Below are 57,922 nucleotides of genomic sequence, written 5' to 3'. Positions count from 1 at the left end.
CTGACCAACAAGCTCTACAGGTTCATTGTTTCAAAAAAGTTCACTGCCACCAGGATTTTACTTTTTCCTTTGAGGCTGTGGCTGGGGTGAGCTACTTCATTTGAAAGACACTGTAATTTCTAATTAATTCATGTAATTTCCTTTGGCTAATGTAAACTTGCAGGGAGGGGGCATGTCTGCAATGTTGGATACGGAGTTAAATTATAGTAGTAGTTATAGTCCCTTCTTTGGTCAGTATGCTTTGCTTTTTCATATTCTGTGGCATTTTTACCTTCTAAATCTAGCAGGGAGGAGTCAGTTACTTCACTCCTGCACTAAGTACAAAAATTTACTTGTGAAATCCCAGCTCTCATAAACTGGGTTTACTGCTTGTGATGCCCTCAATGCAACAAAGACCCCTTGGCACTACGGTCATGATTTTCAGACACAAAATTACAGCTACAAATTAATCTCTTTATTTCTCTTTTTTAATAAGAAAGGGGTTTAGCTGAGCTTCCTTAATAGGATTATGCATGGGGATCAATTTGTTCAGGGTAGGACCACCAGAAGACGTTAATTTGAGAGTCAACAGAGGTGTTTTAATACTAAGCAAGCACATAAACACTTCAGTTAAATTATTGAGATTGGTTAAAAAAAAAAATCCTTACATTTAAACTTCATAAAGTAAAAAATCACACTCTTCCAGGAACGTGTTTCAACTAAGAGAAGATGGGCTAAAACATGAGCTTTGTTCCTTCTCTTACAAAAAGGCAACACATAGTTCAGGTTCCACTTTTTTTTTGGTACTGAATGCAGTTGTGCTGCTGTCACAGTTTACCCAGGAACTTGGCCATCCTCTTGCTTTCGATAGTTCTGAATTAAGACTAGAATTTTGTATATGCAGGTGTCATGTTTGCAGCTTCACAACGCATATGGGGAATTTATTTCATTTGTGAGTTGTCTATATTTAAACATATTTTGTAAAGGGTAATTTGAGTTAATCTGTTTAATTTTAATCTAGTATATCCCGAATGTTAACCTAGTACATCCTGTAAACCCTGATAATTCCACAACAAGGTAGTAAGCAGCAGAGGAATCCTGGGCACCAGCAATAAACCTGCGTGTTTGTGTTAGTCGCGCTACCTGCTGGGTTGTGTTTGCTTGTCCTGCCTCTAAGTACGGAGCGTTGCTACCCCTTGTGAGATTCTGACAGAATCGCTGTAGTTTAGATCGCTGCTGATGCAAATATGTGAAACTTAAGATGGGTTTATAATATTTAATTTAAATTCAGAGTCCTTTATGTCATGATAAAGAAAAATTGTATGTGAGAATTGACTGAAAATTTGCATTCCCTCCTGTTTCTTGGAAATGCAAGATGCTTGCACAAGACTTCCAGTTCTGGTTTTCTCCTTTTCTCCTCCTCTTTCCCTCCTGTTGGATAAAAATGAAGTAGGATGCCAGTCAAAAAATACTGCCAGAAAACAGTTTCCCTCTCTTGCACCATTACTGGAGCCAACTTGAAGCTTCTAAGGTGCTCTCCCAGCCTGCGTTTAAGTTGTTAATACAACAAGTTCTCAAGGCTGAAATATTTTTTCTTTTACAGTTTGTTGGTTTGTTTGAGTTTTTAATTAAAAAAAAAAAACACACAAAGAAAAAAACAACACACACACAAAAAACATCAAACCACAAAACCCCCAACCAACATACCAACAAAAAACCCCAAACCAGTACGTTATGCTCTTAATTTCTCCTCAGCTTTTTCCTTTTGCTTTCTTCTCATGTCATTGCTTTGAATAAACTTGAGATGGCATGCAAAGGAAGCGTTCTCTCTGTCATTGCATCTCTCATTTGTTAACACTTTTCTGCCATGAGAAAGAGTCAGCCTGAGAATTGAACCGGGTATTAATTTGTGCGTTACTCTGTCTGAATTTCCCACCGCGCTACAGAGACAATAATGCTACACTGTTTTGTAAGGATGTGTTGACAGGTACAGTCTATTAAATATGTAGTACTGAATTAGAATAGTCCTTTCAACCTTCTTTTAGTTTTCTGCCGTAATGAAGGTTGTTGCCTTCATTGGTGTGTTCATTATGTCCTTCTATCAGGTAGAGTAACTTACTTCATTTTTTTTTTAATCTAAAACTGTATTTCCTGGGTGACTAATCTGCTCTCTCAGGGTCTTGCACACCCAGCCTTCATCAGGCTCCTCAGCTTTCTTCTTCTGGTGAAGCCACCTGAGGTCAGGCTCTCCAGCAGCTTCACTGGGACACCCAGCTTGGGCATTTCATGGGCATCTTAAGCAACCTATGGGACTTTGTATTATCTTAGCTTTTTCTGCCTTTTTTTTTTTTTCAGATGCATCCTTCTGTATGACGAATTTAAACGCCCAATATGTGCAAAATACCCTCTGTAGCCCCAAATACACCTGAGTACTCGCAAGTTTTTCGGAACTTGTCAGTCTACTGAAAACGCAGTTTGGGCCGTTTTCATTGTACCAGAGTGCAAGCAAATGAACTGTCAGTAGCACCCACTCACTTCCACTGCCGCAGCAGTAACGATGTTTTCCTGTGGTTGAAAAGCACAGGATCCATTTTGGGGAGGAACGGGAGCAGCAGTTTGGGAACTCTGTCACTGTCCAGCCAGGGAAGGGCCAAGTGGCCACACAGGGCGGTCACAGCTTCGCCTCTGGGCGCCTGTATCCGAGTCACACTGCGAGGGACGGGAAGAGACACAGCAACGAGTTTGCGAACGGGTGAGAACACCCTCGTTTTGACAAAGCGAAGGCCAGGACGGAGGTTGCTGCAGCTGAACGTTTAAGAAAACATTTTCGGCATGAGATTCGTCTTTCTCTGTGGAACGGCGTAACCTGAACAGCATCTGAAATGTTTCAACTATTTTTATTTTATTTTTAGGTTTTGTTGCTTCACCCGGGATCCCACTGCCCGGGAACCGACAGAGCAGAGCGACATTTTGCCCGTCACCCTCTCACGTCCCCCGCGGGCCGGCTCTGCCTGCCCGGCCGCCGCTGCCCAGTCCCAGGCTGCCGGCCGCGCCCGCTCACAGCGGCCCGTCCCTGCGCACCGCCGGCTGCGGGGGCGCAGCGCCCGGAGCGGCGCAGCGCCCGGAGCGGCGCAGGCGCAGTGCGGGGCCCCGCCCGGCGCGGGCGGAAGCTCGCCCGTCTCCTTCCGGGCCGGCGCAAGCGGAGGCGGGAAGGCTGGAGGCCGGAAGGCTGGAGCCCGGAGCCCGGGTCGGAGGCCGCTATGGAGCGGTGAGAGGCGGGGGAGCGGCCGGCGGCGCGCCCCGGGGGAGCGCGGGCCCCCGCGGGTGTGGTGTGCGCTGAGCTGACCCGGCCCGGCGCATCCCCCGGCGCTGCGCTCGCACTGCGGGCTGGAAACCGCAGCGACGCCGGAGGAGTTTCTGAGGGGTATCGCGGGCTTTTGTGTCACCGGGAGCTTTAACTCTGCTTGATCTTTTCTGGAATATACCTATAGATTAAACTGACGTTGTTAATTACGCAGGACTCATTGAGCCGGGCCTCTGTAGGGTGCTCTGCAGACAGACCTGCTGGGGCAGGCACAGCTGCGGCCTTCACAGGCCACCTGTGGCTCTTCCTTTGCCTTTTAGTGATTGGTAACCGTATTTTCCTTTTATGCGAGACAGGTGAAGTTTCTCAGTCTGTGGTTATATTGTGTATCTGAAGAAAGAAAAATAGTAAAACCATGTCATTCTTTCAATTGAATTTTTCAGTTCACAATTGAATTTCATACTGTTGCATCTCTTACTAGCTTTTTTTTTTTTTAATAAGAAAAAGTCTGTTGTGGTGTAGAAGGAACAAAGTGTGGGTTCTCAGAAATACTAATTTTCCCAAGGTGATGAGCAATACTAGATGTTCTGTAGAGGAAACTGGACATCAGCACTGGCGTTAGAGGTGACTTAGACTTCATTTAAGTTTCCCGGTTGTGGAGTTACTTGAAGCAACAAAAAAAAACTTGTATGTTCTCCTTGGATTCACTTGCTTATGTTGTTTCTATGTTGCTGTTCTCTAGAAATGTTTTTGAAGATGTGTCATCCCCCCATGATGCAGAGATGGCCAGACCTGGATGGAAGCAAAGCTCTCAGAAAAGAGTCTCTAGTATCCTTCTTCTGTGAGGATTTTTTTATCTTCTCTTTAATCCTTGCTTGGTGTGCTCATGAGGTGTGTGTAATTTTACCACTGCTTTGATTTTGAGCATGTTGAGAACGGTTTTCAAATATACAGTAAGTTATTGTTTTATACCTGTTTAAAGTGAGAAATGTGTGAATACAATGTGAAATTTTTATCCGGTTTGTGAAGTATTCTGCAGTCAAAATTCTGCTATTGAACTATCTCGTATTTTCCCCTTCTTTAGCCTGTATTCTGTATGCTATTTTCATGCACTAAGAAGGAGAAAACCTCAAAAACAAAGTTGTGATTGCAGTATCTAAAAACTAGTAGAGAGGGCTATTAGTGAATGACCGAAAATATGACTAGGAAATCTGGATGAGTTTCATTTAGAAAAATATTCTGTTTTCAGCAACATCGTACATTACTTGGCCTTTACAGCAGAACTTTGGAGTGAGCCAAAAAGATGCAATTCTTTGCATTTTCACAGAATAGTATTTCCTCTAAATGGAGTTTTCTCCCCCGCTCCTTTTCCCCCCATTGTCGTCTCAAACCATGTCAAAGCTGTTGTAGTGATGGTTCAGAACAGGTTATTCAATGGACTTCAGGGAAAGTAAGAGATTGTTGAAATGCTTTTATGATCAGTTCTTGACTACAATTAGATTGATTATTTTGGTTGTGGGCTAAATATATTTGCAGGTATGTTGCATCGCCTACCTCCTAAACTTGTGCCATCACATTTGTGTAGTGTGGGTTTTTTGACAGTTTTTGTGGGGTTATGAACTCAGGTTGACATCAGCTCAGAGAACTGTTTCAGCCATAGCTAACTCCATCTCTGAGTTTTTGAAAAATAGAAGTTTTATTCACTCCATTTTATGGTTTTATGCTCTTTTGCATGTATTATGTTATCCAGAGTATTGTGATTACTCAGTGTATCTTAACTTTCCATCCACAGTAATAGGAAGAGGAGTGCACAGACATAGACTTGTATTTCCACAGAATTTTTTCTCACCGCTTATTTACAACAAGAGAAGAATAGTGTGTAATTTGACAGCTGATATAATGATATTTTTCTGGTTATGATAGCAAAGGAATCCAGTACATTTGCTTGTCCTGCTGCTTTTTGCAAGCAGGAAAAAACTAGGGAGATATTTGCCCTGATTATGTTGCCCCTAAGAATTGTGATCTTGGACATAGGATACTGACATAAAGTAGGATACTGAAACTTTTACACCACTGCTTCTTAGTAAACCATACCTACAGCACTGACCCTGGTTGCTTCCAGGAAGAAGCAAAGTAGAGAAACAGAGGCTTTTTTGTTAAAGCCATCAGCATCCTGGAACTGAGAGAGGATTCAGTCTCAGGTTTTCTTTTTATGGTTTATGTAGTATAAAGAAGCTCCTCATGGGCAGAAGTATTCTCTTTAATCTGAGCAGTTATGAGCAATGAGGAGTCCCAGACCTGTTGTGCTCATATTTCTGAACTTTACTTTGCAGCATCCCTTTTAGCCCTCTAGCTTTTAAGCTTTTGGTGAAACACTTTGTGACGTAATTCAGATTTATGAATGGGACTTTCTGCTTTAGTCTGAAAGACAGGATGTGTAATCTTCGTAATATTTGAGTTACAGCAAATTATTTTCCCTTTCCAAGTATTCACAATCATTTTGCATAGACCCAAAAGCGTGCTTAGGATACTGTTTCTTAACTTGTTTATTAATCAGTTCTTACATCACTGGATGACACTATTGGAAACATGACGCCCAGAGGACAGTTGATTTCCCGAACTCCTAATTCATTACTTCGCCAGCCAGGTGAGACTATTTTCTGTAGTATTTAGTTAAAGGAATATTATGCTTGGACTGCATAATTTGTAACAATTCGTAAGGAGAAAGACATGGATGCACTGTAGTGGGTCCAATGAAGGGCAAGAAAGTTGATGAGGGGATTGGAGGATGTGACATAACAGGAAAGGCTGAGAAGAGCTGGGATTGTGTTTAGCCTGTGAAAGAGAAGGCTTGAGGGGGTTTTGCCAATGTATATAAATACCTGATGGGAGAGAATGAAAATACAGCCAGGCTCTTCTTGGTGATGCCAAGTGAAAAGACAAAGGCAGAACAGGATATACATGGAATTCTGTTTAAACATAATAAAAGACTTTTTTTTACTGTAAAGGTGGTTGAATACTAGAACTGATTGCCCAGATGGTCTGTGAGGTCTTTGTCTTTGGAGAAAACCAAAGCTGACTGGATGAGGTCCTGAGCAACCTTTTCTAGTTGACACTACTTTGGGCAGGGTGGGTTGGAGCAGATGATCATCCAAAGGTTCCTTCCAGCCTCGATTACTTGGTGATTCTGTGATTCTGAAGTTAAATACATTTATAAATATGAAAAAAAAAATAATAGCAGTCAACATATGTTCATATGTTATACATTTTATATATTTATGCTGTTGCTGAATGTCAATGGATTTTCTCCTTTCAGTTTTTTGGAGGGTGTTTGAGCTTCATTTTCTTTGTTTGGCATAAGAGTATGTCCAATATAATTTCAGTTTCTCCGATGTAACATGTTGAAACTGATTCTAGCTTTACTAGTCAGCAGTCTAGGTTGTTGTTTCCTTTTTTTCTGCAGCCTTCTTTTGGTTTTGCAGGAGGTTTTAATCCTTCAAGATTGTCTGTTGTATAGTGTCTGTCATGTAAAGTCTCTTCAGGTATTTTTTCCATCCTTTTTCTTCATGGCAGGTTAAATCTGATGCTGACCTTTCTACCAGGTGTATTTATTATTTGCCTCAGTAAATTATTTCCCTCTCTGCTAGCAGGAGAAATTAGACAGTACATCTCGCAGAAAGGCTGTGGAACCACACATGGTGGCTAGGGGCAGGTTGCCCTGAAACATCCCAATATCAGCCCCTGTGTTCTCCATCACCTGACCTGTACTAGGTGTGTTGGGGATTATTCCCAAACTGGCACTGGTGCAAAGATACCAAGTTCCAGAGAGGGTTCCTGGCAAGTTCTGTGTAGCCTCTGCTTCATCTCATTTAGGGTGATATCTAGTGGCTTCTCTTTTGGCAGCCAGCAGCAAAGATAAATGCTGATAGCATCAGCCTTCTCAAGCATGAGCTACTCGTGTGTCAGCACTGACAGCTCTCACAATGAACTGGCAAGTTGTTCTTAGTGTTGACTTGACACTAAACATATTGTGAAGATGTCTGTAATCCTCTTAGAGCCACCCTCACTAGTTGTGGCAGAAGTGAAGAAACATGCCCATTCCTCACGTGTCCATGTCATCACCAGGGTTTATCTCCCTTTTCTTTGTCAGTCTCTTCTTGTAGTCTTTATTTTATTGTCGTTCAGACAGTTGTATAAGGGATTCCTGTTTTTTGTCGTCATCTAGTCAGTGTGCTTTCCAGCAAGTTCCAAGAGGATAGTTGTACCTTCTGCTGCTCCGCATCCTCCTTTCAGGACTGCTTGTAGATGGGTGATGTGTTAGTTCTTTTTAAGAGAGAAGCGTTGTGTGTCATACTGTGATGGTCAGAGAGCACTTCAAAATCAAGTAGCTTTTTTCCCACTTTTATCTTTAAATTGGAACATGTGCATACCATCTTGACCATTATCTCTCATCAGTGAAGATCTTTATTTCCGTTAGCATGTTGATCCAGCAGCTTGCCATGATTTTGTCACTGTGAAGTTTCTATCCGTTTTCAGAAAGTACAACAATACAAAATTCCGGTAAGAGGTAGCATACAGTTTGCTTGTACAGCAGCTGCTTCCAAAAATACAGAGTCAGTTGAAAGTAGAGGTCACAGATGCAAAATACTCTGATCAAGAAGGTTTAATGTTGAGCAGTTCTGTTAATTTGCCTGGCTGGTCATCATAGAGATGTTACATCAGGAGATGTTACTAGACAGCATATATTCTGTAAACCTGCCATCTGTTTTTTAACAGACTTCAGAAGGATGATTTCTCATTTCTTAATAATGATTCTCTCTGCAAGCTTCCCTAAACACAGCTGACAATTATCCACATGTGTGTCTATGATTTTTGATACACTTTATTCAAGCAGCATTAGGAGTGGGCAGGCACTCCTTTCAAAAGGTTTACTGTTTGACGTATGTGCACGTCCAAAGACTGCCACGCTTCTTACAACTCTGCATTTCTCCTTGGCTTCCTGGCTTGCTTCTGTTTTACCTCTGCTTTGTACAGATTTTCTGAGTCACAAGTGTCATCTGCTACATAGGCCAGAGCTGCTCCTCTTTCAGACTGTTTGAATATTATGCAACAAACAACGCATTGGCGTTTTCACTTCTGTTTCTGTTCCTCTTGTGCAGTTCTGTTCCTACAGTGGAACATTTAAAGTGTTCAGATGAACTGCATCCATTATCTCCCTTCTTGAGGACAAGGTTTTTTGCTCCTAACTGTGGATTTGGGGATATTAAAAACTGTATTTGAGGATTATAGAACGTAGTGATTTTCTGCCATCCCATAAATTCCTAATCCTGGGGTGTTTTGTGTCATATGTATAGGGGGGTTATAGCAGTTACTTTCTGCTGCCATGGAGAGGAGAAGGATGACCTATTAACATTTAAATGCTTTGATCTACAACTTCAGAGTCACACTGTTAATGTTAGCAGCCATAATTCTGTCTCTACAGATTGGAAATTGATTTATCTCTTTGATCTTCCGTATGCCTGACTTTCACGTCTCAAGAGTTTAGGGAAAATTTGTGGTGATTCAAGATACGTGCTAATACAAGGACAGAAACCTTTAGTTCTTCAGCTTTCTCCATCTGTGTGAAAGTTATGCATGGAAAACCAAATCTACCTATTGATATGAAGCCTTCCACTTTTTCTGTGCCTGTTTGCAATAATCTTACCCCCTTCTCATTTGAAGGTGTCAGAGATCTGATGAGATACACTACTGGTGATTTTCAGGACCGGGGGGAATTCCAAGAAAGTTCTATTTACCTCAGTCACTGAAAAAAAAAAGTGCCATAGGCATTTGATCTTCTTCTGAACTGGATAGTGTTTGGCATCCTGGACATGCTCTGTATTTTGTGGTTATATATGCTGTTGTAGGTAGGAATCTTTGCCTCTGATTCTAACAGTCGTCAAGTCCAATAGGAAAAATAAGTTATCTCAATGCTGACTGAACCTGTCTTGTTATCAAGAACTGCTGTTGAGGGTTATACAACCCCTTCACTCTCCAAATTTGGAAACAAAACCTTGGGACTATGTGTTATTCCCTCGTTACCACTGTTGACAAAGCTTCTGGTTTGGCTGTCACAGTCTTGATGCAACCAGTGTTTTTAGATGGCTTCACAGGCTGTTTGTTTTTGATAAGGGGACCAAAGCAGCCACTGTCTTGATGCAAATTCTGTGGTGTTTGGGCTGTCTGAAGGTCTGTTGTGGTGGGGCTCCCTGTTGTCAAGGATATGGCATTTATTGTCTGGCAAAGCAATGTCACTGTTTTTAACATGGGTCAGATATTCCTGGGAACACTAGCCACCGATGTGCAGGAGTATCCGGAGCAAATGTAGTGCTTGGTAAAGCAGACTTGTGGTTGCCTTTTGCCTCAAGGGTTTGGAGACCAATTTCCAAAAAAGAGCAACTGCAGATGTATTGCTGTTTGTGGTCATGGTGTGTGTTTACCAGTGAACTCTAGTGAAGATGTGTCACATATTTGGTGCGCATATACACTCAGCTTCAGCCTGGTTTCATACTTCTATCAGGAGTGCTGCTGGTCTTGAGGAATTGAAATGACGATAGACTTTGTCTTTATGTTTATATATGCTCTGCTTGAAAAACTAGGGCTTGAGTATGCTCCAGACTTGGTCAATAGGGTGTTTATATAACTCGAGTGTAATCAGATGTGAAGATTATGAAGTTCCATTATTGGTAATTAACCTCCTTATTTCTGAGTGTTGTTTGGCCTAAGACTTGGGTTTTTTTTATAATTGGCATTAGTGGGTTTGGTACAAGCCTTCTGATGAAAGGAAAATGAAGATGGACAGGAGCAAGTTACTTCTCCATCAGGTTGTTTTGTCTGTTTCTTCTGTGACTGAGCAGGATTTCATGAATATCTGTTGTAAGAGTTCCTTTGGAGCTCCCTGATAAAGCGTAGTGGCTTTATTTTTTCTTTTCAGAAAAGGCTCTCTCTCTTTCAGGTACTGCACTAACTCGAGGCTCCATGAAGTCATCAGATATGTCTGCCATCCTGGGAACAGGAGGGAAATTGCCACTGATTTTACCATCTCCTGGACTTTACAGCAATCTGTCAATGGTAAGGTGATTAGAGCACCTTTTTCTCCTTTTGTTCCTATGAAACTGGTAAGAAACTACAAGTTTACAGTGTTTCAGTGCTGTTTGCACTAAGGACAAACTGTGGGTGGTACAAGCTTGCTAGTGCTACTTTTGGTGCTTGCTACTAGTATTACTTATTACTGTGGTGTTCTTTGAGATGTGGCAGTGAGGAATAATAGAGGCATTTAAGAACTTGTTAAATACAACATATGTGTTAAGCTAGTCCTTATAACATCAGCTTGTGACTACAAAAATCTTGACTTTCCTTGTTTACAAATTCTTCAAAGACAATTGTTTGATGTCAGCAAGTTAAATCTTCAGATTTTTTCTTATTTTAGCACTCTCCAGTGTTAGGCTTCACTTGGTTGTTAAAGTTTGGACTTCAAAGAACAACATCTTCTGATGACTTTTCAGATGACATTGATTATCTTCTACTATGATGTCTTTGGAAAAACACTGATTAACAAAGTTATCAGTAGGGATGTCTGAAGTATTTTATCGCCATTTATTTTTAAATTAACTCAAAACAAGTTAAGATGTCTTTCTGTGTGTGCATTTTAATTCATTCTCCCTTCTGGTTGTTTCTTTAAATTAATCAGGTTCTGGGGCCTAGCTGATCAACATGTATACAGCTCTTGGCAGTGGCATTTTTCCATTCCTTCAGAGCCTCTTGTCATTCTGTAATGGGTGTTTTGTGAGTGGAGTACATTTTAGGTTAGCATTTAGTGCTCTGACTTGAATCCAGTTTAGATTAGGAGGGGGAAAATTGAGACTAGACAAAGGCTTTCACAGGAGGGTGATGGAAAAAGGACTTAAAATTGTGTCTCGTGGAAATATACTTGCTGGTAGATAAGAACACTTATCAGCCCTTCTCGTATTTTCCTCAGAGACCTGACATGATTTTACTGGAACAGAGTTTCTCATTATTTTTACTCTACCATCAGAATGCTGTAGCATTCTGTTACAGTTGGATTAGAGGGTAATAATGGCAGAGGAACACTGTGGGTAGAAACAGGGGTGTGAAAGGAAGACTAACAGGTATATGTTCACAGTTTTCGGATGTGCTTAAGAAACCTCTGCAGCAATGTCATCTGGTTCCCTGTTCCTACTTGTTTGGATGGGACCATTTTAAGAGTCTGGAAAAAGAATCAACCAGTACTACATCTCTAGGTCTCTGTGTAGTATTAATTACCGCTGAGAAAGGAATTGCTGTCATGGAAACAGCCATAGGAGACTGTCCTGTCAGTGCAGTATATGTACAGTCTGTCTTCTGTTTTGGCCATTTTGCTGCTCTGATGTCTAATATCAAATACCTCCCCTGAAATAGCCCCAGAAGGATATAGGTATGTCTTTATTTCCCCCTGTAATATTCTGATAGCTGCTATTATTTTAAAAATATATTGCTTCATTCGATCAAATGGTTTTGGGCAATGCACAAAGAAGGTTGAAAGGCAGGTAAATGTTTCTAATCCAAATTTTAACTATTTTGTTTAACTGACAGCTGCTTTACAACCTAGCCAATGTTATTGTGTCTCTTTTTACTTTGAATGGCAGAATACCTAGTAAACATTTAGCATAAAGCATAATAGAAATGAAAGTTTACAGTGATTATTTGTTTTAATATGAAAAACGATACAGTGTTCTGAAGTAGGTCATCTTTTAGATTAGCTTCTACTTCAGTCGTTTCCTGAAAAAAACATTCAGAATTTCTTTTTTCCAGGTTATATCTTTTCAGAGCCATTTCTTAAAAGCATAGTTGCACCTTACCTAATGGCAGTTATTTCACCATAAATTTTTAGAATTGCTCTGTTTATACCACTCACAGAGAATGAAAATCTTGGAGCTACGCTTATAATAGTCTGAGATTGCTATTTATTTTCCTTATGCTGTTGTTATGATTTTAGTTGGATGAAAGTAGCTGGACAATGGCACTTTCGCCTCAGCAGACAGGAATGTTTGCCAATCTAGACATGTCCAATATGACAGAAGATGTCACCATGAGCGCTGTACTGTTGCGTGAGGATGATCCTGGGGAAGCTGGTGAGACAATATGAAGTTTTCATAATAATTGACTATATTTTTTTATTTGCAGGATATCAATATATGGTTGCTTTGGGTTTTTTTTTCTGTGTTAAAAAGTTCAGAAAGTTAATCTCTTCCAGTTTTTGGTGTTTTGAGAGTTTGTGTCTTCTGTGGAACCTGATGGCACAAATAGAATGCTTTGGTGATGTAAGACACAAACTGGATTAATTTTGTGGAGATACACAAATGAGTTTGTTGTTAAAACTTTCTCAGATGACATGTTTACAGCACCAGTTTTAGAATTATTTTACTTACCTCATAGCTTTTGTGTATCTTACTGTCTTAGCTGATAAGTTCTTCTGACTTATGGGATATAAATAGTTCGTATCATCATTGTCCTCATTTAGATTTATGAAAGACAAGATGCCTTCTTATCAGAAGGGCTTTTTTTGTAGCATATTGGTGCTTTTTTTACCACGTTGTGTCTGACTAATGTGTCTGTTTCTTCTTTAATCTGTTCTAGCTACTATGAGCATGTACTCAGATTTTCTGCATTCCTTCCTGAAACATACATCAACTACCATTTTCGATCTTGTGGATGAGTATGAAAGTATTTGTAGCAGTCAGGTAAGTAGTTTGCTTGTTTTTTTAATTTATTTTAGAATAGAATCATAGAATCATTTTAGTTGGAAAAGACCCTCAGAATTGAGTCCAACCATAACCTAACCTAGCTCTAGCACTAAACCATGTCCCTAAGGATGTTGTCTAAATGTCTTTTAAACACCCCCACGGATGGTGACTCCACCACTTCCCCGGGCAGCCTGTTCCAATGCCTGACAACCCTTTCCATGAATAATTTTTTCCTAATATCCAATCTAAACCTCCCCTGGCACAACTTGAGGCCATTTCCTCTTGTCCTATCGCTTGCTACTTGAGAGAAGAGACCAACCCTCTCCATGCTACGACCTCCTTTCAGGTAGCTGTAGACAGTGATAAGGTCTCCCCTCAGCCTCCTTTTCTCCAGGCTAAACAGCACCAGTTCCCTCAGCTGCTCCTCATCAGACTTTGTTGCCCTGGGCCCCTCACCAGCTTCATCACCCTCCTTTGCACTCTCTCTAGTATTTAAATGTCCTTCTTACGATGAGGGGCCCAAAACTGAACACAAGATTCAAGGTGCAGCCTCACCAGCACCGAGTACAGTGGGACAGTCACTTCTGTAGTCCTGCTGGCCACACTATTCTTTATACAAGCCAGGATGTTGTTGGCCTAAAATGTTTTACAGTCTCTTCCCTAAGTACTGTAGCTATTTTTCTTTAAGCTGAGAAGTCACAGTGCTTAACATAGCTAATTTAAATCTTCCAGCTGGTTGCAGTCTTATGAGTCACTGAACACTGGCATTGAATAGCATCTCTCTCCTCATACACTACTTTGGCACAGGAATACCCATTGTGTAGCTTGCTGAATGCTAAAAATGTCAACTGGATGCCATTCCACTGCAAGTGTCAAGAGACAATAAACATGAGCAGATGTATAGATTTTTTTTAATGATAATAAAGTGGATTTAAAAGTACTTACTTCTCTTGGGTATAAGTAAATAAAATCATTATATTATGATGTTTTAGGAGTTTTCTGCTACGTTACTAACAAGCTGGCAGTAGAGGACTCAATGTTATATCTAAGGTGTCTCTTTTAGACAGTTTATATTTGATTAGCTGTTGACTGATAGTTTGGGATCAGCATGGATTGGCAATTTGAAAGAAAGAAATTGTGATTTTTCTGTCAATATGTGTTGATCACAACAGAGGGAGGTGGGCAGATTATTTTTTTAAGAGACTTCATACCTGTGTCTATGTTAACAAAATACATTTTTGGTAGAGGGTTGCTAGCCCTGTTTTGTGCAGATCTGTTGTTGAGGCTCAGTTGGACAATGTCGAAATCTTTAATGAGGTGTGTCCCACAATTATGTGCCCAAGTGGGCAGCAGATTAGTGGTCTGTCTTGATTTGGTGAGAGACTTTCTTTTCCATTTCAGCTCGGAAGTTCCACCATCTCACAGAATGATCAAGTTCACATTTAGTTTCCTTCTCAGAATCACAGAATGTTAGGAATTGGAAGGGACCTCAAAAGATCATCTAGTCCAGTCCCCCTGCCATAGCAGGACCACCTAGATGAGGTTACAGAGGAAGACGTCCAGGCAGGTTTTGAATGTCTCCGGAGAAGGAGATATTAATGTACATGGAAGAAAGTTGGTTATTTTAGTGTTTTGGGTTTTGTTTGTTTTCCAGTGGTTGCCTTCACTTCCTCACAGTCTTTTGGTGCCTTTTAATTGATCAACATAAGCTATTTTTATCCTGGATTTGTACAGTACCTTGCAAAACAAAGCTGTTCTCTTGGTTTATGGCCTCTAGGCTGTGTTAGTATTATTTTTATTAATAAGGGAATTCATGGTGTGGAGTATCATCTACCTATTTCGAAGAGATGGTAATCAAAGTTGTTGTTGAAAGCATTCAGGATAATGAAAAGATTGCTGTAATGGCGTAGGAAAAAACTACAATGATGGGGAATATTAACCGTGTATCCATTTATTTACCTCAGGTGAATATACTAGGGAAAATAGTTTATCGAGCAACTCCTGGACAGCAAAAGTTTTCGAAAACTGCCAGTGTCTTGTGGCTTCTCAAGCAGGAGATGGTAACTTGGAGGCTGTTGTCCTCGCTTTATAGGTAATTCATTTGAAAAGCACGTTATGTTTTTGCACTGAGCTTGCTTTCTCGGATATATTTTTTATGAATATCTGAATATGTAGTAAAACAATTAAGTACCTATTAACAATCTGCTTATGAAACTAGGTGCTGATACATATGCCTTATCTATTTATGGAAGTGAAAGTTGTAAACATGCATATTCTTTTTACCTTTGCAAGTTCCAGTATTTTTTAAAAGAACATTTTTCTAAAGGTATTTTTAAATGTTTTCACTTATTATGCATTGTGCTGAATTTTCTCAGCTTTATTTTAATCATTAACTTTTTGCACTTTTATTTCTAGAGACAGAATACAGTCTGCACTGGAAGACGAAACTGCATTTGATATCACAGTAAGCTTAGACTTTTGGGTTTTGGGGTTTTTAAGCAATATGATAAGCTAAATGCTTGTATTTTATTTTTACAGTACCAATATTGCAGCCACTCAAAATTCAAAGATGAAAAAAATGAGATTGATTTTATTTTTATCACGACAAATATATCATTTCATGTATCGTGAAAACCGAATTTCAATATTCGGTTGTGAAGAGAAAATGTTAGTGTAAAAATGTTATATACTACACTTTGTTTTATTTCCTGAAGTATTCCACATACACTTGGAAGATTCACTAGACATAACTAACTTATTTACTTTAAAAAGTTGCATCAGTAGTGGTAATGTTCCCATAGGTCAGAGACAGTTTTGCTTTGCCTGACAGAAGAACATGTGGTCTTAAGCTGTCTAGCCTTCACAGTCTTGATTCCAATTTTTTTAGCATTCTTGTTTCAGCTGTAGTCGCCTCTGTCAATACAGTAATTCTGGCCTTTGCTGCCAGAATATGCTTATGAAGACAAAAAAATAAGTGACTCTGCCTTTCCAAAATTTATTATCACAGTTGCTCTTTTCTCAGTCATAAAATAGCTTCCTCTAGGATCCCTACTGCAAAGTTGTCACTATTAAATTAAACACTGTTGTGCCAAAAACCAAGCTCCTTTTACCTGTGTTTTTTAGGAAAATGCATCTTCTGTTCTCTTTTTGTTGCAAGTCTAATGAAAGCTAAATTAATGCAGGAGAGCAGATAAAAAGATCAGGGTTCTGGGGTTGTGTTTCTTGGGTTTTGAGTTGTTTTTTATTTGTTCATGTTAAGTGTGCATATGGTCTTGGAAAATGTAATATTTTTCTGTGTACAGTAATAAATCAGACTTAGGATAATATGAGTGAAGCTAGTGGAATCAGTGGTTCTACTATGTAGAATCTTTGTGTTCATATGTTTGGGAATTACATTCTGAACCTAATTTTTACAGTTTTTAATGTGAGTGGATGTAAAAGATCATCCGAATAAAACACATGTATAGTGTTGTCTGCTCTTAAAAAAGTAATAGAGAAGAAGTAGCATACAGAACTTGTAGAAAGTTTGAGTTAGTATGTGTTCAGTTTAGTATTCGTGGTTTTCTGGCAATTTTTCGATGAGGTAATGATCAGCTTTTTCTTAAATAGGTTTTAACTGCTAGTGAAAAGACGACTGTGGACAACTTGTTTCAGAAAGATTCACTTGTTCGCCAAAGCCAGGTATGATGGAACGTTTTTAAGATGAGAATAGAAATAGCTCAGCAGACACCTAAATGTTTATAACACTAATGCTTTATGCACTTCATAAGCTCTTTCTAATACTTTTTTTTTTTTTCTATCTGTATTCCCTGAAGTGTGATATTCTCTGTATGTGTAAAAATGGTGCTTTTTAGCCTCTAAAGATCAGAAATGTTTCTCAGGCTGGCTTGGAGAGAATGGAAGGCTGAGAGCTATTCACATTTGGAGCATCTGTTACATATCACTGATGACTAATAAACCATTATGTAGCACTGTAGGAACTGCAGCATCTAGTGAGAAATATAGATCAGGTGCCTAAAGAACCTTCATATTGGACACTTAAAATGAGAGTGGAATAGTCTTCAGGATGTGTATACACCTTTGGTTACCATGTAGACAATTAGTAGATCTAGAGATGAGAGGAACGCAGTTAAAATATTATTTGTTATATGTTTGTTTTAAAAATATGGCTTAATTTTATTCCAGCTGGTGGTAGATTGGCTAGAGAGCATTGCCAAGGATGAAATTGGGGACTTCTCCGATAATATTGAGTTTTATGCAAAATCTGTGTATTGGTGAGTTCAGACTTTCTTTGATTGTATACATGTTCCCATGAAGTATAAGATGCACAGATACAGAATCCCTCTTATAAATAAGTCAGTTTTTAGAAGTTGTTCAGTTCATTTACTTATTTTCTTTAAATTCTTAGGTGTAAAAATTGAGACTTCCTACCCATCTGCTGAAGTATATCTTCTCAAAAGTCAGCTACTGCTTTTGGGAGGAAAAGATGGAAGGAAAACTATCAAAGCAATTTAATTTAATCTTAACTTGGATGCAGATTTGATTTTTTTCATCATAATGCACCATAGGAGATGGTCAGCTGCTGATCAGCCTGTTGTTTATACTGGATGAAACAATTTTTATTATGTGTTTCTCTGGTCACTTCTTTGGCTCTAATTTTTGCCTGTTTTAAGTTCTTGTCATCACTTCGTGTCATTGACCCTTCTCCAGAAGCCATTATTGTTGTCTGTATTACCAGTGATGGATTTTATGGCAGAAAAGACCAAAGACTATCTTTGATGCTAGATGCCTAGCATACACCTGCCAGTGAATACAGACTTTTGGAATCATGTGTTCATCCTAAGTTGAATTTCTGTCCTAGACTAACTTTAGAATGAATGCTAATGGGAAATTTTGCTCAAGGAGAAATCAATTCATAGTTAATAGATTAATGATTGAAATAATGGATGCTTCTGAAATAGATATATGTGAATTGATTCTAGTATTGTACCTCTTGTGAAATGTTGTATTTTCACAACAGTAATGCAGTCCATTGACAAACCAACAAAACCAAGTGTGTCCCTTCTGTAATCATATTCCATGTAACAAAAAATATTTTTCAATATTTGTGTCTTATTAAAAAATGCTTGCTAAAAAAAACATTTTTCATTTTTCTGAAGACCATTTCACTACTTTCAGGGAGAACACATTACATATCCTGAAGCAGCGGCAGTTAAGTACATACATCGGAAGTTCTCGAGCTCTGGTAACAGAATTAGTAAGTATTATTTAAAAATAAGTTTTGGGTTCAAAATGGATTGGAGAGAGCATATATGCTATTTTCACAGGCTTCCACCAGTTTTTAGATAGTCGTACTATCCAAAAGTAGTTGTACTATCTAAAAATTTAGTACAGAAATTGTGAGGCAGGGCACCTCTGGAGTTCCTTTTGGGATACATGGACTTCTCTTTCAGCGGTCACTTCCATAACCCCAGCCCTCATCACAAGTACCTGTGGTCTATTTGGTGAAGTAAATGGCTTTATTAGTACTTTTTACATCTAAAACAAACTCATGTTTCTAACCAGAAAAGCTTATAAAACTGGAAGCCCTTGCAGATAAGGGTGTGCTGGTTTTGTACAGTAACTAGCAAAATGAAACCAAGTCCTGATGAGATTCCTTGAGAGCTACTATAGTAAAAGCTAATAGGAGGGAAGTCAAGGAAAGCACTGTCCAGCAGAAGGAGGTAATGAACTGTCTCAGTGGCAGTGAAGCATAGCAGATTAATTCAATTGGGGACTGAAATGAGGTATTGATTGGCTTGAGAAAAAATCGTTTGGATTAAATAGAAGCAAGTACAGCTGTTATGAAATGCCTTCTTGGTTAGAAGGTGGAGGAAGAAAAAGTCTGGTAGGTAGAGAGGCAGAAGGGGAAAGTATGTTTGAGGGTGAGAAGAGCTGGAAGATGAGAAGTTTAGGACAAAACACAAGATGCTGGAGTAAATAGGAAATTTCAACAGCTCCTTCTGATAGGAACGGTGACAGAAGAGGTATAAAAGAAATGAGAGAGGAAAACACAGAAGTGTCATGCTAGATATTACATGGGTTGTATGAATTGTTGTGCCAACATAAAAAGTGACTCCAAATTATAAAATAGGGCAGGAAATCATCAGAAGAGGCATACAGGTATTGTGTGGATGGATGGTGACTTTTTGCCTTCCAGGATCCGGATGCCCCTATAAGACAGAAACTGCCACTTGATGATTTGGATCGAGAAGATGATGCGCGGTTACTGAAGTATCTCTTCACTCTCATCAGAGCAGGAATGACAGATGAGGTAAGCTGCAGAAAGTTACAGTATCTTCTTAGCTAACTAGTGTAACTTATTTTAAATTTTACTGTTAAAGCTAATGGAAAGCTGTGTACTAAAATGTCTGTTTGAATTTGACTTACAGTGATTTAATTTTCAGTATATTATCAATACTTACAGTGATGGACTGCTAAATTAGTATTTTAATAAAATCTTGCCTTTAGTTAGGTAATTTTGGGTGTAGAATAGATATTAAGGAAAAAAATGTATCTTTGGGCTTTTTTTGTTTTTTGACAATATTTTTTTCATTTAGTGGCTTGATACTAAATACAACCAGACAAACACACAGGATGTTTCAAAGAATTTCTAACTGCATCTCTAATAATCAGTGGGTTATCATACAGGTGTCCTTCTCCATATACTAGTGTGGAACACACTCACAATTTTAACCAGACAGAGGGGTTTGATATATGCTTTTCTTAGAAACAGCATTAAATTAAACACACTTTATTTGCTCTGCTCCTCTAGTGTTCCCTTGGGTATGTGATCTGAGTGGAGATGAGAGAGAGTCGGGTTTGTTTTTATCACTTTGTTGTATGAACAGTTGCAACTGTACATTTGGAGCTGTGTCCCAGGACTGAGAACTGGGGACTGGCGCACAAATTCCATAAGCTAATACTGCCATAGAAGAAACCTAGTAATTTATGGTGGTTACTGTTATTAGTTAAAATAACTTATTTGTCTTGCTGTCTACCTTTAGTTTTCTTACCTTTATTGTTTGGCAGGGGTCTTCAGCAGTGAAAACTCTGATAGACTTTATCTAGAAAGCATATTGTTTTCCTCCATTTGCCCTTTCACTGTCAGCCTGCTTGTTCCCCCACCTTAGAGAATATATGGTGTGTACCTGGTATTAATCCTTAGTTGAGTAAAATCCAGGCAATTTCAGTCTTAAAGCTGTTCTGAATAACAATTCCCAGTTGTGAAGTGATTTTCATGGTTTAATGATGTAAATACTTGTATTGTGATGTTGTTTAAAGGCCTCAGCTGGAAACTGATTCACTTACACTAGGCTCTGTGTATATACAATAGCCTTCGAGTAATGGGGCAAAAAAAAGGGGCTTGAGATTCTTGTGCCCAAGACCTTAGACATAGGAATATGGTTACTTGCTAGTATTCTGTTCCAATATGGTGCGCATCTGTTCATTTTCTGAAACTATGGGCACATGAGCACGTTACTGCTGGGCAATATGAGTATAAATTTGCACCACCAGTTGTTCTGCAGTTGCTACCGTCGTGTCCCTACTGTCTAATCCTAAAGTGGGTTATTCACTACTGAAAGAGTTAACATATTTCGAGTTTACTCTGAATTAAGAATGACCCCCTGTTCATTTACCATACAATAGGTAATATACAGGAGGTAAGCTAGAAGAACTTGTCTATTCTTCAAGTTTACTGTTTGTCCCCATTCCCAAAATGGCTGAATGTCACAGCAGCCTTCCAGTGTGAAAACAACAGAATTTGGCTAAACAAACTAAGACTGCATATTGCAGTTTCCATCACTGTTCATACTGTTTTTTTCCTGGAACAGTACCAGTCAGACTAATTAGATAATCTTTAGCTGACTTTTTTACAGGGTGTAGGATTAGAAGCATTGTAGGCAAGCTTTTTTTGCACAGTTTCTGTTCTACCTTCCTTGCTATTCAAAATAACTTTGAATTAAACCTGTTTGTGCTAGTGCATAGATTGTAGAATATAATTACGGGAAAGGTGAGATTGCTATTTTTAGAAGTGCATGAGGGGTTTGGAAGGCTGAGTCAGCTGGAAGAGTACATAACTGCATGAAGAGATGGATTATACATCTAAGCAACAAAGTGAGACCTTAAACCAAACTTCTCAGAAGGATGCGTAACAGCTGTTTAAACAAGCAAAGATGAAACCGTAGCATATTTCTTGCATTGCCGTAAATACTGACTGAAAACCTAAAATGTTTAGTGGGAAAAAACTGACATTTTATTAGCTTTGAAATCATTCAGTTATTTTGAATTTAAGATCCTTTGTGCTTATTTTTTGCATAGTAGAATCTCTACACGAATTAACTATTTTATTAATGTTAAGATTCTTAAAGGAGAAGCTGGTTGTTTCCCTACCTTGAAGTGTGTTGCTGAGAATATCCATTATTTTTCAGGCACAGCGGTTGTGCAAACGATGTGGTCAGGCCTGGAGAGCTGCAACTTTGGAAGGATGGAAGTTGTATCATGATCCTAACATAAATGGAGGTATCTACTTCGAAGGGCATTTGAGACAGATGTAAAAATAGGGCAGAGAACGTTTTCTTTAGCTGTCTGTGGCAAAGAGAAATAGCTCTTTTCACCTTAAGAGCCTTTTCTGTATCTAAAATATGTTACCGTGTCTGAACATGTGAAAACTAATTATGAAATTATTTTAGTTGAAAGGTTTACTGGATCCATTTAACATGCTAAAGTCACTTTCTTTTTGAAAATCGAGCATAATCATTAGGAAATCTATGTCTCAGAGTTCTGGACAGATTTTCTCCACCTCTGTATAATATTTCACTCTGTATTTTCTCAACATCTGACTTGTGCCGCCTAGCAAATGTGTTGTTTCTTATAGACTCAGTTGTACTCTATGTTCAGCTTCGGAAAGTTATAGTAGGACTACAGTTCAGCAAATATAAATGTAGGAAAAAGATGCTTTATAATATTTGAAAATTGTTAAATTACCTTTTTCCTTGTTTCTGGGGTTTCTTGCTTCTCTTTACGCTCAGGACATTGCAGGATTTAGCAAAGAATTTAAGAGCATTTCTAAGTGGTGTGTGTAGCTGGGTCTGGAAGGTGCAACGCTTTCCTACTTTTTCAAGCCCTGTTACTTTTATCTGAATGCCTCACCGATGTTCTGGTCTTGTTTTGAGTGTACCTACCTACCTTGCTGTCACATGGGTTTTAATTCCATGATGCATGCCCTTGTGCAAGTGAATGCAGAATACCAGCACTGAAGCAGTGACATTTTTTAGAAGTTTGTCTTTCTTAAGACATAAAAATTCCATTTTCCAAATGTAAACATTGTAGATATGCTACGGTCAAAACCACTATTTTCTTTGAAGCTGGGTAGCAGCTAAGCTTTCCAAATACTGTAAACAAGATAAGCGTGTACCAAGCTTCCAGAAAAGCCACCTTCTGGTCCAGATGAATACATCAAAGTGCTTTGGGAAGAGTTCCAAAGGGATTTAAATTGGGTTAATAACAGAAAATTTGCTTTACCTTGTTACTGGTTTCTCTTCTTTTAATAGCACCTTTTTCTTTTTATTTTTTTATCTTTTGCATATAGGAAAAGAGCTGGAGCCTGTTCAAGGGAATCCATACAGATGCATTTGGAAAATAAGTTGTTGGCGTATGGCTGAAGAGGTAAAATAATGCTGATGTACTTGATAATAACACAGAGATTGGAACTTTTCTGAAATCTGTAACATGATTTTAAGTAAACCTATCCACTTTATGTTTGCTGCTTATAGGATTTGCAATTAATGTTTCTGAGAGATCTTATGAAATAACGTATTTGCGTCTGGTAGTGAGAAATCTACATAATCAGAACCAATTTTTCCAGCTTAGGAAATGCCTGACTTCTTTTATTTGGTTGAAACTGCTTACATTAACTTTACTTTCATCTTGACTTATTTGAATGGAAAAGGAAAAACATTGCTTTCTTTCCAGGTCAGTATAAATTTTTCAAAGAAGTTACACGGGGATACCAGTGACGGGGAAGTCACTTGCTGTTCTTATTTTGTGTCCTGACGTGTCCTGTGATTTTCCAGCCTTTCTTGTAAACTGTTAGATGGAACATTTTGTGATGGATTAATCTCAAAATGCAAGATGACTAGAAAACATATATGCTTTCTAATTAAAAGTTATATTTTTTTCTGTTTATTTTAGGAGCAGTTTAATAGATATGAGAGAGCAATCTATGCAGCACTCAGTGGAAACCTCAAACAGGTATGTCAAACCTCCTAGTTAAATGGTGTTTGGTAGTTGTGCATTTTCTTTCTCATATGTGACAGTGATATCAGAAATACTGCAATTAGTAGTTATTGTACTTTTAAAGATCTAGTATACAGGACAGTAGCAAATATTGCTGCTTCTGTAGACATGTTCTTTGTAGGTTTGACATGCCTTAATTAAATATCCTTGCTAGACTTTTCCTAGTCTATGATAACTTACAGTACAAACAGTTCTAATGTTGTTTTAGTTCTAGTTTAGTATTATTTAAGAGCTTATATGATGTCACCATTCTTGTAGATGAGTTGGAGTATCCAAAGATTATTCTGTACCTCAATTTCATTGTCAATACGTTTTATACTATGTACAAGGCTCACTTTTAAGTATTTCTCTCTTTTTATTAGTTTTAATCCTCCAGATGTTTTTTGTGATTTCCCACTCCTAACCAGTGATTTTTTTAAATTATTTGTAAGAGCAATGAGGAACATTGCAGGCTATTGGAGAAGGTTCCTTGCTGTTTTAGTAATTGGTGGTAAGCTCCTATTTGAGGAGCTTGATTTGAGCCCCACACCCCCAATCTTGGTATGATCTAGTAAAGATAATTCAGAAAATAAAAAGAGGGGGAATGGGGGTTGTTTTCAGTTTTTATTCATTGAAATTTAAAATTAATTCTTTTACATGAAAAAAGGCATTGCAGAATTATACAGACTTATAGAACAGAAGATATTTACCTTCTTGTGACAGAGCAAGAAGACATTTAATAAAATTAAATTTCAGTAATTTTTAAATTACTGTAAGAGAGAAGTGTTTAATGAAATGCAATGTTTTCTCTGGAACTTGTCCCAGGGTTTCACTTGCCTGAAAGAGCCTAGCATGATTCAGAGAACTGGATATAAAGTTCTTTAAATCACCATAGTGGCGGCACTCCCTTCCTTCTACCTTCCATTGCTCGCTGCTGCACTGAGACTTGTTCAGCCCTGACATAAACCAATAAGGCAAAGTGATCCTGCTGAAAAATGATGGGGCAGAACCCTGGATGGTCTTCATCTGGATTCCTTGGTACACAAGACAGGGAATGGTGTCAGAGTGGTGCTGCCTCTGGGAGGAGAACAGGACCATTTATTTTGACTACCTTTGATACAAGATAATCAGGGAACTAGAGCATTATTCAGTGAAACTATTTTTTGTGTCTTGCTTTGAGGGAAAGGCTGCTGTTTAAGATGGTTATTAGTCTGCTTTGGTGCCCAGAAATATGATCCTAAATTACAGTTGCTTTGTTTGGATTTTGATAGTTCTCCATCTCAGATAATTTTTGTTCTGTTTTTTTTGTTTGTTTTGTTTTTTAATGTGTAGCTTCTTCCAGTTTGTGATACCTGGGAAGATACTGTTTGGGCATATTTCAGGGTCATGGTGGACACTCTTGTTGAGCAGGAAATACGGACCTCAGTAATAACTGCAGAGGAGATGGAAGAGCTCCCTAAGGATTATTTAGAAACAAAGTAAGTTTTAGGTAAAACTATGCTTCTGCACTCAACAAAGGGTCTTGTATGATCTGTTTGGAATATTCAAGGTAACGTTTTTTGCCTTTTCTCTCCTACTTTGAAGCTGGACCTCAGAAAAAGTTTTTGAAGAACTTCAGGCAACAGACAAAAAGGTACATATTAATTACAGTGTTTCTCCTCACTGTTTACCATTTTAAACTATTCACTAGGATGTACTTTTACTCCACTATTAAACAAAATGCTCAAATATTGCAGTAACTGATTTATTTCAGGTTTTCTACCTTTGTGATGTGTAATTTCTCAATTCAGATAGATTTTTGTATATGCTGCCACCTTTTAATGATGAAAAAGTTACAGGTTCTGTCTTGCCCCGTATCTGCCAAACTAGCTGGGTGTGATAGAGGAACAGCTGACTGTCAAGTGCTGTCAGATGTGCAAAGCAGACGGACTAAATCAACTATTTAATACTTTGATAAAATGTGCAAAGATTGATTACATGTCGTTTTCTTTATGGGAAGTTTGTGTGCATATTCCAAAATGGGCCTTTCAAAATTTAAAAGCGTATGTGCTTAGACTGTATTTCTTTGTTACTTTTAACAACCAGGATACTCACTTCATTTAAGATGGAATACATAACTTATATGTTAATTTTGTAAAGATTAAATTGAAGCTACACTTATTTTTATTTGATGGAATAGATGTATTTCTTATATTGCTAAGACAAAGACATGTTGAAAGACAGCTTACAGATTGGTGCACTCAGCCACATATACCCAGCTGCCTTTGCCTTTCTAGTGCAATCCTCACCACAAAGCAACTTTACAGGTGCATTTGAATTGTATTTCATGCATTAGTTCCTCTAGCAAAAGAGAAAAAAATCTCTTCCTCCTCAAGTAAGTTTCTTTAGACCCTTTGTTTAAGGATTTATACATATTGTTGGTTCTTCTGTGACTGCAGAATCTCTTCTCTGTAACATTGCTATTTATTCTCCTCTTTAGAGAAAAAAGTCCTTGGTCTTGGATGTCTTCCATGAAAGTATTATCTCCACAGATCTATATTCTGGTTGTTTCTTTCAGTTTGTCAATATTCTTGTAATTTGACACTGAGATACCAAGTGCCTTTTCTCCTGCTTTTTGTGCAGAATATCCTTTGAAATAGGATAGATTTTTTTCCCAAAGGAACTTTTGCTTTATTTATAAGTTTGATTTCTTTATGCTATAAGATTTTACTCAAAGTTTGAACTTTCTTTTTCTGTCCCCAGAGGGTTATAGAGGAGAATCAAGAACATTATCATGTGATTCAGAAATTCATTATACTGGGAGATGTGGATGGTGAGCTTCTCTCTAAGTGATTTTTAAATGTCAACTGACTACATTATTTCTAGTGACCTTTCCAGAAACTTATATGTGAATGGATTTTAGAAGCACACAGTAGGTAAACTCCACCTAAAAGCTAAGCTGCTTCATTAGTCAAGAACTGTAAGGACTTTCTGCAGTTTGACGTACAAGGTAGTTTTCAAAGAAGATTTGAAATCATGTAAACATGTCAGAATATGTGTGAGACTACAGTGTTTTCTGAGAAATTACAAAATACCTATAGCAGATATTTAAGCCAAACAGCTAAATCTTTCCAAACCATTGCTGTTCTGTTTTGTTGGGCTTTTGAGGCTAAATTATATTTGTTAAATAAATGCATAATTTTGAAATATTTATTAGGCGTTTTTTTTCCTTGTGATATGGCTAATATTGACGTTTCCTTTGTGGCTACAGGCTTGATGGAAGAATTCAGCAGATGGCTTTCCAAAGACAGAAGCGTGCTCCCAGGACACCTCCTTCGTTTCATGACGCATCTTATTCTGTTTTTCCGCACTTTGGGTCTGCAGACTAAGGTGAGCTCGCTTCTGTTTGATTTGGTGTCATAGCCAAAGCTAGTCTGTCAAGTAGAAAGGGTTACGTGTAAATATATCAGCTACATGCAATGATGGTAAATTTTACCAGGCTGATGAGGAGCTGCTCGCTTAAATAGTGTATTTGTTGGTCTTAGAGTGTAAGTACAACAGTGAAAATTAGAAAAGAACATCCTCCTCACCTTCAGTTCAGCTTGAAAATTATTTTTTGAGGATCTACTCAGAAGCCCCTTATTGAGAAGGACCTGACTCACACTTCAGTGTCACGCTTATTCATAGCAGCAAAGATGCTTCGAATATAACCTGATCTTATACACAGTCCTTGAAATTGTACCTGTTGCTCTAAACTCATAAACGTTTTTGCTTTAGGTAACTGGTACTAGCTGAAACTTTATTTTCCCTGAATATATACGAAGTGTAGCGTACTAGCTACCTAGCCTGTTCATGCTAAATAGACAGATAGGTTGCATAGGCTGCAATTAGTCTTTTCTGAGGCAATCACAAGGATTAGAAGCTCTCCTTTTCTACTGTTTTACAAATTAGAAGCACTTATATATTGAATGAGTTCCGGAATGTAACCTGTTTTGGCTCTGAGTTACTATGTTTTTCCATGCCTCTAATCACTGCTTCATTCCCCTGTTGAAATTTATTTTGAAGTCCGTTAACATTTAGCTAATTAAGGGGAACTTGTGTGTGTGTATACACATACATTTTTTTTTTAGCAAGACTGAAAATTTGATAGAGTAGGTCTTTAAACTAAAGTATGGTAGAGCATAAAATAGAAGCATAGAACTGTTTTGCTTGGTCATGAGCATATGTTTAACAGAGGGGACAAAAAAGGTGCAATTTCCTACATAAATTCCATTGCGAGATTGTGAGTTGATTACTGTTTCTACAGTTTTGGAGTAGGTGAATTAATGATTGCTTGATCCAACTCTCAGCAGACCTCAGAGGAAAGAGGCAGTAGTGCAAGCTTTTATGATACTGATTATTTGATTGCAGAATCATTTTGGTTGGAAAAGACCTTTAAGATCATTGAGTCCAACTACTAACCTAGCACTGCCCAATCCACCACTAAACCATGTCCCAAAGTGCCACATCTATATATCTTTTAAACACCTCCAGGGATGGTAACTCCACCACTTCCCTGGGCAGCCTGTTCCAGTGCTGGACAAGCCTGCCCGTGAATAAATTTTTCCTAATATCCAACCTGAACTTCCCCTGGTGCAACCTGAGGCCATTTCCTCTTGTTCCTCTCTTCTTACTTGGGAGACGACACCAACACCCTCCATGCTACAACCTCCTTTCAGGTATTCATAGACAGCAATAAGGTCTCCCCTCAGCCTCATTTCCTCCAGGCTAAACAGCCCCAGTTCCCTCAGATGTTCCTCATACAAAAACCATTTTAAAAATAGCTTTCCAGTTAGACCAAAAACTTTATGATGCAGTTGCTGAAAAAGAAAATCCTTGGAACACTAAGTCTTTGAATCACAAGTTGTACTTTTTTTTAATCGTTCTCCAAGAAAAACAGTTCTTCCAGATGAGCCTGTTTGAATGTGTAGATTACTGAAGGTGGGGGGGGATAAGCAAATAACCTTGTGTCTGTGTAAAAATGGTAGCCTGTAAAGTTTGTGGGGTGGTGGTGGTTTGGTTGTTTTTTTCTGCATTATCTGATTTAAAATTGTGTTTGTTTGCAATAAGGAGGAAGTTTCTGTTGAAATCCTGAAGACATACATTCAGGTAAGCTTCAAAATAGTTTGCTTTCTCTGGTGTAATTTAGACATAAAGGAAGAAGAAAAGGAGACTTAAGGTTACAGAAGGAAAGAGCTATGATGCAGTTAATGCTCTCTTATCAAGAGATGCATGGAAGCTTGCCTAATAAGCAGAGTTTCTGGCTGCAGTGCTTAAATAAGAGATGGTTTTATTGATCCTTGTTTAGAAACTGAGGAGTGGAATCTTACTATATCAGATCAAAACAAATATTTGTTACACATTTATGTTTTTAAATGAAACATCTTTTTTACATAAGTAAATGTAAGTAACATACTTATATATTAAAAACAGATGAATATAGTATGTTTTTCTAAATATTTGCTTCTTATTCTGCAGCGCATGATATCTGAGAAGCACACAGATTTGATAGCATTCTATGTTAGCCACTTGCCCCCAGAGCTGGCTGTTGCCCAGTACGCTTTATTTCTCGAAGATGTTACTGAAAGTGATCAGCGCCACCACTGCCTTGAATTAGCAAAAGATGCAGGTGAGATATGCTGATATTTGAATTATCATTTTATACTCTGGGTTATTTTGTCTTTTAGTAGTTTTTAATGCAAGACCTAGCTATGAAGATGATGTTATTTCCTTCCTGTGTCTCTTCATTTTTCAGTTAAATAAAATTATTTGCTTCAAGTAGGTATATGTCAAATACATGCTTTGGAGCTTGACGTGATCATATTATTTCAGAAAACTAATTAAAATCTGTACCTGTTTATGGATTTAGGAAGGTTATGAGTATCTTAATGTTTTTGTCCTATTAGTAGTACTCTTTCCTAGCTGTGGTGGGTTGCTTGCAATAACTGTAAGATTCCTTCCAAGCCTATACATCAAAGTAAAGGGATTACAGTGAAGCAGCACACTTACCATTGTCTGACAATGCTTCTGTGCCACTCGAAAGTCACAAAGAAGTAGATTTACTGCAGACTTCAGTGTCTAACTTTTCTGCAATCCTTTTTTAGTCATTTTATTTTAAAAACTTGGCGCAGGTTTCAAAAATAAAACATTCTGCTTCACCATCTCTAGAAGAACTATTCTGAGCTTTTCCTGGTACGTTCCTGTCAAATCACAGTCTTGCCATCAGAATTGTAGGAATCAGTGGTCTTAGCAAATATACCTGCATGCTGGTCCCCAGCACAGACCAAAAATTTGGTACTTCTGTTATTCTTTTTCCCATATTTGATATTTTCTGTTACCTCAAATATCATTCCTCTAAAATACCTGCAATAAATCACATATCTCAAAAGCTTATAATTTATTCTGACAATGTGAGTGTGAGCAGACTGATAAAAACTACTAGTAGTAAGGAACAAGATCAACAGCTGGAGCGTTTTGTGGTGTTTGAATTCATGGTCACTCTTACACAGTTCTCTCTTACCCTAGGTTTGGATGTTGCAACCATAACAAAAACTGTTGTTGAAAACATCCGCAAGAAGGATGCTGGTGAATTCAGTCACCATGACCAAATGTTAGATACAGGCACAACTGAGGTGAGTATACTTTGTAGCGCAGATACTCCAGTTTGCAATCAAATACAGAGTCTTTTACCCCATATGATCCATATTTCTCATTCAATTATGGTGGAAATTGCCTTGAAAAAGCCTGTGAGGGAAATGCACTTTCCATGTGCCCAAGTGAGGAGTAATTGCACAAATTCCTAACTTCTGTTTCTACATCTCCTTGATTTTTCTGGGCTGTGGTGTATGTTGCTCAGCAGCAGGTCTGTATGCAAACAATAAGTGGAGATAAAGCCCTTGAAAAGACTATAACAAAATACATTGTAGCTGAGAGTAGGATATTATTGTAGCTTCTCAGAATTATGAGGATTAACACTTTGGATTTCAGATGTAAGGTGTGATTTGCTCAAGTGTCATATTCCGGCTATAACAGGCGTTGCCTTCACAACAGTTTCCTTGCTGTCACTATTGAGTGTTGGTTGGATCCAACTCAGTACTTCAGTGACGGTGAGATACTGCTGATAGCTTGCATTCAAAGTAGTGTTTAGAAAGCAACTCATAGTTTGGAAACTTGTGAGAATTCTTTTGCTGTTCGGTCCAAAGTTTAGACTCTCTAAGCCAAATAGGTAGTTTGTCTAACACAAGAGTTGCAAGACGGTGATTGCAGGCTGATGGCACCTCTGAAGGTTGTAGCAAGGGCTCCATAAACGATGTTTGTACAGTGTATTCTTATTAAAGTTTGAGGAAGATGGATGGTAATCCATGAAGCTTTTTTGAGAGCTGTTGCTCATCCATTGGTCTATCTTGGGAATATTTAGAAATGGATTTTTGAATTATTATAGATTGCAGAGTGTTTTCTAAGCTTTTGATGCTGAAGTTGTGAATAAAGCAATCCTTGTTAGTATGTCATAATGCTATCCAAAGATCTCTAGAAACTTGTGTATTTCATTGACCAGATTTGATGTGTCTAACATCAGCTGCATGCTTGAAATGTTAGTGAATCTATATGTTGTTTTTTACAGGCGGATCAGCTGAAAATAGATGTGATTGACTGGCTCGTATTTGATCTTGCACAGAGGGCAGAAGCACTTAAGCAAAGCAATGCAATCATGAGGAAATTCTTGGGTACTAAACTTCACAAATATTGTAGAGATTTAAAATGTTGGTTTTATTTTCATTGGCTTTTGGCACTACTTTTCATATAGCTTTGAATCTAGTCTATTAAAAAGCAGGAGTTTGTCAGTTTATAAAAATGAAGTATGGAAATTTCAAAGCTGTTGATACTCAGCTTGCATTCTCACAGCATCCAAGAAACATGAAGCTGCAAAAGATGTGTTTGTGAAGATTCCCCAAGACTCTATAGCAGAAATATATAACCAATGGGAAGAACAGGGAATGGATACTCCGCTTCCAGCTGAAGATGACAATGCCATACGGGAACATTTATGCATTCGGGCATATTTGGTGAGTTTCAGACATGCTACATTCCAAGGTATTACTGATAAATAATGCTGGCTTTGCCTTGGTGGTGAAACTTTAAGCTTTATTAATTCGATTTAACTTTTGATTCCTGGATGCACTATAGCTGTGCAATTAATGACATTCTTGTAATTATATGAGTCAAAAATGTCCAAACACTGTTTCCAATGTAATCCAGGAAGCCCACGAAACCTTTAACGAATGGTTTAAACACATGAACTCAGCTCCACAGAAGCCTTCTTTGTTACCACAAGCAAGTTTCACTGAAAAGGTGGCCCATGAACATAAGCAAAAGAAGTACGAGGTAGGTCAAAGTTCAAGTTGTTATTTGCTATAAACATTTACATTCTTGCTTAGCAGGCAATCTTAGCTTAATGAAACAGAGTAGATGACTGCTAATTCATATTGCTTGAGAACTCTATTATAAATTATTCTGTTTTTATGTTGAAAAGGGAGTATGAGGATAGTAATGCCACTGTACAATAAGCTCTTTTTTTCTCAGCGTTACATATAGTATTTTATGCTGTAATAGAATTATTAATTAGAATGTGTTGATTGTCAGTGTTATTAATAAATCTGAGTACTTGATTTTGCTATTAACTTTTCCCTGGAGATGGAGGATGAAGGCTATCCTGTGTGCTTGCATGTGTCACCTTTTCTCCTCTAAAAGGTGCTGCAGTTCTCTTTGTTCTGCCAAAAGTTATTTTTGCCTGTCTGTCCAGTGTGAACACACTGTATTCAGTTTATACATGTATTTGTTATATAAGCATGGCAGAATAAGTTCTTTAAAATTATCTTTCTTTAGTGGCTTCTAGTGCTTCTGAACAACCTGTCAGACTTTCTGGACAGGGAATTAAGCAAGAATGGAAATAGCTGTTAGCAGCAGGCTTTTAGGTTTTGGCGTTTGGCTAAAGACCCTAATTTGAATTAGAGCTGCACTGGCTGCTGCATGCTAGGTACAGAATCTGTGTTAAAATAGCCTTGGAAATTATCCTGTTCTGCAGTAGTTTATTTTTCATTTCTTTGCCAGATGGACTATGGTATTTGGAAAGGCCTCTTGGATGCTCTTACAGCTGATGTGAAAGAGAAAATGTACAATGTCTTGCTGTTTGTTGATGGAGGATGGATGGTTGATGTTAGAGAGGTAAAATTAATTTTTCTATCATGGCATAGACCACAAAGTGTAGATTTTACCCAGTTGTACCCTTGTCATCTTTAGTTTGATGTGCTTCTGTTTACTCCGGTATAATTCACTCTGGCCTTGCTGTGACCAGTCACAAATTGCTTCTCCTTCACTTACCACATAAATCAGATCTGGCAGTCCAGTCTAGGCTGGTTAGTCCAGTTTTTTGCCTCTGACACTACTAGTTATGTGGTTATGCTGAGTTGCCTTTTAAAGGTAAATTTTCATAATACTAATACATTATTTTGCTGTGGTAAGGATGCTGAGGATGACCCAGAACGAACACACCAGATGATTTTGCTGCGAAAGCTGTGCCTGCCCATGATGTGTTTTTTACTGCACACGGTGTTACATAGTACTGGACAATATCAGGAGTGCCTGCGACTGGCTGACATGGTCGCTTCTGAGCGACACAAGCTTTATACGGTGAGTTACTGAGAGCTGCAGACAGCTTAGCTGCCATGTAAAAGATCTGTGGGTTGACTGTGGAAAAAGCTTCTATAGAGAAAGGAAGATGCCATATGTTCCTTAACAGCACAAGTTTCTTCATCTCTTCCCATTCACTGCAGTAGTAAAGGGTTTCCTCGTATGCTGACTTAAGGAATCAAAGATTCAACTTTGAACACTGAAGATGATGACAATGTTTTGACAAGCAGTTCTTCAGGGTAGTGCAGTTACTAACTTTTGGATGGGGGCTATTGAATTGAAAGAAGTCAAACTGCAGAATTGTAATAGATTTCAGAACACTGAACAAGCAGGTTTTGGTTTGGGGCACTTGATCTACCTAACCAACTCTTCCTGCAAAAGCCTGAAAAACAACCCTGAAAAACCGTATCACTTAGCAAAAAAAACAACTAAACCACAACACTCTCTCTCTCCCACCCCCCTGCCCCAGCCCCCCAAAAAAACAAGGATTAGAAATCGGAAAAGAAACATCAAGGCTAAGAAAAACACTGTGATGCATTCACCTGGATTGGCTTAAGATCTCTGCCAGCAAAACCAGGAAAATTAAATGTGCCTGTTTCCCAGTAATCTCTGTAGTAGTTACGAGACAGAGCTATCTTGAGACTACCTTCAGGTTTTGGATACCGCTAATACTGGTTTCCAGTCCTTTACTAAAGGCCGTTCTGAAACGTCCAATGTTCACACTGTCTTAAATAGAAAAAAAAAATAGTAAATTAACCGCCATTTACTTTATATCATGCTATTTATTGCAAATAAATATAACTTCATTATGCTTTTTAAAAAATTATTATTCTTAGGTATTTTCAAAAGAAGAACTTCAAAAGCTTCTACAGAAACTGCGGGAATCTTCTCTGATGCTTCTGGACCAGGATCTTGACCCTTTGGGATATGAAATTCAGTCGTAGGATTTGATGTAGATACTTGCAGAAACTTCTGAACATGGACATTCTGGTTACAAAAAAGAACCAAACCATGACTCGGATAAGCTGTTCTGATTGCTGGGGAAAAAACCTAGCCCTCAGATTTCAATTTGAACTTGAAAAATTCTGACCAACTTCAGAGACAATATTTGTTATACAGCCTTTTTCATAATTTTTTTTTTTTCTAATAAAAGTGCTCCACAAACTGAAAATGTTTGTTCATTTTAATCTAAAATGTTATTATACCTATATGGTGGTTGCGTGAATGCCTGTAATCTCTTTGCTATGGGCCAAATTGCTGCCTGCAGACTGGCAGCATTACTCAGGAAAAGAATGTGCAGGTGTATGGCGGAGAGGAGAATGAGACTGCAGGAGGATGTAAGCGGAAAGCAGAGCAGAAGGCAGCAGACAGAGGGCTGGAGGAAAGGAACGTCAAAGAAAGAGAGACAGTGCAGGGCTACCGCCAGCCTGCCAGAAGAAAAGGGCTTGTACTGCTCTCACCTACATTGTGTAGTTGCTAAATCTCAGTCACAGAATGGTTGGAGTTGGAAGGGACCCCTGGAGATCATCTTGTCGAACCCACCCGCTAAAGCAGGTTCACTCAGAGCAGATCGCACAGGAACGTGTTCAAGTGTGTCTTGAATGTCTCTAGAGAAGAAAAGTCCACGGCCTCTCTGGGCAGCCTGTTCCAGTGCTCTGGCACCCTCAAAGTAAAGAAGTTTCTCCTCATATTCAGATGGAACCTCCTGTGCTTCAGTCTGTGCCCGTTGCCCCTCACCCTGTCACTGAGCACCACTGGAAGAGGATGCTAATGTAATCCTGAACTTGAGGAAAGGTATCATAACTTGAAATTCCCAAGTGAGTGCAGAGGCCGAAGCTGTAGTGCTGAGTACCCAAGGGCTTTGGTGCCTTCACCCTGTCAGTGTCTTCTGACACTTGACAGAGAGCTTTCTGTAATATGTGCTTTATGTATATACGTATATGTATTTTTCTGTGTGTGTGTAGAAATACACATTACTGTTCTGAAAGGTACTTGCAGCCTGGGGAGAGGGTGCCTTCCTGCCCGTCGCTGGGCTGTTGGACAGCAGGGCAGCAGCTGGGGGTTTGCCTGCGGGGGTGGGGTACCTGGAGGTGTTTAAAAGGCGTTTAGACGAGGTTCTTAGGCACATGGTTTAGTGCTAGCGTTAGGTTATGGTTCGACTGGATGATCCTGGGGATCTCTTCCAACCGAAACGATTCGATGCCTCTATGGTACTCGGGAGGGGCGGAGACCTGTACCTTTGCGGGGGTGTTCGCCGGGGCCGCTTTCTGCCGCGCGTCCGGGCCCCTGCCGGGGGGCTGCAGCTCCCGCCTCCCCGGCAGCGCCGCCCGGCGCCGCAGCTCCGCCCGCGGGGCCGGGGCGGGCGGGGCCACCGGAAGGCGCCAGCCCACGTGTCGCGGCGGGGGCGGTGGCAGCGGCAGGCGGGGGCGGCCCGGCCGGTTCGCTGGCGGCCGGCGTGGCTGCCTGAGCCGCTGCCTGAGCCGCTGCTGCCCGGCGCCGCGGGACGCCATGGGCTGGCTGCCGGCGCAGGGGCGGCTGGCGGCGGGGCTGCTGGTGAACTTGGCCGCCTCCATCTGCATCGTCTTCCTGAACAAGTGGCTGTACGTGCGGCTGGGCTTTCCCAACCTCAGCCTCACCCTGGTGCACTTCGCCATCACCTGGCTGGGCCTCTACCTGTGCCAGGCGCTCGGCGCCTTCTCCCCCAAGAGCCTGCAGCCCGCGCAGGTGCTGCCCTTGGCCCTCAGCTTCTGCGGCTTCGTCGTCTTCACCAACCTCTCCCTACAGAGCAACACCATCGGTACCTACCAGCTGGCCAAAGCCATGACCACGCCGGTCATCGTGGTCATCCAGAGCCTGGCTTACGGGAAGACCTTCCCGCTCCGTATCAAGCTCACCCTGGTGAGGAGGCGGCGGGGGCGGGAAGGGGGGGCGCGGGGGTTCCCGCCCGCCCTGAGGCGACGCCCGAGGGCAGCGGCCCGGCCTAAACCCCCCTCTCTGTTCCACAGGTCCCCATCACGCTCGGCGTTTTCCTCAACTCCTACTACGACGTGAAGTTCAGCGTCCTCGGGATGGCGTTTGCCACCCTGGGTGTCCTGGTGACCTCCCTCTACCAAGTGGTGGGTTTGGGGGCGGTGGGGAAGGTGAAGGCGGGTGGGAGTGTTATGGTCGTTGGTCTTCAAGCTGCTGCTCCTCGGCTAGATGGGCTTGGAACAGCACCCTTGTCTTCCAGGGAGACTTCTGTACTCCATTATTTATTTTAAAAGCACTTAAAAAATGCGATAATGCACTATAACCCCTGGTAAGCTGTTTAAGGAGTTGGTTGTCCTTGCTGCTAAAAGTTGGGGTGTCATTTTTAACGTGATCATGAGCATATTTTCAAGGGGTGAGGATTGCTTTCTTGGTTAAACTCCGTTTTTGTAGAGATCACAGATTTTCTCCTTGCTGAAGCAAGTGCCTTGTGTTTGAGCCCTTTTCCAGTCTTTCAGTTAATCCCATGGTTTATCCTTGAGCTATTTACATTTTACCATCATTCTTCAATTTTGACTATACACAGTCTTAAGGTGTTTTTGTTGAGGATGCATTAATATATGTATGTGCAATATAACCTTTCTGGATGATTGTGGTTGAAAAAATAGATACGTCCAAGGACTGCCTTAGCCTTCTCTGCTGTAACGTTGTACTAACAGCTCGTGACCAGTTAATTATCGGCCTTGACTGTAAAAGCCTCCCTGATTAAGAGTCCCCTGTCATGTTGATGTGATAGTCGTAATCAATTTAAATATGAACTTCCTTGTAACAAGTGTATTGTGTGTCCAAAAGAAGTTATTTTGATCTGTAGTGTGCAAGATGATAAATAATGGTCTCTTGACCTGTTTTGGGGCAGGAGGAGGACAGAGATGTTGCATTATAACTTTAAGTGATGATGTGTGTACTGGAGAAATGATAGTGAAAGTGAGTGAAATTATTCTGTAATTAAAAAAAAAAAAAATAGCAAGTGTGTGCGCTGGAATCCATGTAACCAATTAACGTGATTTATGAAGTTTTACACTAAATGTCATACTTCAATATGATATAAAGATGTATCTTTTTGCCTGTAACATCTATCTTCATAACCATAGGTAACTAATGTTGTCTCTTAAAGCACACTACATTGAAAATCAAAGTTAGAGTCAATTATAGTCAATATTGAAATGAAATCCAGTAAATTAGGAATAAACTGGCAAAAGAAAGCCAAACATTTCCTGATTTTATTAGCTTGTGCATGGAGGAAAATGAGAAAGAGAAAAAGCATATCTCTGCCTAGGCAAATGTGCTCAGCCCCACCATAGACAGGATCTGGAATTTGTCCTTAGAATAAAAGGGAGCTGGCATTTTCTTCCCAGCTCTGCTACTTTTTGTTCTCCAGGCTCTGGGAAAAGGCAGCTTTAGGCACTCAAGAGTTTTTCACTGGCCCTGCATATGATTTTATCCTCACAGGGCTCATGTGCTCACAAGAGACAAACACATGGGCCTCCAGTTACACAAAAGCAGAAGGTGATGCTCAGCAGTCTGTTCATGCACTATTGTCCACAAGGCTGTGTTAGCAGCCAGGTTGCTTTTGCTCAGGTTTTCAATTTTATATTTTTTTTACCTCGTGTCTAACAGCTTTCTCTTTTGCTTTTAGTGGGTAGGAGCCAAGCAGCATGAGTTGCAGGTAAACTCTATGCAGTTGCTGTACTATCAGGCACCAATGTCCTCGGCTATGTTGTTGTTCATCATACCCTTTTTTGAGCCGGTCTTTGGAGAAGGGGGAATATTTGGGCCCTGGACGCTTTCTGCTGTGGTAAGGCTTTTGTTGACTTTATTTAAATAAATAATCATTGATGTTGAGAGTAGGATCTGTTTCTCTGTGAACAGATTTTTGTACAGTCCTTGACTATGATGAGATGAGAGGGGCACGTGCAAGAGAAAAAAAGGCCCTTGTGTCTGTCCAACTTCCTCCCAGAGGAGTCTGTCAATCGATTTACCTCCTTATTCTTCTTTCTGTTTAGAGGACATCTGAACAACAGGAAAATCTGACAAAATCCAGAAGCTTCCCCTAGTGTATTAAATTAAAAATGTTTAAGTGCCCTAGTTCCAGCTCTTACTGTCCACTCAGAAAAGAGAAAAGCATGCTCACTTTTGACACCCTCCTTTTCTGTGGAAGGATGCCAATGTTGGTTGTTCTCTAGAATTGCTAGGTTTTTTTCGCCAAGAAGACTATAATTTCTCTCTTTAACCTTCTGTCCAAAAAAGAGCCAATGGCATATTCTTACCACTGCTGATCGTACTGCTCAGTGATGGGTCATTTCTCGTAGCTTGGCAGTTGATGAATGTGGTAGCAAGTATTCCCAACAATGAAATCAGATATTTTTCCTAAATAGTTTTTGTGTGACCATAAGTAAGACTTTGTCTCAAAGATAAAGAGTATCACCTCTTTGGTATGAGTGGCCAGATTTTCCAAATCACTCTTAAATGTTCACCGAGAGTAAAGGAGAAAAGGCTTGTGGTTATATCGATGTATATTTATGGACATCATACCCAGAGCTACTTATACACATCACTAGTGTCTGTACTGATTTGAAGCTGTTTCTATTTTTGTTCTCCATATGTTTTTCTTGCCTGATATTTTGCATTTTAAAGTAAAGGAAGCTAACTAAATAACCTGAAATGTATCTACAGATGGTCAAAAGCATGTCAAGTTATTGACTGTATCTGTTAATCCGCAGATAATGGTACTGCTGTCTGGAATAATAGCCTTTATGGTAAACCTGTCCATTTACTGGATCATTGGAAATACGTCACCTGTCACGTATCCTTTGTAACATCAGTTGTTTCTCCTGTTTCCAGGTGAATTATATTAACATTAATTTGGGCTGTTTCACTGTGGGAAAATTGTTTGGTAACCTTCCTGCTTTATCTTAAATGATGAAGCAGGAAAAGCATGTTCATTTTTTAGTGTAGTTCGTTTCTTTGTTTGGGGTTTGTCTAGATAATGGCGTTTAACTCACTGATGTGCCCTTCAAACCTACAAAGAGTATTCACCCAGGCTTTGGCTACCTTCGGGAAGCGTTGTCATGTCAGTTAGTTTGTCGTGTGTGGTGGGTGATGGGCTCTGCATGGAGCTTAATTCTCATAGCTACAGAGATGCAGGAAAGTCACGTGAGTTGAAGTGGAAGTGACGCACCACTGCATGCTTTGGGTGTAATTAACGAAGTTCCCAAATATGTGTTTTTACAACAAACAATACTGATATTTGCCATTATCCTTAACAGGTGTCTAGGTATAACATGTTTGGACATTTCAAGTTCTGCATCACACTCCTGGGAGGGTGCCTCTTATTTAAGGATCCACTGTCTGTTAATCAAGGCCTAGGGATTCTGTGCACATTGTTTGGCATTTTAGCTTACACCCACTTCAAGCTTAGCGAGCAGGAAAGCAATAAGAGTAAATTGGTTCAGCGTCCATGAAGCAAGGGGTTCTGGAGATTAATAATATTGTGAAGGAAAGCAAGTGTTTAAATATGCATTGATTCTAGAATGCACAAAATTGCCTCGTTCATTTAGATCTATGGTTTTAGTTTAACTGCCAGGATCATTATTCTGTAACTAAACTGAAGGAACTGAATTATGTAAAACGCTGGATTTTTGCCATCTCAGTCCATCCTCTCGTTTTCATTAAATTTAGATGGTAACTTAAAAGAGAAAAAGGCACACTTCAAATTGCTGTGGAAATTGTACTGGAGTAATTATATTTTTTTGCATACCAAATGAGATCATGATGGCTACAGTTATAATACAGAGAGAGAAAGAAAAGGGATCTTGTCTTTGTGATCATGCCAGTATTACTGTTGTGAAGAAACTTGGAGGCACTTTTTTGCAGATGTTCTGGCATGTAATGATGCTTCCTCCTTTTTGTCTGGTGAACGATGAAGAGGAAACGTACTTTGTTCAGTAGTTTTAAAAAGGGCCGCCAAGCTTAATCCTATTTCTTGTACGGTTTCTTATGTATGTTTGGCTTCAACACATGGATTAGATTTTGGCTGAACAAAGTAGATAAAATTACAGGTGGAGAGAGACTAGAAGGGAGACACTGGAAAACCTGAAGCCACAGGCCAAGCTAAAGAAAAGTAGGAAATCAGATCTAAACAGTTAATTTTTTCTTTTGATCCATCAGGACATGAATGAAGTAATATGTGGTTTAGAAAATTCTGTTACTGGTTTATAATTTTCTCCATGCCAAAACCAAGGCTTTATGTGACATCTTGTAAATACCAGTGAGCCTAACAATACCTCTGATTTTGTGGTAGTAGCCAAATATTTTGCAGCCCATGCACACAGACACCCGTGCTAAATATCTCCTCGGATAAATCTTTGGAAAGGTCACCATCTGTAATGGATGTGAAGGTTTCCTGGTTCTCTCTCCTGCCTTCGGCCCCACCTCCCTCTCTCCTGCACCTTTCCCCGAGAGTTACATTCAGTGGGATCCACGGATTTGTCTGTTGGTGTTTCAGAGGGGAGGCCCCGGGCAGTGCTGGGATGGCAGCATTTCCTCAGCAGTCGGTCAACTGGAAAATACCGAAGTGAGAGAAGAGCGTGAGGTGGGACCTGCTTCTGCTTTAATTTGGGAAGGCTTTGAAAATTATTTTATGCCGGTATCAAGCTCTGATTTTGACAACATGGAAGGAAGGAGAAGTTGAGTACTCTTCTATTTTTAAAAAGGAAGAAAAAATAACTGCTTTCAGTAAATCTGGTGAGAACATATGTTCACTGGATTTTCAGGGTTAGAATTTATTTGCAGGTCTTAATCTTCACATTTTGGGGTTTAATTTATCTTCATCTACCTCTGGCAGAATTAAAGAGGGGAATTACATGAACAAAACTAGCTATCTTAAGTTTTATAGCCACCAACAGAAATGATATTTAATTCCTCTGAGCTTTTTTACAATAGAGGCAACAAGTCTTTGTGTAAGAAACGATGCAGATCTTCTCAAGTTTGTAAATTATTTATCTGTTACAGAGTTCTTGATTTAAGAAAAACTAATTTCTCTGTGTAACCTAAGTTTACACCATAATACTCTGTATCATTTCAGAATTAGAAATACCTGAATCATTTTGCATCTTTACCAGCTGTGTCTTAGACATTGTACTTGTCCAAGGATAATTTTTTGTATGCATTTTTATAAGTCTAATTAGTTTAAAAATACAGCTTGAAGTACTGAAAGATGTGTTCAGACAGGACAATCTCTGGTTGCATATCCTTCAGTACGTACACCGAGAAAGCCATTTGCATTAATTTGTGCTGTGCACAAGTTCTTCTAGAATGTAGATAGACTGCAAAGACTCTTACGGTTAGAAAGCAACAAATGAATTTGAAGCCTATATGGCAACAATATTAGGGATGAAACTGATGTAAATATAAAGCAGTAGAATTAACAAAACAACCATGTCTGAAAATATGAAGGACTCCTTAAGGAGAGGAGCGGATCTGCAAGAGAAAGTTAACAGTATCATGTAAAACAATACATTATGAATACAGTCTTGCTGGAATGTGTAAGTCTTGAAGGTCACTTAAGTGACATGATTTTTTTCATGTGTTCAAGAGCTCTCCTTTGAGATTTAGCTGTTGTATCTAACAAATAAAGTATCTCGAACTTGGTCATATGGTTCAAAATATTAAATTCAGGAGGCTTGTGAAATTGTGGGATAAGTAGATCTTTGTATGTATTGTATCTCTGGATACCATGTGTAGAGTGGGAATAAATTTTTAATTACTTGACAGATACCTGCTTATTGCAAGGAAGAACAGTTCTTGATTTTTTTTTCCAACTTCTGTTTGAATTGCATACACTATGTGGGTCTCGGTGTGTATAAAACAAAATTATGCCACTTGGATTTATGTCTGTATAAATATTTCAAGGTTTTTCTGTGTTTTGGGGCTGAACTCATGACACAAAGCAGGGAGGCTGCATGCCTCTCCTCCCTGGGCGAATACAGGCACCCACATGTGTGCACACACATGCTTGCCCATTGACAAGCCACCTGGGAGGTTTTCACCATTATCTTTTGCCCACTTGAGTCCTCCCTGAATGCTCCAGCCTCTTTGTGGTCTCCGTTTCCTTCTCTGTCCGGCACAAAGTCCCCAGTGCGAGGTTCTTTGGTCCGGCTTTGTCCCTGTGCCACGGCAGAGCTCACCCCAGCCCTTGGCTGGGAAGTCCTGATGATCTCCCAGTGGTACAGCACAGGAACAAAACGAAGTTAACTGTTATGATGCCAGTACAGTAACTGGTACCAGCCAACTCCTTCCTTCACAGACAAGTATCTGTTGAGTTATATGTTAGGGGGACTTAATCTTCAGCAGGTTGTAAAATGACAAAGAAAAGGACAGGGTATAAGAGACTTTCAGTTTGCATGGATTTACTGCAAGCACTGTGATAGTGTGCTTGGCCAAGCTTTTAAATTCCGAGGTAAAAGTGGAGTCTTATAAAAATTACTGATGCTTACCTGGTGGGAAACTTGCTTATTCTAGTTTTTACTATATCACTTTAATGTGTTTTCCTGCTAAATATTTGTATTTAATTCAGGTTTGCCTTTCCTGACATAGAAATCAGAGACTTGACATCTTTAACAATATGTAGTCATCACCCTGTATGTGACGTTGCAATTGGAACTGTAAGTGTACAAATCCCAGTATTTACTTAATTTTTTTTTTAATTAATCTTCTACATATGACTGAACTGTGATAACAAGATGGATCTTAGTCCTTTTCTGCCATCAAGTGCTTATATTGGCATTCTTTAAAATGCTGCCATTAGAGTAGTTCCAGTGGAAAAATTATCGTAGGTACCAGGGCGGCATTTAAAAGTGAGAGCAGATCCAGATGATTCTGATTACAATGAATGACTGGTGGTAAGTTATCTCCGCTAGTGCTGGCCCTGCAAACACTTTAGAACAACATATGTGAGGTTTTCTCATCTTCCCCAAAGGAATAAGTAGTATGCTTTACAGATACTCAGTTCAAAGCTTTGTGTAACCTTTAACTTGGGTAACTCTGCACTCATCTGACAGACTTTGCAGCTGGTTTTGTACGACTTGCTGAGTTCTTGCAGGCTCGGGGGGCGCCATGCCAGAGGAGTTTTCGTGGTGCTGGGTGAACAGCTGCTCTCTCAGGCTTCAGGTTGAAGGAGAGTGTTTTGCTGCTGCTGTTGGATGTATGAAAAGGAGGTTTGTCTTGCAGGAGTTCTACCTTCAAGACAGAGCTGCAATTCAGCAGGAGTGTATCTTCCGTCTCATTTCATGAAATGAATGCTCAGTGATGGCCTGGGGCTAAAGCAACATTAAAGCCTTGTTTGGGCTACCCATGGTTTTTATTAAACTTCTTAAATAATACTAGTGGTAGTCAATGCTGCCTGATTATTAAGGTAAAAATCTCATTTTTATAATGTCTTACATAATAGGAGCTTTGGAAGAGTGTTTCATAACATTTTGGAGTACAGCTGATGTCTAATCTGCGTCTAGTTTGTCACATCTTCTGCAAAATCTATCAAAGGGTAATGATGGATTTTGTAACTGGCTGTACATATTTACAGGGACGGGATGCTGAGAAGGATCTTGCTCTTGAGCAATACTGTGCTCCTGAACACTGGCATAGTGTTCACCTGGATTTAGTGGTGATTTAGAAACATCTAGCCTGAAATTAACCAGCATGCTTAGGAAAGGAAAAAGAAGGCTCACTGATAGGTGAGAGCACTTTTTATCTTCTTGCTTTTAGTAACAAGCATGAGGCTTTTGGTTTAAGGGAATTCAGAGAGCAGGCCTCAAATCACCTTTCAGAATAAGATTTTTCTTCCAAGATGTTTGTTTTGCTCCTACTTACATAGTTGTCTTACCTGGATTTGAAAAGAAGCAGAATTTGGATTGCAGACTTGCAGGCCAGCTTCTGTGCTAGCCATTTACAACCCAACTTCCCTGCTTGGTGAGAAAACAAAAAGGAAAAGAATGTTGAATACATGAAAGGTAGACTGGCTATATAGCAAAGCTTTGATTTGCACAATAATTTCAGTCTTCTAGTTGTACAGATGCAACTCTTTCTGTTTGTTTCTCTACTGTTACAATCTGGTAGATGCACAAAAGCACCAGCTTTCTGCTCCGCACATCTTGCTGGTGCTCGCTGTCTCATCTTTTCATTTGACAGCTCAGTTGCTGCTCAGGTGATTGGGATGTCAGCTGAGAACTGGTTAAGAACATGAAGTGAAAAAACTATCAGCAGGAGCTGATAGAAACTTGGGTAATGAAAAATCGTAAGGCACAGAGGCTAAGACATAGAGACATCTTACCAAAAAGATCTGTGCTAAGCAGCAGGGAGAGGTGTGGATTTATCTCCAGGCAGATATTGCAAAGGATGCAAGAGCTGAATTGCATGAATTCTTGCTGTTCTGCAGTAGTTGACAAATTTAGTTTCAACTAGCTTTTAATGTAAACATTCAGACAGTATAAAACCTTTCCCAGACTTGTCCCACAGCGACAGTTAACCTTCCTGAAAGAAGGGAGCTATTGTTCTGCCTCCCCTTCGCTCAGCAATGCTGGTGAAGGAGGGTTTGTGTTCCTGAAAGCTGGGCGGCTTTTTTTCAGATATATCAGTTGGTCCAATGAAAGCATTTCACCTCTCCCTACAGAGCCTGTCTCGCTGAAGTCGCTGTTCCTGCTTTCATCCAACTCATTTGGGTGGTGCTCCTGCCTTCTGTAACTCCAAAGGACCTTGGGGAGCAGAACACGCTGCATCGCCTCATGTAACTGCAGTCCACCCTGCTGTAGTGAATCCAACCCAGCCCAAAGACTCGTGGTTGCAATCTGTGGTACAACGAGAGCTAAAGAAAGGGGAAATGCAATCCCTTTTCATTGGTTTAGCTGCAAAGCAGTTACTCATCCTTTCAAATTTTAATCTGTCATTTCCCTTTAGTAGGTGTGCAAGAAAACTCCCTTTCCTGTTTAAGTCTGCTCTTTCTGTATAAAGTATAATTATACTATATTTTCTGGAATTGAGCAGAAATTGTACTCACTGCTCACATAAATATATTGACTACACCCAGCATTGCTACTTTTACCTAAGGCCCCTTAACTGCCTTATAATCCAGGAAAAAAAAAAAAGGTTTAAAATAAAGGAGTCGAGTTAACTTGAATTAAGAGGTAATTTGCCAGCTCAGGAGATCCATGTGCCTTCCCAGCTGCTGCAGCTCAGTACATAATAGGTGCAATATGGTGCCTTTATAATGGAAAGGCAGGGGCAGACGTGGACAAATTAAACACAATGTTATGAAAGTAAATTATGTATTTAGAAGCAAGTAGTGGGTATGGTCCAGAGGTTGCTTGAGGATTAATATTGCAAAGATATATGATGATTTGTTAGTGGCTTCACAGGAATATGAATACAAGCCTTTCATTTGAAGGCACATGGTAGTGTTTTTCATGAGCTCCAAGAAGTCCAGCACAGCCATGTGGGTAGCTGGCACATGCAGGGCGCACATGCGGGCCAGCAGTGTGTCACAAAACAGCAGGATTATTTTTAGAACTGTAGATGGCTGTGTCATGTCCAGGAAGTACAGGGAGGAGATCTCTGGTTGAAGGACAGCGCAAGGATGTAATTTTTAGTGGCACAGAAAACAGCTGCATTTTTTTACTTCCTTAGCAAAGCAGAGACTGAGAAGCAAACTTGTTTAAAGGAGATGTGTTCTGATTGGGCAAAGCACATGGAGTAATCACGGCTACTGGGACCACAGAACAAGGGTGGCTGTAATTAAAAAAAAAAGGAAAGAAAAAGGGAAAAAAAGTGATACAGAGACAACCGAGAGGAGTATACAGCCTGTATACATCTAAGCAGGTTTTAGAATATAGTGTCTAAGTTTAGATGCTTAACTCTGATTAGGCATCTGAATAGCAGGACCAGATTTGTCAGTGTGAACTTCTTCCCTTTCAATTGTACTTACTGGAGAATGGCATGTGCTCAACATTTCCAGAAATGAAGCTGCATAGTTGACAAGTTTGACATTTTCTTGGTCTCCAACTAAATTAGGTATGCTATTTAGCAAAGAAACTGAGTCCTTGTTCTGCTTCCTTACCCTCTCCATAATGTTTTTAATCCTCCTTGCTCTTTGGGGAAAAAGAAACCATTTGCACACTTTCATTTTTCTGTTGTATAACTAACTACAGTGACTGAATAGGTTTTTTACAATACACTGGCTTTACATATTTATCTACATGTGTGCATGTTGATTCCACTCAGGTTTCTGTCTATGAGCTGAATGGAAAAAGCTGCTGCTGTTATACAGCATTGACTGTTGTGAATTAAAGCGCTTTGCTCCAGGGAGTGGAAAGGCAACATTAAGGTCTTCAGGGATCCAAAGTGGTTTGCTTGCTAAATGCATTTCTTGTGGTGGTTAGTTAAAACCTGGTTTCCTATTTGTTAATCCAGTTGCGAGGAGAAACCAACAGTGGTGGTCATATATCCTTCAAGCAATTATGATACATTTCTGAAAACACACAATCTCACCCTTCTGAGTGGTAAAATGATTCTTCTGATCAATATGAATAATGTGCCAATGCTTTTTAGCTAGTATCATTCCACAGAAAACCACTTCTTCAGCTTTTGTTCAGGCACAGTTTGCATGAGACTTTGGTCTTACAGGTAAAAAAAAAAAGAGGGAGAGAGGTGATAGATTTGTTTCCCAAAGAACACCCAAGGGAAACTTTCCTATAAAGGCTGTTTTGATTTATGGATATCTTTGTCTTTATCAGGGGTGGACACATAAACCTTAGTTCTGTAGCCCTAAACCTACAGTTTCAATGGGGTCCAGCCAACGGCAGACACATGGACACATGGGAGGATGGCACTGAGCTGGGGTTGTGCAGCACCTACAGTCAGTTGTTTTTATACAACTAGATGCAAGATTACAGAAGCAGCTGTACTTGGGTGTCGTTCAAACCTCATCTTGGATGCCAAGGAGAGAAATTAAATAGAGGTAGTTTGAAAATCAGAGACTTTGCAAAACCAGCAGATTTAGTGAAAGGCATACTCTTAGCACACATTATATGAGATGGCAGAGTCGGTGGAACAGCATGTTACTGCTTTAAGGCACATCTGCTCCTCCCCATGGACACAGCTTGGGCACTTGCTTCTGTGCAGATAGGCAAGTTCCAGTGCTGGGACAAGGGGGACGAGGGACCCCACACAGGCAGGAATGGGGCTGAAGGGAGTGGGGTGGAGAGGAGGCACCTACTTCAGTCACAATGTCCATATGCTCTGCCTCGGGAGGCAGGTTTTGAGAGAGAAGGTTTCACACCTAAACAAACCAGCAAGAAAGTCCTGTTTTCATGCACAGCTACCAACCCCTCAGGCAGAAGCCCTCACAGATTTTCTCAGGCGGTCCACGGGGTATTTATGTGCCTATCGGTGGTCTTGAAGCCTCTGGGAGACTGGCTGGCTCTGAGCCTCAGTGGCTCATTAGCCACCTCTGCAGCCTCCTGTGGACTGGCAATTATCTATTCTCCTCGTCCCCCCTTTAAAGGGAAGATCTTTGGAAGGTTAGTATGTTGGTCCTGTTTTTCAGTGTGCTCCATTTAGCTGAACCAGTCTCTGCTGCCTCAGCTGTTTCTGCTACTATGAAGGCAGCTTTTCTCATTTGAGAGCCTGTAATAATTCACAGGGTGCAATGCAAATCAGAAATCATTGGGATATTATGTTTAAAGGCTGGTTAATTATCTAATCGGTTACTTGTCCCTAAGCAAGCCAGGATTTAAATATCTTGTAGTTAATATCCTTAGTGTTTTCATTGAGGATAAAAAATAAACAGTCCCCTGATCTCCTGAGTTTCCTTTTAAAATTTGATGTAAATTAATGCATACAGAGATATCTAAATAAATTATTTTAGGTTATGACATCCTTTTTGACTAATGAGATGTAACCTTTTAGGACTAGGAATGAATGAAACAAACTTCTGGAAAGAATTTTCTGCAAAGGTGGCTTTGACAGGGTTGTGTTGTAGCAGAAGAAGCCAGAGACATTGGGCTCTAAAGGGGCATTTCTTGCATTGAAAACTGGAACCAAAACTTACTGAAAATGAAGAGCTGATATGCATATATAAAGCATAGATAAAACCATAAAGTTTCTTTAGTTTTACTGCAGTCATCTCTTTTGTCTTGCATAAAACAATTCTCTCCCTGAGTGGACCAAAAAGACACTCTTGTATCAGGAATAGTGTGGCCAGCAGGACTAGGGAGTGATCGTCGCCCTGTACTCAGTGCTGGTGAGGCTGCACCTCAAATCCTGTGTTGAGTTTTGGGCCCCTCGCTACAAGAAAGACATTGAGGTTCTGGAGACAGTTCAGAGAAGGGCAATGAACCTGGTGAGGGGTCTGGAGCAGAAGTCTGATGAGGAGCAGCTGAGGGAACTGGGGCTGTTTAGCCTGGAGAAAAGGAGGCTGAGGGGAGACCTTATCACTGTCTACAGCTACATGAAAGGAGGTTTTAGCATGGAGGGGGTTGGTCTCTTCTCCCAAGTAGCAAGTGGTAGGATGAGAGGAAACGGCCTCAAGTTGTGCCAGGGGAGGTTTAGATTGGATATTAGGAAAAAATTCTTCACGGAAATGGTTGCCAGGCATTGGAACAGCCTGCCCGGGGAAGTGGTGGAGTCACCATCCCTGGAGGTGTTTACAAGACATGTAGATGAGGTTCTTCAGGACACTGTTTAGTGCCAGTGCCAGGTTAGCAGTTGGACTCGGTAATGTTGAAGGTCTCTTCCTACCAAAATGATTCTATGATTTTTTGACTCTTGACTCGTATTCTATGTGCACATGCTGACAATGATGTGAGACAGTACTGCTCCCCAGCTACTTGCAGCTTCTCGTCCTGCAGACATGATTGTCCTTTCCCATCTTTGTCTGCAAAGAGGAATGTGTGCCCATGCTGTGGTCTCCCCTGGATACAATCATATGAGTAACAGTTTAACATTCTGGACTGTGAACTGAACCCACTAAGATGTGGGTTGTAATCCCTCCAACTTATTGTGTTGTAAGGGCAGTAACTTTTGCTAAGAAAGTACCATCAACAGCAGAGGGAAGTGATGTCTTGAGCTGCAGCAACTTTACTTGCTAGAGCTGACTGATCAAAGCTGTCATAACAACAGCAAATCATGCCTGCTAGTAGGCAAAGAAATATCAAGATCGTAATTTTGGAACTGTGTGGGGAAAAAGCTTAGAAAGTGATGGAAAGATTAGCCATAAGATGAAAGAGTGTCTCACTTCTCAGTCATTTATCAAAAATAAAAAGTTGCCACAGTAAAAAAATGTATTTGCTACCACAAAGGAAATTCCCTTGATTATCTGCACAAGTGGAATGCAAAATACACAGCTGAGATATGCTCTCTGCAGACATCAAGATGTACATTTCCAAAGAAGCTTTCACAGAAGAGAACAGGTTCAGCTTGAAGAACACAGCAAACGAGCTATAAAACAGAACAGCTTGCAAATTACCATCAGAAGTGTCTTCAATAGTACAATCAACCCAACTCATCTGCAAACAGGAAAAGCTGGCTAGGACTAGCTAAAGTAATTATCAGTGGTAACGTGTCCTGTTTACTTCTCCCTAAGTGACACCTGAGGGAAACTTCTGTGAATTTGGATTCCAGTTCTATCACAGGAGATACTGCAGGGGTTTAGCCACCCAAGTGACTGATACCTCAGGTAACAGTAGGACATTCAAGGTGCAGTTAGATGATAAAAGACCACTGAATGGTTCCTTGCCTTCAGAAGGGGCTATTTCCCCTTTTCCATCTCCAGTTCTCTGCTTCCAGCTGTGTGTTCTTCCTGCTTTCCTTGTGGTGTCTCGTGTTATGTGAATGTATGATAAAGCAAGCTGTCATACTAGCAGCAGATAAAAGTATCTGCTGTTGAATCAGCTAAATCTGTTGTCAAATGAGCCAAAGCCAGCTCAAAGAAATACTCAGCTGGGAATGCACAGCTCCTGGGAAGGCTGTTGTTCCAAAAGGACATTAGATTGTCTCAGGACATTCTTTCAGTTAGATGTTTGATGGGCTCAGCTGCATTACCTAACCGTGCAAGGTGGCTGGGTCAATCCAACACCACACTGCTTCCAAAAATGGTCTCACCATCAGAGCTTAGAGCCAGCAGTGAGGAGAAGAGGAGGGGAATGGGACACCTTTTGCAGCTAGCCAGGGCAGATCCCGCCTTTTCCCCTGCCTACCCACTACCACCATTCCACCATTCCTGTGCAGCTACTCAGGATTAGCTCAGGGAACAGATCTGTCTGAAAAGAAACCATCAGAAAAAAAAAATTAAAAAATGCTTTATTTCTCATGTGTGCCACATCACTTTATACACTTTCTGCTGCAGATGCACAAATACATGTGCCAGTATAACAGAAGAGGCAGCAGGAGGATGGAAGAGGTGGATGGGAACAGATCTCTGTGAAGCAGCATGTCGACCAGAGAAATGCATACTGAATCTTCACTATCTCACCATTAAAACCAACCATCTTATTGTGGCTGCGCAGCTAGGGAAGACCCACAACTGGTAGGTTTCTGTGAACAGAGCAGGTATAATAGGTAATGTGGCTGATTAGGGAACAAGAAGAGGATAAGACAGCCCCAAGTTAATGATTCTCTGTGGCTTTACCTACATCCCATCTGGTGAGAAAGAATAAATTAGATCTTGTGGCATCTCCTGCATCAAATGAGTTAAAGATCAGGATAGGCAATTATCTGCCAAAGGGGATGGGTTTGGATTCTACCAGACCTTCTTCAGTAGATATTGGGGAAAACAAGTGTTCTCATGAATCTACTTGAAAATCTGTGTTTGGGTGAGGAAAGCCAGAAGACCTGTGCTTTCAAATATCTCACTGCAGAGCATTTCAGCATATGTGTTTGTGAGGCTTGTTTCACTTGTATGAGGAGACTGTAGCCTGTCTCATGACAGCCAAACCAAGATGCAGCAATATCCTGCAGACCCACAGCCATGGATTTGGGATTCTTCCCTTGTGAGTAACACCATCATGTTGTATTTCTCTCAAAGTGTCCTACCATGCTGTGTCCCCTCTGGTCTTGGCTCATATCTGAGCAACATGGTGTTGAGATAAGTGATGTAAATCAGAAGACAAAGCCCAGTGCCTTCATGTTGCTCCATGGAAAAAGAAAGGCAGAAGAATCTGCCAAGAAAAATGCACAAAATCAAACTACCACAGCTAAAAATATTATTTTTAAATGACAGAAGTGATCTAAATTGAGTGCTAAGATGGGTCCTGTGAAATCAGCTGAATGAAGGCATGCCAAAAAGTCCAAGCGCTTGCTTTCTCTGACAGCAACAGAAAAACAAGATATTAATACTTCAGTGGAACCAACCAAAGCACAGAACAATATTTTTCATGGCTTCTTCATCTGCAGTCAGAGTTTAGTTTGTGTCCTGCTTTTCCAGTGGCATCGATTGGTCTATGCAAGTTTTCTCTGTTTATTTCTGAGATCCTCTTTCATGCTGTAGAAAAACCCTTTTCTCCAGCAGATGGCGCAAGTGCCAACAAAACGCCGGAAAGAACATAGTGTGCTTTACTTTGTATACTTTTTATCTCCTCTCTCATGAGATCGAGAACACCTCCTCCTAATATCTGAAATATTGTTTTGTACACGTGATGACTGAAACCTGTCCTCTCTGAGTGCTTTGATTTCCAGTAACAGCTTTCCAAACTAGTCTTTGGATTTTTCAGGCGGTCTCTCCACAGCTGAGACACAGGCCCGTAGAGGAGTAGCAAGATTGTCCTTGAAGTCACGAAACTGGTCAGCCACATCATTCACCTTTTGTACACCTTTACTTGTCCGGCTCATTCCTGCCAACAACCCAGCTTATCCTGGTGGTGCACTTTGTACAAACTTCCACCACACAGGTTATTTACAATTGATTCCTTCCGGGCCTGTCCCCTCCTGATTATTTGGGCCAAAATAAATGATATTCTGCATAGCTAATTCTCTCAGGTACCAGTTACCTCTCTCCACAGTGTTCCGCCTCCCTGGATGATATAGAACATTGTTGTTGGAGAGATACCTTGGCTTCATGGCTGTCAGAGGTCACCTCCAGAGGCTGCAGGATTCTTTTTGAAATTGCCCTGTCAATGGCCACATCCTCAACAGAGATCCCAGCTGCCTGGCTTCCTTACTCTCTAGTTCCAGACCACTGTCTCCACTGATCCAGCAGCAGAGCAGCCATGTTACGATGTTCTCAACCTTCATGACAACTGAAGTGTTTTCACACATCTTGCAGCTCACCTTGGGAGAAGGATCGAGTGGTTATCTCTTGCTCTCCACCTTGTGATGATGATAATGCCCCCTTGTCCTTGTCCGTTGCACAGGCTTTTCTTGTGACTCTTATGACATGGGATTGTCATCTGCTTGACTTATGGCCATAGTCCGGGTGGTCACAGTGCGTCACAGGGTTTTGAGTGGCTGAAGTGACTGTCACTGGAATTGGCGTAGCTGCCGTGCCCGTTGCTGGGTCTGCAGTGGCTGCCTTGGGAGCTGCAGCAGCTGCTGTGCATGTTACTGAGGCTCCAGCAGATGCAGCGTCTGTCACAGGAGCTGGAGTAGTTGCAGTCCTCCTAATTAACCTTATCTCCCTAAATAATCCTGTCACTAGCAAGAAATGACACCAATGCAGCAGACCTGACAATACCAACAGGGTACAATCAACTCCCTAAGGATATTAAAAATTCTGAAAACCATATTTAATCTGTCCTAACAGAAAAAGAAAGGTGTTGTTAGATAGCTTTTCTATAGATTGGCTCGTCCAGTTGAAAAAAACATAGGTGCAATTCCCTCTCTCAAGGTACAACAATAAGGAATATAAATTCACTGTCAACTGAAGTATGATAAAGTAAATCAGTACTAAGCCACAGCAAAGCCATCACTGTAGACCAATTTCCAGAGGTGACAGATCACACAAAAGTATTGGTAAAGTATGCCCAGATCTAATAAGGTACCGCTGAACACAATTTAGAGAGCAGATGATCCAACTTTTGCCACAGTATTTTTAAACCCATATAATAAGTGCAATTTGCTTTAATACCGCTAGATGACGTCCAAAGCACACAGATCTGCGGTTATCTCAAACCTATGATCTGGCACCTTTCCAAGAAAACTGAATTCGAGTCATAGCAGCAAACCCACCAAAATCTCCAAATTTTAGCCCTTCTCTAGTGCTGAATTTTAGCCTCTTTCACCCCACATTGGGCACCTTTTTGCTGTCATGGTTTAACCTGAGCTAACAATTCAAAGCCACGATAGCCACTCACTCACACCCCACTCCCCACCCCCAAATGGGACAGAATTAAACGGGAAGGGAGAAGCTCATGGACTGAGATAAAACCAGTTTAATAAAATAACAATAATACTAATATACTATTAGTAGTAGCACTATATATTAAATCGAAAATAGAATATAAAGTAAAAGATACTCAATGCAATTCCTCACTAACTCTGTCTTGTGCTGATCAGCCAGTCCCAGGAAGCGAGCAGCCTGATCCCAAACAGCTGATCCCAGAGGAAGAGGGAAAAAGGCAGAATGGCCCAGAGGCCGCTGCAAACGGTAGGATGGCAAAAGGCTGAACTAAAGGAACTCCCAAATGGAACTCAGCGGGGAAGGAGCAGAACGAGAAGAGGCTCTGGTCCCTAGTCAGAAAAACCCGACTCTCCTTAAAGATGAAGCATGATGCTAATGGCATGGAATAATCTCACTGATCAGCCCAGGTGCCAGTCAGGGTCTGGCCCATCCATGCTGCCCTTCCCACCTGCCTCACACCTGCGGATAGAGAGCCCAGAAAGACCTTGGCTCCCAGACAGCAACTAAGATAACAGTAAGTTCTTGCATTCTTTTTGTTCCAACTCAAAACCACTGGAAAGTTACTTGGAGAAAAACATGAATTCTGTCCTGGGTGTTATCTTCTTGTTCTCAAACTGAATCCAAGCTATGACTGTGCTAGCTATGAAGAAGAAAAGTTTCTAACTGCATGAAGAAAATTAATTCACTTTCAGTCAAACCGGCACACAGGGTCAACATGGCCCTGAAGCTGCAACACGGTGTCATGGCTGTTTTCCTTCCACATGCTGTGGCCCACTTAGTGCTGTAGTAATGGGTCCTACAGATCTCTCAGTCCCTGCCACCTTTCCATGGTACCTCTGTCTTTGCTTTGGAGATGCTGACAGTACCTGTCTATGGTCTTTCTTCCAGAGATGCAGCAAGGGCAAGGTAAACAGAGATGAGTATGGGATTGGTACCCACAGTTTGCTGTTAATGCTGCCTCTGGAAGAGGCTGTGAGCCTCCGTTCCCAGGCTTGGAAAGGGCACCCTGTGATGGTGAAAGCCAAGGAGGGCAGAGAGTGTCCTGGGAAGGGGACTGGGGAGGGGAACAGTGCAAATGGCTTCATTTCTATCACACATCTTGTTTGTCTCGTTTCCTTCTTTTCTTCCATCCACAGACCTTCCCCCCTGGTCTTTGCCCGTGATCTTTGTTCTGCGCTGGTGCAGTAGCACATGGGTGGATTTGAGCTGCTGACTGCCAGTGGTGGTGATGTGGTGCCCACAGGTTTTAAAAGAGTCAGCATCTCGAGGTACATCAAGCTAGGCTGGGCATTAGCAGATACGGAGGTTGGAAATTGTTTTTGTTAATTTTTTTGTTGTTATTTCCATGACATGATAGGGAGCAGGGGTATATTTCTGTGATGAGGATCAGAATGATTGATCTCTTCATGCTGTGAAGTGTGTTGATTATATGGTATGAGGTTATGTAAATGTACGTACAGCTTGAAACAACATTGTTTAGCAACTAATGTATGCAGCTCTATCACAAGAAGCAAAGCTGGGGTGTGCATAACTCTGGTATTATCTTGCAACTCGAGATCATTGATTAGTAATGGCTTATTTTGAACATTGCACTGCAGATGGAAATTTTGTAAGGAATAGCAGTTCTCAGCTGGGTAGATGCTTGACAGTATCTACTTGATTAGTGGGATTAGTGGGTCCTTCTGGTGAAGATGACCATATTTTCCCTCAAATGATACCTACTTGATCAACTTCCTCGTGAAGGTGGCTTTTTGGATATCCCTGAGGTTCTGGCATGTTGAGACTTGGGACTGAGTCCCTGTCTAGGTGTCCTTTGATGACCAAAAATACTGTTGAGTCCAATGCTAACAGAGAGAGGAAAACCAGGCAGACTTAGCCACTTCACAGCTGAGCAGCACAGATTTCTCTTACCTGGCCTAAAGACCTGACCGTGTCCCTTCCTTATCTCGTTGCTATGTCACTGGCACAGGAGGCTTCTTCCCCACCCTTGGCTTGTCTCCTTGGGAAGTACAGTCGGATGCGTGTAACCACCCCAAACCAAGCAGCCACCAGGGATGCTCAGGTGCCTTTGATTTAAAGCTTGGGCTGGTGTCGGAGCCATGAAGAACTTGCAGATTACGTGTCATTCTGCATGAGATGTGTCAATCTGCGTGAGCAGAGGAGAGTTTCTCACTCCAAACAGATCCATCACACTGGGCTCTTGCCAGCCTTTTTGGTTCTCCATGGGAGGGCCGTGTTGGGATTCATCTGGCCAGACATCAAGAGCTGTGTCTGAGCAAGGCCTCTCTGTGTCATTGCAAGGCAGCGAGCACTTCTAGCACGTTCTTTTATCCAAAGTAAATGTTTAAGAGAAACTAGAGAAGCTGTGCCCTAATTGCATTGGTTTTCTCCTGTTGACTACAAAAGGAGGTCAGGGCAACTAGATCAGGTAGGTATGTTTGCATCATAGGCATCTCAAAGTGGGGAGATGTGCACGTCCTTCCTCTCTATATGCTGCACTGCTGTATTGGAGAAGGGCTTTGGTGAAGGCTTGCTTTGGGTGGCTAACTTTGGGGCAGCTTCACTAGGTTTGATTCTTTTTCCTCTTACACCAACCTGATAAGAATATCTCTGTGCAAATGTCAGTGGAGCTTCACTACTGTAAAATCCAGCAAAGCTGAGTCATCACATCTGCACTGCTCAGATCCTTTCCATCTCCACGTAGGATGAGAGCTGTTGCAATGCAGCAACATAACCTCTGAGCGTGTTGAGAGTGCCACTTCCTCCATAAAATAAAACAAAACTGAACTACAGAGTCCTGAGGGCTATTGCTCAAGGACGTGAGACAAACACTGGCAAGTGGAATATGCCGATTTAGGCAATGTGAGAAACAATCTGAGCTGGTCCACCAAGCACCGACCTCAAGTGAAGAAAGCTGGGGCTCCTTTCACCTTTCTGCTACTGACTTACTGGGCCAGTTAAGTAAGTGACTTCATCTCCTTGCCTGTCCTCAGTCTTAACCTGTTTGAAGCACAGACCACCTCTTACCATGATTTTAGCCCAATCTCAGTGGCAGAGTCTACCTGCTGACATAAATAACATTAACACATTCTAGTGCCTATCCAGTCCTCCCCAGGCTGAGAACTGAAATTCCTGTGCTTTGCTCCGGATGGTGCCAGCAAACACTAGGAGACAAAAGGAGAAGTCTCTGGGAGGGAGACCGTGCTGCAGCAATGCCATGCTGCCGTGACATTAGCCTGCAGAATGGCTCACGTGTCATGGGTCTGGGTGCCTGTGACGTGGTCTGCTGGTGGGATGTCTCATGCTGAATTTCAGTTCCTTCAGGAAGTTTGACTAATGGCCTGTATTCCCTAATTCTGGGATAAGTTCCTTCAAAATCCTGAACCACTCATTCTCCCATAACTGTAATGTACAAATGCCTGCTACTGCTCTTTGTCTCATTTTGCCCATCCTTTTGCAACATCCTTCTCTCCTTCCTGCACACTCCTGCTCCAGGTCTCTTCCAGCAATGCCAGCCAGTCCATTTTCTCCTCCTCCACTCCACTGCATGCTCCATGCCTACTCTCTCTCCTCCTATGCATGGTCATCCCCTCCTAGTCACCCGCCTGGCCATCACAGTCAGTTCTTGGCCACCTTGCAGAGTGCCCAGCACAAGCCTCCCACTTCTGTTTTCAAGCCTGCTGGCTTCATGGGCGGGAAGGACATAGGGGTATAACATGCTGGATCTGCTCTCAGGGCTGCCCATTAGGAATAGGACACCAAAGGATGTGCATCAGAGAACATCCCCTGGACTATCCACTGCTTCCTCTTCTCCCTGCTCTTCAAGCTTTCATCCAGCCAAGATGGCCCACCTCTTCTCCCTGTTCTTGATCTTTACCTCATCTCACTGCCTCTTTTGTTTCTAATACTTTTTTTCCCATTTCATGTGCTCCTCTGTGGGCAATTTGGCCAGAAAGCACACAGACATCTGGCCAGAAAAGCCAGGCAACACTCGTTTATATGCTCTTTGCACCACACACTTTTGGACCCTTAGAAAGAAAGCAGGAACATTATCCTGCCTGCCTTGATCAAAGGACCCATGAACTGCTTGCTGAGTGGAAAGCAGGTCTATCCACAGCTGGCCACATGCTGTGTGCTCATCAGCATCCAGCACCTTGGTGGTATAAATAGGCATCTATAAATAGATATGTAGGCATCTTTTCTTTCTGGAAAGCCTTCACCTGATGGGATCTGTCAGGTCTCAGCCTGCACCTGGTACTTTGTAGACTCTGTCACAAGTGATCATAAAGATTAATGTTGGTATATCACTAGGACTACGCAGTTAAACACACAGTGCTCAAGATATTTATAAGGATTTTGGAGAGACAGCTGACAAGTCATCTGTCTTACAGGTAATATCACTATCCTAGACCCTCACACCAGAATATG

The 57,922-nt window shown here is 40.6% G+C and overlaps 2 protein-coding genes and 1 long non-coding RNA gene across 5 annotated transcripts; all 3 read left to right on the top strand.

The window, feature by feature from the left end:
• Positions 1-2,905: 2,905 nt before the first annotated feature.
• On the top strand, positions 2,906-34,258 carry NUP107 (nucleoporin 107). Of its 3 annotated transcripts, none has more exons than XM_065048318.1 (28): positions 2,906-3,247; positions 4,026-4,111; positions 5,841-5,930; positions 10,278-10,393; positions 12,318-12,453; positions 12,959-13,062; positions 15,030-15,157; positions 15,481-15,529; positions 16,675-16,746; positions 17,251-17,339; positions 18,244-18,322; positions 19,265-19,378; positions 21,537-21,627; positions 22,697-22,773; positions 23,299-23,358; positions 24,715-24,860; positions 24,967-25,015; positions 26,125-26,194; positions 26,633-26,751; positions 28,471-28,509; positions 28,879-29,029; positions 29,926-30,032; positions 31,022-31,124; positions 31,303-31,463; positions 31,657-31,782; positions 32,509-32,622; positions 32,920-33,087; positions 33,924-34,258. In XM_065048318.1, the coding sequence occupies exons 1-28, from the start codon at positions 3,240-3,242 to the stop codon at positions 34,029-34,031; spliced, it is 2,760 nt and encodes a 919-aa protein (XP_064904390.1). In that variant the 5' UTR covers positions 2,906-3,239; the 3' UTR covers positions 34,032-34,258. The 3 variants fall into 3 exon arrangements, with proteins under 3 accessions (XP_064904390.1, XP_064904376.1, XP_064904383.1); XM_065048304.1 differs by having other exon boundaries at positions 3,205-3,403; XM_065048311.1 differs by lacking the exon at positions 2,906-3,247 and adding an exon at positions 3,886-3,907.
• Positions 34,259-35,486: 1,228 nt separating this feature from the next.
• On the top strand, positions 35,487-41,889 carry SLC35E3 (solute carrier family 35 member E3). The gene is made up of 5 exons (XM_065048329.1): positions 35,487-35,985; positions 36,093-36,203; positions 37,751-37,909; positions 38,835-38,917; positions 39,389-41,889. Exons 1-5 carry the CDS (start codon positions 35,596-35,598, stop codon positions 39,573-39,575), a joined length of 930 nt encoding a protein of 309 aa, XP_064904401.1. The 5' UTR covers positions 35,487-35,595; the 3' UTR covers positions 39,576-41,889.
• A 730-nt stretch (positions 41,890-42,619) lies between these two features.
• On the top strand, positions 42,620-44,960 carry LOC110355652 (uncharacterized). The gene is made up of 3 exons (XR_002408469.2): positions 42,620-42,776; positions 43,694-43,844; positions 44,780-44,960. It is a non-coding gene; the product is annotated as an uncharacterized LOC110355652 (long non-coding RNA).
• The last annotated feature ends 12,962 nt before the right edge of the window (positions 44,961-57,922 follow it).

This window comes from Columba livia, chromosome 1 (genome assembly GCF_036013475.1).
Source record: "Columba livia isolate bColLiv1 breed racing homer chromosome 1, bColLiv1.pat.W.v2, whole genome shotgun sequence".
Classification (NCBI taxonomy): Eukaryota; Metazoa; Chordata; class Aves; order Columbiformes; family Columbidae; genus Columba; species Columba livia.
Note: the sequence above shows the minus strand (reverse complement) of the source record. Positions and strands in the feature narration are given on the sequence as shown.

What these genes read in the sequence shown, in the direction of transcription:
- NUP107 (XM_065048318.1), top strand. An exon ending in AAACTGCATTTGATATCACA is followed by an intron (nt 15,530 to 16,674) that starts GTAAGCTTAGAC and finishes TTTCTTAAATAG; the next exon opens with GTTTTAACTGCTAGTGAAAA. An exon ending in TTCAGGCAACAGACAAAAAG is followed by an intron (nt 25,016 to 26,124) that starts GTACATATTAAT and finishes TTCTGTCCCCAG; the next exon opens with AGGGTTATAGAGGAGAATCA.
- SLC35E3 (XM_065048329.1), top strand. Translation starts at nt 35,596, where the DNA reads ATGGGCTGGCTGCCGGCGCAGGGGCGGCTGGCGGCGGGGCTGCTGGTG. An exon ending in CCTGGACGCTTTCTGCTGTG is followed by an intron (nt 37,910 to 38,834) that starts GTAAGGCTTTTG and finishes GTTAATCCGCAG; the next exon opens with ATAATGGTACTGCTGTCTGG. An exon ending in GGAAATACGTCACCTGTCAC is followed by an intron (nt 38,918 to 39,388) that starts GTATCCTTTGTA and finishes ACAGGTGTCTAG; the next exon opens with GTATAACATGTTTGGACATT.